The sequence below is a fragment of the Bos indicus x Bos taurus genome, chromosome 14 (genome assembly GCF_003369695.1).
Source record: "Bos indicus x Bos taurus breed Angus x Brahman F1 hybrid chromosome 14, Bos_hybrid_MaternalHap_v2.0, whole genome shotgun sequence".
Classification (NCBI taxonomy): domain Eukaryota; kingdom Metazoa; phylum Chordata; class Mammalia; order Artiodactyla; family Bovidae; genus Bos; species Bos indicus x Bos taurus.
Window position 1 is genome coordinate 47398019 of NC_040089.1, and position 72089 is coordinate 47470107.

The 72089-nt window shown below is 40.7% G+C and overlaps 1 protein-coding gene across 1 annotated transcript; it reads right to left on the bottom strand.

The window, feature by feature from the left end:
* Positions 1-14419: 14419 nt before the first annotated feature.
* SLC30A8 (solute carrier family 30 member 8) lies at positions 14420-54911 on the bottom strand. The gene is given in 10 exon segments (XM_027561278.1): positions 14420-15075; positions 15078-15170; positions 16457-16518; positions 16520-16591; positions 21642-21745; positions 24104-24254; positions 28586-28736; positions 32177-32323; positions 43872-44071; positions 54841-54911. Coding segments are annotated over 10 exon segments (1101 nt in total). The 3' UTR covers positions 14420-15025.
* Positions 54912-72089: the final 17178 nt, after the last annotated feature.

Consider the following 72089-nt stretch of genomic DNA (forward strand, 5'->3'; position numbering starts at 1 on the left):
ATGATTTTTTTAGGAAGAGAAAAAGGGAAGGGAGGGCATGTCAGGGAGGGAAATGAGCCAAAGCCCAGAGCTGTGAACTGTGATGGCCTGCTCATGAACAGGTGAGATGCTCAGTGTGTTACAAGTACAGAATACTTGTGAACAGTGATAATAGATGAAACTGGAAGGTGAAACCAGACCAGACAACCTCAACTGAGCAGGCTAGTTTTTAACCCTGTGTGAGATTAATATATTCAGAATGTAGTTTCTTAAAAGGCAATAAGGTTTGTAAATAATAAACTTCACAGTTCCTTCTTTAGAGAAAGGCCATGTCGTCCCAGATCAGGTATGGATAGGATGTGGGCCTTGAAGTCAATGGTGGGGATTGTATGGGTACTATGACTTTTCCTTGGTGGTTGCATGGAGAAAGGGGACAGCTCCTACAGACCCAGAAAAGGAACTCATGCCTTAAAATTCACACACACACACACACACACACACACACACACAGTAAGCTAAACACCACACTCAGGGAACTACAACCCATAACCAGTGTCAGGAGGGTCATTAGGTAGAGGTGGGAGCCAGGTTGACTAAATGACTAGTAAATCTCCACGCTCCTGAGACGGATCTCCCCTCCAGAGCTTTTGTGCTGTCTGCCATCAGCACCATTTAAATAAGATGGTAATAAAATAAAGGCTTCCCTGGTGGTGCTCGTGGTGAAAAACCCGCTTGCCAACGCAGAAGTCATGAGGGACTCAGGTTTGAGCCCTAGGTCAGGAAGATCCCCTGGAGGAGGGTATGGCAACCCATTCCAGTATTCTTGCCTGGAGAATCCCATGGACAGAGGAGCCTGGTGGGCTACAGTACATGGGATCAAAAATAGTCAGACACGACTGAAGCGACTTAGCATGCACATACGGGTGTAATAAAATAAACCCATACTTGGTTTTATTTTTCCCTGTTTCATTTTATTTTCACTTTTAAGGCATATCTGTGTCTGTGTGTGTTTGTATTTTTAGAAACAAAGCATTTCTTTACAAGGGATTTTTTGATACTTGGTAAATCTTTGATGAATTTGTTTGAAAATATATTTTGCCAAAACAACAAAGCTGCAGAATTGTAGCAAACCACTTTTCTGCTCAGATGGTAAAGAATCTGCCTGCAATTCAGGAGACCTGGGTTTGATCCCTGGGTTGGGAAGATCCCCTGGAGGAGGGCATGGCAATCCACTCCAATATTCTGGCCTGGAGAATCCCATTGTCAGAAGAGCCTGGCCGCTACAGTCCATAGGGTTGCAAAGAGTCGGGCACGACTGAACAACTAAGCACAGCGCACACAGGACGTTTCTGCTGTAATCCTCCTTCCATCCAGTGGAGGTCTTCCCTTTGACTAAACTTCCAGCTTTTATCCCTGCGGGGTGCAGGGCTCTGTCCAGCTGAGCCCAGTGTGCCCCTCTTCCCCTGGCCTTATTTTCTTTTCTTCAGACACGCCCAGTTCTTCCTGCCTCGTGCCTTCACACGTGCTGCCTCCCCTTCCCTCCACCATTGTGCATGACTGGCTCCTTCCTAACATCCGGGCTAAGCCAGGGACCTACATAAAGGTCCTACATGATCATAAAGGACCTACATGATCACCCTGTGTAGATATCCCACACCAGTCAGTACCATATCATCTGCTTTCATTTGCTTCTTACCACTTGGCACCATCTGAAAATGTCTTATTTATGTATTTATTTCTTTATTGTCCATATCCCCTACTAGAATATGGGTACCATCATCATCCCTGGATCCTCACGTCTACCACAGAGCCTGGCACATCCTAACTGTTAAAATCTCACTAAATAAACAAGTAGATTAAAAAGCAAAACCTGTGGCGGATTCATTTTGATATTTGGCAAAACTAATACAATTATGTAAAGTTTAAAAATAAAATAAAATTAGAGAGAAAAAAAAAAAAAGCAAAATCACTTTTAGGGTGACTTAAATTCTGCCCTACCCTGGCATTAGTATTAAACTGCTCCAGTTTCTATTGGCTTTGCTAGTAATGGAGGGAAATGGCCATCTGTTACTGTACTTGCATCAAGTTATTTCAATGTCCTCTATCCAAGATATGTGTAACTTATGAATCATTTTACTCTATTATCCTCAACCTCCTACCCTTCTGTCTACTGTATCCCATTCTCCATCCCATGTCCCCAATTTCCCAGTTTATTCTATTTTTGTGCACACTCAGATCAGATCAGATCAGTCGCTCAATCGTGTCCAACTCTTTACGACCCCATGGTTTATAGCACACCAGGCCTCCCTGTCCATCACCAACTCCCGGAGTTCACTCAGACTCACATCCATCGAGTCAGTGATGCCATCCAGCCATCTCATCCTCTATAGTCCCCTTCTCCTCCTGCCCCCAATCCCTCCCATCATCAGAGTCTTTTCCAATGAGTCAATTCTTCGCATGAGGTGGCCAAAGTACTGGAGTTTCAGCTTTAGCATCATTCCTTCCAAAGAAATCCCAGGGCTGATCTCCTTCAGAATGGACTGGTTGGATCTCCTTGCAGTCCAAGGGACTCTCAAGAGTCTTCTCCAACACCACAGTTCAAAAGCATCAATTCTTCGGCGCTCAGCCTTCTTCACAGTCCAACTCTCACATCCATACATGACCACAGGAAACACCATAGCCTTGACTAGATGAACCTTTGTTGGCAAAGTAATGTCTCTGCTTTTGAATATGCTATCTAGGTTGGTCATAACTTTCCTTCCAAGGAGTAAGCGTCTTTTAGTTTCATGGCTGCAGTCACCATCTGCAGTGACTTTGGAGCCCAGAAAAATAAAGTTTGACACTATTTCCACTGTTTCCCCATCTATTTCCCATGAAGTGATGAGACCAGATGCCATGATCTTCGTTTTCTGAATGTTGAGCTTTAAGCCAACTCTTTCACTCTCCACTTTCACTTTCATCAAGAGGCTTTTTAGATCCTCTTCACTTTCTGCCATAAGGGTGGTGTCATCTGCATATCTGAGGTTATTGATATTTCTCCCAGCAATCTTGATTCCAGCTTGTGTTTCTTCCAGTCCAGTGTTTCTCATGATGTACTCTGCATAGAAGTAAATAAACAGGGTGACAATATACAGCCTTGACATACTCCTTTTCCTATTTGGAACCAGTCTGTTGTCCCATGTCCAGTTCTAACTGTTGCTTCCTGACCTGCATACAAATTTCTCAAGGGGCAGATCAGGTGGTCTGGTATTCCCATCTCCTGAAGAATTTTCCAGTTTATTGTAATCCACACAGTCAAAGGCTTTGGCATAGTCAATAAAGCAGAAGTAGATGTTTTTCTGGAACTCTCTTGCTTTTTCCATGATCCAGCGGATGTTGGCAATTTGATCTCTGGTTCCTCTGCCTTTTCTAAAACCAGCTTGAACATCAGGAAGTTCACGGTTCACATATTGCTGAAGCCTGGCTTGGAGAATTTTGAGCATTACTTTACTAGTGTGTGAGATGAGTGCAATTGTGTGGTAGTTTGAGCATTCTTTGGCATTGCCTTTCTTTGGGATTGGAATGATAACTGACCTTTTCCAGTCCTGTGGCCACTGCTGAGTTTTCCAAATTTGCTGGCATATTGAGTGCAGTACTTTCACAGCATCATCTTTCAGGATTTGGAATAGCTCAACTGGAATTCTATCACCTCCACTAGCTTTGTTTGTAGTGACGCTTTCTTTTTTTTTTTTTTTTGTTTTTGTAGTGATGCTTTCTAAGGCCCACTTGACTTCACATTCCAGGATGTCTGGCTCTAGGTCAGGGATCACACCATCGTGATTATCTGGGTCGTGAAGATCTTTTTTGTACAGTTCTTCTGTGTATTCTTGCCATCTCTTCTTAATATCTTCTGCTTCTGTTAAGTCCATACCATTTCTGTCCTTTATCGAGCCCATCTTTGCATGAAATATTCCTTTGGTATCTGATTTTCTTGAAGAGATCGCTCGTCTTTCCCATTCTGTTGTTTTCCTCTATTTCTTTGCATTGATCGCTGAAGAAGGCTTTCTTATCTCTTCTTGCTAGTCTTTGGAACTCTGCATTCAGATGTTTATATCTTTCCTTTTCTCCTTTGCTTTTTGCTTCTCTTCTTTTCACAGCTATTTGTAAGGCCTCCCCAGACAGCCATTTTGCTTTTTTTGCATTTCTTTTCCATGGGGATGGTCTTGATCCCTGTCTCCTGTACAATGTCACGAACCTCATTCCATAGCTCATCAGGCACTCTATCAGATCTAGGCCCTTAAATTTATTTCTCACTTCCACTGTATAATCATAAGGGATTTGATTTAGGTCATACCTGAATGGTCTAGTGGTTTTCCCTACTTTCTTCAGTTTAAGTCTGATTTGGCAATAAGGAGTTCATGGTCTGAGCCACAGTCAGCTCCTGGTCTTGTTTTTGCTGACTGTATAGAGCTTCTCCATCTTTGGCTGCAAAGAATATAATCAATCTGATTTTGGTGTTGACCATCTGGTGATGTCCATGGGTAGAGTCTTCTCTTGTGTTGTTGGAAGAGGGTGTTTGTTATGACCAGTGCATTTTCTTGGCAAAACTCTATTAGTCTTTGCCCTGCTTCATTCCGTATTCCAAGGCCAAATTTGCCTGTTACTCCAGGTGTTTCTTGACTTCCTACTTTTGCATTCCACTCCCCTATAATGAAAAGGACATCTTTTTGGGATGTTAGTTCTAAAAGGTCTTGTAGGTCTTCATAGAACCGTTCAACTTCAGCTTCTTCAGCATTACTGGTTGGGGCATAGACTTGGATATACTGTGATATAATGCTGAATGGTTTCCCTTGGAAAGGAACAGAGATCATTCTGTCATTTTTGAGATTGCATCCAAGTACTGCATTTTGGACTCTTTTGTTGACCATGATGGCTACTCCATTTCTTCTGAGGGAAACCTGCCCGCAGTAGTAGATATAATGGTCATGAGTTAAATTCACCCATTCCAGTCCATTTCAGTTCACTGATTCCTAGAATGTTGACATTCACTCTTGCCATCTCTTGTTTGACCACTTCCAATTTGCCTTGATTCATGGACCTGACATTCCAGGTTCCTATGCAATATTGCTCTTTACAGCATCGGACCTTGCTTCTCTCACCAGTCACATCCACAGCTGGGTATTGTTTTTGCTTTAGCTCCATCCCTTCATTCTTTCTGGAGTTATTTCTCCATTGATCTCCAGTAGCATATTGGGCACCTACTGACCTGGGGAGTTTCTCTTTCAGTATCCTATCATTTTGCCTTTTCATACTGTTCAAGGGGTTCTCAAGGCAAGAAAACGGAAGTGGTTTGCCATTCCCTTCTCCAGTGGACCACATTCTTCAGATCTCTCCACCATGACCCGCCCATCTTGGGTTGCCCCACGGGCATGGCTTAGTTTCATCGAATTAGACAAGGCTGTGGTCCTAGTGTGATTAGATTGACTAGTTTTCTGTGAGTATGGTTTCAGTGTGTCTGCCCTCTGATGCCCTCTTGCAATACCTACCGTCTTACTTGGGTTTCTCTTAACTTGGGCGTGGGGTATGTTTTCATGGCTGCTCCAGCAAAGCGCAGCCATTGCTCCTTACCTTGGACGAGGGGTATCTCCTCACCGCCGCCCTTCCTGACCTCAACGTGGGATAGCTCCTCTAGGCCCACAGTAGGAGAGGAATTTACACTTATTATCTGGGCTAGTGACCTAGCAAACCTGATACTATGCTAAGCATTTTATATGCATGACCTCAATGCAGTTTACTTTAAACACCTTCCAAGTTTTGTCAGGTCCTACAAATTTGCATTACAGTTGCCTTCGGGGTTATATCCAAAACAGTTACTGCCCAAACCTATGTCAAACGTTTTTCCCTATGTTTTCTTCAAGTAGTTTTATAATTCCTGATCTTCCCTCTAAATCTTTAATCCATTTTGAGTTGATTTTGTACACAGTGTGAGATGAAGATACAATTTCATTTTTCTGCACATGGATCTCCAGTTTTCCCAATATCATTGATAAAAGAGACTATACATTCCAAATTGTGTGTTCTTGGTACCTTACTGGAGATCAGTTGGCCATAAATGCATGGACGTATTTTGGGGCCTTTATTCTGTGGTGTTGGTCTATAGTTTGTTTTTATGCCAGTAGCATATTGTTGATTCCTGTTGTTTTGTGATGTATTCTGAAATCAGGAAGTGTAATGCCTACAGTTTTGTTTTGCTCAAGATTGTGATTCATTTTTTCAGGGTCTTTTGTGGCTCAGTATGAATTTTAAGATTTTTTTTCTATTTCTGTGATAAACTGCAATGAAATTTTGATAGGAATTACATTGAATTTATAGATAATTTTGAGTAATATTGATATTTTAACAGTATTAATTCTTCCAATCTATGAACACATGATACATTACCATTTATCTGTGTCTTCTCCAGTTTCTTTCATCAATATCTTATGGTTTTCAGTGTACAGATGTTTTTTTACCTCCTTAGATAAATTTATTACTAAGTATTTCATTCTTATATATTCTAGCACTAACATTCCAAGCTTATCTAATCCTCATCATTGCCCAATAATTTCTATTGTACAGTGAGAAGCACTGATATCTCAGTAATTGGAGAGAGAAATGAAGTGAAATATTTTAGAGCCATCAGTAAAATTTCATTAGGAAATGGGACTGATTTCATGATTTGATTGCACCTGAGCAATGCCTCTATAAAATACATTTTTTAAGGAAGAATGCAGATATGTTTACTTCTCAGAGTTGATGTCTAACATATGAGTATTAAGGTGTTTTTCAGGACCTCTGAGGTTTATTCAGTCATTTCTTAATCTTTGATATAAAAAAAGTCTTCTAGATTATATATCTAAGCAATATTATACTCCCTTACACTATGCCTGGTGTGTTCAATCAATAAATATTAGTAAAATCAGTTGAAAAAATGGATTACATGAGTTAATAAATTAATGAAAAGTTTCAGGGTGGAATTAGAAGTTTTCTTTAAAATCTGTATACTGAAGTATGTATTGTGCAAATGTTTATACCCACATAAAACACCATCCATAGTTGGAGTATAAATGGTAAAGTCTAGGGTGTTTAAAAGCTATCAAAATAATATTAATTGTGATAATAAGAAGAAAAATAATTGATCCTCTCAGAATTTTCTCTTTAGTCAACATTAAAGATGATCTCATCTCAAGATCCTGAAAAATCTTCTCCATGGTTTTCTGTTTATAAAGGAAAGGTGATTTAATGGAAAAAGAATCTGCTTCTTAGTTATGAATTCAGGGCTTACTGAGCCAGGGGAATCTGAAATGTCCTTTCCTCATCCAAATTCATACAAGGTGCTGAACTCTATGAGACAGTAGAAACCGGAAAAGGAGGCTTCATCTTTTTGGGCTATTAATTATTCATAGAATGTATTCCGCTAATGAAATGTCAACACAGGGTACTCATATCTTTCTGGTTGTGGATTCTGCCATGTCAGAGACACATTTGGAGTGGAGAGTGGGACAGTAACAGAAATTATTGTTGATAAATCCCAAGTTCAGGCCAAAGAAAATCCCCTATTCATCACTGCAAAAAATAGGAGAGGGGATGGGAAAGAAACAGGGAGTTAGTTGATGAAATTCCTACTGAATTCCATTTGAAAAATGCAGTTCAACTCCAAACAAAACCCCCAAATCACATCTGATGCTGATTTTATTGTACAGGTTAACTCACCATGCTTTACAATATCTTCAGAATGGCTGGCACCCTTGCTTCTCTAATAACCCCAAACACTCTGAAACTCTACAGGTCTAGGGACATAACATTTGATGGTGCCACTGGACTGTGTACAGCGATCACATGGTTTTAATGGCTGCAAATAGGACAATTATGTTTTCAGCAAATGGGCACCCCTTTGAGGAAAGGAAATGTAGGGCAATTATATTGATACATTGTCCCCTGGGGCTTCCGTGGCACACCTGAATAGGGTGCAATTCAGCTTGACGTCTCTCAGCACTTCCTGGCCTTTATGGCCAAAGAAGCTCAAGTGTGTTTCAGTTTTTAACAACTTTCAAGGGCTACCATAGATTCTGACCACCAATGTCTAACCCCCACTGGGGATTCAAAGCAATGACCAGCATGTTCAAAAGTGCCTCTGATTCTTAGATCACCTTTGATCTCTCTTAGACCAATCCGCTCCTCAAATGTGTTCTTCCCTCCATTAAAAGACTGAGAGTGGACATGTATGTCCTCTCAATACAGTCCTGATTGATGTCACAATAAATATTTTCTGTCATGATTTTAGTGATCAAAAGATGACGACTTAATTCAAACTCTCTTTTTCCTCATTTTGTCTTAAACATACATTAACGTTTTAAAATAGAATTTAAACAGGTGCCCAGTAACAGAATGACAAACATTAAGTGTGAAATCTGAAAGTTAGGAAACTGAACCACATATGGTCACCTTTTTTTTTCCCTTAACATCCGCCTGCGCTGGACTGTTAAGTGGTTTCATCACTGTCAGGCCAGGCAGGACTTGTAAAACTGGGAATGTGGGTATTCAAAGACAACATTTGCTTGGTGCCTTTAATGATTTCTGTAATTAGTCATTTAAGCAGATTGCCCTGTGATCCCAAACAGGGAATACAGGGAGATGAGCTGAGAAAATGATTTCCTGAAGGTACCTGAAAGCTAATTGTGGAAAATTATGTCTGTCTCTTTGCAGGGTTCTCTGGCTCCCATTTCATTGGGTGGGGATGGCACTGGAGAGTGACATTCTCCAATAACCTATAAAATGTGTATGCCCAGGCACACTTTTTTTTTTTTTTTTGATACTAGAGTGCTAAAAGCCTTTGTTGGCTTTCAAAATTAACAGGTAAATATGTAAAATAGGTGACCAGTGCAAGTTCAAGGCATGAAGCAGGGCTTCCAAAGCTGGTACTCTGGGACAACCCAGAGGGATGGGGTGGGGAAGGAGGTAGGAAGGGGGTTCAGGATGGGGGGACACCTGTACACCCATGGCTGATTCATGTCAATGCATGGTGAAAACCACCACAATGTTGTAAAATAATTAGCCTCCAATTAAAGTAAATTAATTTTAAAAAATTTAACAGGTAAGTAAATGATCCAAATATGGCAATGACAACTGAGAGACGAGCAGAAGGAAATGCACCTAGCAAGAGCAAGTGTCAACTGCATGAGAGAAAGAGACACCAAAAAACCAAGGAAGTGATGTTTCATAGGAACAGTGTACAAGGTCTGGTCGGGGGAGGGGTCCTGTGACTGCCTTCATGGAATTGGGCAGTTAAACAGTGCTAATAAATGCACTTGGAATGCCTCATTCAGCTTTTACTTCAAAGATAAAAGTAGAAGTTTTCAGAGCATGTCAGAAAGGGACTTAACTATTTTAATGATTCCAGGACTCCCTTACTAGGTAACGCTCTCTCAGATAAGCCTTTATCTCAGCAAGCCTCAGTCGCTCCCTGTGAGAGAAAGGGCTGTTTAATTCTCACCAATAATTTGACCACTCTCTTGCCGGAGTGTGTTGATGACTCAAAATCTTTTAATAGTTGGCATGATACGAATCTCTGTGACATATACATACAGACTCACTTTGTACACAACAACAGTACCAGTTAAGATACTGAGTGCTAACTACCCGCTATACACAAATCCAACCTCTGAGTCCTTATTTATGAAATTCTCATGCATCCCAATAGGGAGGTTTTACTGATCAGGAAACAAGGCCAGAGCATTTAAATCACTAGCTGGAGGTCACGGAGCTAATGAAGGGAAGGGCTAGGACTCAGACTCAGGCAATTGACAGAACTTCTGTTCAAAGGGTAAGCATTCTTTCCTTCATGTCCTTCAGCATTCCCGTTTTCCATCTGTAACCAAACATACGGAACACATACATTTCTTTTCTGGGCCCTAACCTCACCACGGAGCCCTAGATAAATCTGGACCGGATACTGGATAACAGTGAAGCACAGTAAGGATGGAGGGTGGCAGTGGCGTTGGCTTGATGTTAGTATTCTGCAGAATAAAGCCTGTTGCTTTGAAAGACATGAAAGATCATTAATGTTTCAGTAGCCAGAGAAAATACCATGCCACAAAGTAAGGAATTCTACTGCACTATTGCAGTCAGTTTTGGAGTTCTGACCATGCCAGGGAGGGGGGCAGAGAGAGAGGGGGAGACCTTGGGCACTGATGCCTGGCACATGAAATCCCCTGGTGGTACTGCTCTTTCATCTCAAATCCTTAAAAACCCCACTTCAGGTTGTCTTGACTTTAACACAAAAACATCTACCATCCAGAATTTTCAATCAAGTTGACTAAAGATGGAGAATTTCAGGGAAAGAGCAGAAATGGCTGGGAGCCCGAGGCGCTGCCTTTGGTTAACATACAAGTCCATCTCCCTTGGGGTGACCTGGCATTCGATGTATTTGTGACATAGAATTGAATATTAACACAATTTCAGAGAAAAGCAGAGCAGACAGTGCCCCTAGAACTTGGGTGCTTGCCAGGTCGTCTATCCGTTAGAGCTCCGTCCTGTACAAAGTATGGAAAAGCAAAACCACACGGCAGTCCTTGAGATGGGAGACTGAGTTGGCGTGAACCATTCCTCCTGTTTCGAGAGCCAGCTGAGGCAGAAGCCACTAGGAACCCCAGCACCTCTCGTTCTGGTTGCCTAAGCTTGTTTCCTGAGGTGGGGGGCATGCCTGGCCGTCTTCACGGAGCAGGGCGAGCCCTCAGCAGAATGCTAAGTAGGTCTTTTGGCGGTGTGGATTGATTTGCAGAGATGGCACATGTGTGACCTCCTCAGTCAAAGTCAATGTTTGCTTGGCCCTCAGAATTTCAGAAAAACACAAACGTAAATAAAAAATAATGACAAGGCCCCAGAGTCATTGCCTCAGCAATTATTAATGCCTGCCAGGTTTCCAGCACCCTGCTAGACGCTGACAATGTCAGAAAAATCATCAAAGGCAGAACTCCTGTTCTCCTCAATGTTAATAATGATAAAGTACCAAAAATTACATTTTTAAACATCACAGAGTTGATCGTTTTCTTTGCCACATATATTCTGCTTTTCAAATTAAAAACCAGCAGGAAAACACAAGCATGATTTACACGTAGCTTTCTCTGTCTAGAAGACCTTTTTCTTCATCTGCCTGGAGAAACTTCCTATATCATTCAAACTCCAGTGTGGCTGTCAGCTTAATGACGTGAAGTCTCAGTCGCCAAGCCCACAATCCTCACCACTCGGTGTTCCTTCCTACCCTGTCCACATGGTTGCAACTTTAGATATCATTGTAGGTTCCTGGCTGTGTGTCTGAATCCCCCACTTAGTGACTTCATTTAGCTGAGGCTCTTCTAGACTCCGTTCTTTAGAATCATCTCTGGGTATGTTAAAACATACAGAAGTTCAAGTTCCAAACCAGACCCATTGAGGCCTGCACATCTTTACTTTATGATACTCTCTACAGGTGAAAGACACGCAGAGAATAATAGCAGAATACAAATCAAAGTTCCACATCCTTAAAATCTGAAGCAGGACCCAGTAACCCAGTGAAGTGCCTCCTGGTTTAGAACATACTGCTCCAGCTGGAAGCTGAAGTGAGACTTCCCTTTCCTTTCTACTGTTTGAATCTGAATCTTGAAACCAGCACATTCAGTTCTCCCTGGACAAAGACGGAGTGGGCTGGGGAGGAGAGATGGATGGCCAGATTTGCACAGAAGGCCTTGGCCTGACTCACCTACTCAGCTTTCTGCTCAGAGGGGTTGGAAAAGGAAAAAAAAAGAAAGGAGAGAAGCGTGACTGGCCTGGAACAAGGAGACACTTTTGTCTGGGTTTATCTACCAAAAAAGCAAGGAGAGAAAAAATGAGATTGTGTGTCCATGGCAGTAGACACAGGAACCCTGTCTAGGAGAAAACCATAGCCCAAAAAATGTTCTCGCCTCAGACGAGTCATGTTAAATGCTCCTGTCCCCTTGTTGGAGAGTCTGGAACATGCACAGAAGTGGACCTGGCATGTAAGGAGCAGCTTCAGATTACTTCCTCTTATCCCACTGACTTCTGGTCCAAAGGCACTTTTAGCGGTGCCTAAAGTGCCACTTCTGAGTCATCCTGAGTGCCAAGACCTCCATGCCCCATTTTCCTTTTTAGTCTGTGTGTGTGTATGTGTGTGTGTGTGTGTGTGTGTGTGCTGGAGAGTGCTTGCAGTAATTAGTGGGTAAAGCCCAGGGTTGCTGCTCAACCTCCTATGATGCACAAGAATAACTTTCTGCCATTGTGTTGTAACAGTCCATCCACAACAAAGAATGATCCAACCCCAAAAGATGATTCCACTACGGTTGAGAAACTCTGGATTGAGAAGAATATCTATGGAGCACTCAATTTTTACCACACAAAGAACCTTGCTCTTTACATTTTTATCCCACATAGTTCTAACAGAAACCCACTGATGAAAATGTGATTCCCATTCTCAGATGAGGAATCTGAAGCTCAGAGAAATGGAATGGCAGTGGAAGGTCACAAATCTGGAAGGCAGCGGAAGGGACTGACCAGATTTCTCATTCCTTCTAACGTTCATTCCTTACCACAGAGTCCCCTGTTTCCACCGCTTCGCTCCTCTGTCCCTTTCATGTCCCACGTCACTGGCATGACTCAGGGTCTCCGGGGTCGATGTTGGCCCACAACCACTTCCAGTCCTTTAGGCTTCCTCCTTCTTTAGCAGACTCCTGCGTGGACACAGTACTAGTGCCTCCTAAGGCAGGATGTATTACAGAAGCACCTGTCAGGCCTTTACTGTTAAACACAGCAGTTTGTTCATCTCATTCCTCTGAGGAACATAGGCTCCTCTTTTGCAGGCACTTCTGAAATAATGGCTGATCAGCAGCAGATGAATGGATAAGAAAGCTGTGGTACATATACACAATGGAGTATTACTCAGCCATTAAAAAGAATACATTTGAATCAGTTCTAATGAGGTGGATGAAACTGGAGCCTATTATACAGAGTGAAGTAAGCCAGAAGGAAAAACACCAGTACAGTATACTAACGCATATATATGGAATTTAGAATGATGATAACAATAACCCTGTGTACGAGACAGCAAAAGTGACGCTGATGTATGGAACAGTCTTATGGACTCTGTGGGAGAGGGAGAGGGTGGGAAGATTTGGGAGAATGGCATTGAAACATGTAAAATATCATGTATGAAACGAGATGCCATTCCAGGTTCAATGCACGATACTGGATGCTTGGGGCTGGTGCACTGGGACGACCCGGAGGGATGGTATGGGGAGGGAGGAGGGAGGAGGGTTCAGGAGGGGGAACACATGTATACCTGTGATGGATTCATTTTGATGTTTGGCAAAACTAATACAATTACGTAAAGTTTAAAAATAAAATAAAATTAAAAAAAAAAAAGAAATGAACACTTAATAGGAAGTCAAGAGATTCAGATTCTAGTCTTAGTTCATTCATTGTGTGATCCTGAGAAAGTCACACTGTATCTTCTATGAAATAAAAGGGCTTAACAGATTAAAAAAAAAATAAAGAAATAATGGCTGATTGTCAATGCAGATTACTTGATCAAAAAGAAACAGCCCCCTACCCAAAATAAAGCAAAAGTGTTCAAAGAGAGAGCATAGATGGGATTTTGGTCAAAATAGATCTGGTTTCAGCTACTTTCTTACTTGTACTTGCTTGTTTGTCCTGTCTTTTTTAAAACTCTTTTAGCCATGCCATGTGGCATGTGGGATCTTAGTTCCCTGGCCAGGGATTGAACCCTTGCCTCCTACATGGGGAGCACAAAGTCTTAACCACTGGAACACCAGGAAAGTCCCTCTCCAGTTTCTGGTCCTTCATATTCTTTAACTCACTCTTTACTTGGTACATTCTAGCCACAAGGACCTTTCCCAGTTCCTCAAATGAACCCTCTTCTTTCTTCAGGGTGTCCCCTCATTCTCTTGCTTCTTCTGGAATGTGCTTCCTTCTACAGTGCATTTGGCTTCCACTTACCTCTTAGATGCCATTTCTTAGAGACACCCTCCATTGACCTCCCCAACCTCAATCAGCCCCTCTTCTTTCATATCCCTTGCTGCTATTAGTAGTATATTCTTGGTGGTGTTTATTAGTATAATGACTATCTCCTCCCAAAGGGGAAAGACTTCTGTGAGGGCAAAGAGCATGTCAGCTTGGTTTACCAATGCTCTGCCCATAGTCTGTGTTGAAAAAGATGTTTAAATGAAAGAATAAATGACATTGGTCGATTCACTTAACCTTTATGGCTTTATCTATACAATGATGGTATTAATTTCAAATTTTTAAAAGTCATTAGAATGAAATATGGAGAAGGAAATGGCAGCCCACTCCAGTGTTCTTGCCTGGAGAATCCCAGGGACGGGGGAACCTGGTGGGCTGCTGTCTATGGGGTCGCACAGAGTTGGACACAACTGAAGAGACTTAGCAGAATGAAATAAGGGGACATATCTAAAGAGCCATGCATGCATACTTGTGTGCTCAGTCATGTTCGGCTCTTGCAATCCCATGGACTATAGCCTGCCAAGCTCTTCTGCCCATGGGATTCTTTAGGCAAGAATACTGGAGCTCCAGATTTGCTTTTACCCCTGACTCGGCTCTCCTAACTTTTGCTTTTCATGTTTTGGGAAAATTTTTGTGACTCTTTCCTTGCCACTGATTCCTGGTAAGACTCCTTCCTGAGTTCAGCTTTGCCCGTTCAGCCTGGGGACGCGTTACTGAAGGGAGGTGAACTTTCTATTACCTGTGGTTACAAATAGCTGTTATTTCAGCCCCAGGCAGGAATAATCTATACATACATTTCTAGAATGAACACAGCTACCGATGAATGGAGAATCCAATTGACTGATGAATCTAAGCACGTTTTGATTTATGGTGGATGGAGCTACAGTGTGCATCATACTGTATCATGAGTTTCTCAGACTTCTTCTGTTGGTTTCTTAGAAACTGTGGAGCAGCACACAGTGGCCTGTCAAACTTGGGGAGCTGGCAGAGCAACTGGCTAGTCCTGAGGGTCTTCGGATAAAAGACAGGCGGGATCCTGGTCGGCTAGCAGCTCATCTGAATGGTGAGTGAGTGCACAGGAAAGCGACTGCTGAGGACTTTCTCAATTTCTCTCCGAACCACCTGGCTCTCCCGGCTGGCTGCTGTTGATAAAGAACTGAGAGAGATTGGCGCTGATTGCACACACACAGGCAACGGCTCATCTCCGGCTTCAAGTACTTTGTCTCTGCTGCTGGGGTAGGGCACAGGCAGTGCACTTGAAAGGAGCCATGATGGGTCTGACAATCAGCTACACTTATACAGACACAGCTGCAAAGCGCCCTGTCACTATGGGAACTTCCTGCCCACAGTCCTCTCTGGGGTCTGGCATCCCTAGGGGCTGAGTGTGACAGAGGAGATAAGCCATGAAAAAGCCAAGTCAGAACTACTGTTTCTTATACAGCCCTGCTCACTGGCTCCCTGGGTTCTCTGAGTTTTCACCCTTATATATAATCACAATTTATCTCAAGGATGGTGACAAGAGCCAGGAAACATTTAGAGCAGCAGCCTTCTCTGCTGTCTTTTTCTCCTTTCCCTAAAGGTATCAGGAGGCTGTGAAGTTCCCTCCATAGTAACCTGAGTGTTTACTCGATCCTTCCATTTGCAGTGAAATATTGGTGTAGGGGAGGCTGTAAATTCCCTGCAGCCAGACCCAAGCCTCTCAGCTGAGATGAGGATGTCTGAGAAAGCACAGTCCTCCAATGACTCTTCCTGTATCCTGCCTCTAAGTAACTTCATGAGTTATTTCTCAGCAGCCTAATATATCATTCTTGGTCTGAGCTGTCTCCCGAGCCATTGCCCATTTTTCTCAGCCCTAGGATGTATCATGAGCAAAATCACCTTCTCCTTGACAAAGTAGTTTTTTAGGGTAAACCTCACATCCCAAGGGTTATCTCACATGGTTACAGAATTGCTAACCATCCAGTAATGGAACCACCATTAATTCTGACTAGTATATCTTTTACCTTTTTGGAATCTTAAGGATGGGACCTGTGTCTCCTTCACCTTTCTCTCTTTGATGCTAGGGTAAAACATCTCACACACTAAAGATAATCAGTGAAGGTTTCTTGTTAAATTCATCCCACTCCTTTAACCAATAGGACATCGAGTCAAACAGAATTTAAGGCCTTGAAGCTTGGTGGCTTTTTATCCTTTTATTCTACTCTCTAAAGCTCTACCTTCGACCTCCAGGGTGGTCATAAGTAGCACTGTTGCCATGACGACATTGGCATGGGGAAGGGGGTTTCAAAGGCCCTTGGTCACACAAAACACATTACAATTGTTTTGGCATGCAACAGACACTCAGGGCTGCTCCACCAAGAGGAGGGAAATTACAGATGTTATAGGATATGACTGAATTTTTGTCCAGGATGTTTACAAACTCACTGACCTGCAGCAGCGTGAACAGAGAGAATCACTTGGTTCATTGTTAGCGACCAGACATGCAAACTGCACAGACGCCACCCCATCCGCTGCTGAGATGAGCTCTTTCACGCCATTGTAGCTCAGGTGCGTTGGCACACCCGCGAAGAGGAGAGAACTGGAGGCCGGGGTTAGTAGGTTATCTCATGAAATATGGCTCAGTGCAAAGATTAATTGGGGCTGCAAAGTCCTTACTAAAATACTACCTTGCCCTCTCCATCTATGGTTTCTTTTTTTAAATGTTTACAAAAGCAGATTCACCTGTTTCAAAGGATTTGCCATCAGCCACAGGTTCACAAAGAGCATTTGCAGATTTTACTCTGCAACCATCAAGACAGTCATCACCCTTCACTTCCAGAGTGTATTATTTCCCCCAATTACATTTGTAATTATCTGGAAAGCAAAGTGAAATCCCGTGGGATTTGGTATTGAATAATCTTGGGTTGGCATTCTGACTACAACTATTGTGAATTTGACCCAGCACTTGGAACTAATCCTCAGAATATTTGTAGCAAAATAGGTATAATAAAAGCAATATGTAGTTAACAGAGTCCTTTGGGGACTCTGAAAACATCTCAGAAAACATCTGTCCTTTGTAAACTCTAATGCTATACAATTGTTTGTTATCCAACCAGTCCCTTAGCGAACTATGATAATAGGAGATCCTAATGTTATAATACCATCTCATTATTCTGTCTGTAGAATTTCTATGATTTTAAGTACATTAGTAAGGGTTTACTATTCAATGACTCTCATCATTGTTTCTAGAGGAATGGTGTGGGACATGCATGAAGGTGGGGAGTTTGGCAGCCAGTCAGCTATGTTTTGGGGCTGAAGGAACTGGAGTGTCTCTACCTGGATATGGGAAGGTGAAGGGAAGTAGAATTACCATTTTCAAACATTGCAAGGATTGTCACAGAGATGATAGGATTTGAAAATATAAGGGCATTTGCTTTGGCTGGCTACAGAGAGAAAAACCAAGTCAATGGTTGGTTAAAATCATAAAAGGTTATCAGGTTGATATAAGAATTTTTTGAAAATCAACTCAATTAGCACCACAGTGGTAAAGCCATTTGATGCTATACGTAAATCTCTGTCAACTAAAGATGATCCAAATAGGATTCTGTAGGAAAGTTTTCTAAGGATGAACATTTTTTAGCTGCCACTTCAATTATATACATACAACACAAACACCTGGTGTGTTGGTTGTAAATAAATATGCCTTGGTTCCATCAAAATTCTCCTAAAGAAAACATCTCTGGATGAGGCTCTGAAATCTATATGCTTTCAGAGTGGCTCTTGACCTTGGATGCACATTAGTGTCACCAGAGATTTAAGAAATCCCAATGACCAGGTTACACCCAAGACCAATTAAATCAGATTTCCTGGGGATAAGACCAGCATCAGCATTTTCTTAACTCATTTGTTGATTCTAACAGAGCCAAAGTAGAGAAGCATTGCACGAGTATTTACAAGCTACTGGGCACGACTGCTTGGAAGTGGTTCTCAAGCTTGCCTACATGTTAAAAAAAAAAAAAATCAAAGCCAGCTTCTATGAAATCTGTCAAAATCTGTCAAGATCTATCAAGAGATCTATCAAGATCTCTGGGTCTAGGGCCTGGGCATAAGTATTTTTCAAAAGCTTCTTGGATGATTGTAATGAGCTGCCAGTTTAGAACCACTTTCTTAAAGGGAATAGGGAATCCTTAACCCTCCTTTTTCAGGATTTAAGAACCTTGCTCATAGGGATTCCCTCCTTGCAGCTAACTTAAAATTCAGTACAGTTTGAGTTTAGTTTTATCCCATTTTATATCTTTTCATAGAACAAACAGCTGGTCAACATGATTTTTTACTCTATGAGCTCCACAAAGCTCGGGGTACTAGAAACAAAGAAATTCTTGTCTCAGATTAGCCATAGAATGTGCATATAGTCATGGGTGAAAATGTTACACAATAATAAAATAATTAATAATATTAGCACCTTTATTGAGAACCTACTATAGGCCAAGGTTTGCACTAAGCACTTTCTAGTAATGATCTTATTTAATAGTTATAAAACTTTAAGATCTAATCAGTGTTAGAACTGTTTGACTGGAGAAGAAATTGGGAGTCAGAAGGGTTAAGAAGAATTTGTAAGGCCACATGGGTAAGTGGGATGCCAGACTCTAAGATCCCTCCTCTGGGTGTGAAGTGTTATGTAAACATTAGACCCCAGGTATTGTAACCCAAAGGTGACAATTATGCCTAATGTGTCATCCCTGGAGAGTTTCCTTTGACCTTCTGCTGTCATTCATCTGGGACTCTTGAGATTAAGTCAAGATCCCACTCCTCTTTTTCTCTTGCCTCCTTTTATCACTTTGCTTTTATGGAGAATGCAAGTCTACTCCTATTTATTTTCCTCTATGAAATAATACTGACAGGCAAGAGGACAGGTTCCCGTGGACCTCAGTGTTCATCACATCCTAGAAACCTTTTTCTTTCTGATGGAGAGCCTGCAAAAATATTAATGCATCCAGAAAAATACCAAAATTAGTGTTCAAAAAAATAATTACCCAGGCTAATAGGTATATGAAAAATCACTCACTAGGTTTCATAATTAAAGATTCACATATATAATCAATAAGGTATAATATAATCACCTATCAGATTAGAGGAGAATCAACAGTTTGATAATATCCAGTGACGGTGAGGTTGGGAAGAAATGAGCACTCTCATACGCTGTTGGTGGGGAAAAAAACTGATATGGTCTCTTTGGTATAAATGACAGTATCTATCAAATTTTAAAAGGTCCATAACTTCTCAAACAGCAATACATGTCTAGCAATTATTCCACAGATATAAGTGCTAAGAATATAATTGAAGCATTATTTGTAATGTTCATCAATAAGCAAGTGGATGCTAACAATAGAATACTTTGTACCCATGAAAAAGAAAGAGGTTATCTATGTATTTACTAATATGGAAAGATTTCTAGTTGAAAAAAACAAGGTGCAGAACAAAATACGTGTATAATCTTGTTTGTATGAAAAAAAGACATATAAACATACACTACACCCACACACCCACACACACACACACACACACACACTCATGTATATAGACACACACATGTATACACATATTTAGGGTTTCCCTGGTGGCTTGGTGGTAAATAATCTGCCTGTCAAGCAGGAGACATAGGTTCAATCCCTAGGTCGGAAAGATCCCCTGGAGATGGGAATGGTAACCCACTCCTGTACTCTTGCTCGGGATGGGGGTGCAAAAAAGTCAGACACAACTTAGTGACTAAGTAGCAACAGCATACACACGTGTATGTGTGTGTGTGTGTGTGTTTTATTACATATACATATATGTGTAAATGCATAGATATTTTTGGAAAGATATATGTCACCTTTTACCATAGTAGTAGATATTAGGCTTGAAGAATAAGATTGAGAATTTAAAGGTGAAAAAATGGGGAGAAGTCTTATCATTTTATGCCTTTCCATTTACACATATATGTGTATGTATGCCTTTCCATATATATGTATATATGGGTTTACCTTGTAGCTCAGCTCATAAAGAATCCACTTGCAATGCAGGAGACCCTAATTCAACTCCTGGGTTAGGAAGATCCCCTGGAGAACAGATAGGCTACCCACTCCAGTATTCTTGGGCTTCCCTGGTGGCTTAGACAGTAAAGAATTGGCCTGCCATGCGGGAGACCTGGGTTTGATGACTGGGTTGGGAAGATCCTCTGGAGGAGGACATGGAAACCCTCTTCAGTGTTCTTGCCTAGAGAATTCCATGGACAGAGGAGCCTGGCAGGCTGCAGTCCATGGGGTTGCAAAGAGTCAGACATGACTGGGCGACTAAGCACACAGCACACACACACACACATATATATTTAAATTTTATCAAGTACAAGTATTATTTTATGCTAACCTAACTTGAAAACCTAATTTAAAAATAAGTATATTCCATGTAGGAGTTACCTGCCTATCTGATAGGACTTTCAATAATTAGCTACACTTTTTCCTTACATAAAAAAAGATAATCATGAGAGAAGAGCTGTACTGAGAGAGGACACTGAATATAGTCATCCTAAATTGTGTATGCATTTGTCTCTTTTCGATAGCTTCTGTAAAAGCAGCAACAGCTGCGGCTCGGCACTCAGCCCCCAGGACAGGAGGTGGAATCATCCGGGACCTAAACAAATACACTGTCTCCTGCCAAGCGAGGGCGTTCACTTGTCACACAAGGACTTTCGATCCATTTCCTGTTTCACTGTGGTCAGCACCATCACCTACCAATGATTACAGTGCCGGCCGAGAACAAAAGCCCTCATGTGTCCTCTGCAGTGAAGGCTAAGCTAGGCAAGGAGGAACTGTTGCGAAGGCAGCTGCCCTCTGAGACTGTGTCCACCTTCTATCATAGTGTGCTGGACAGAAGAGAGCAGCTCAGCCAACATCTGGGTGTTTTTGATCATCTGAATGTTTGACAGGATGCAAACCTCTAGCTGTGATTGGATTTTCCAAGGACCCCTCCCCGTGCCCTCGTGGAGGAACCCCTAAAGTGGTATGAAAACACTTGTCCAGTGGTTCTCAAAGTACAGTCCCCAAGGCAGTAGCATCAACATCTTGTTAAAATTTGGATTTCTCAGGCCCCCTGCCATCCAGGTCTACTGTCTCAGGAACTGTCCGGTGGGCCTCACAGTCTGTTTTAACAGACCCTCCAAGTGGTTCTGATGCCACTAATGTCTGAGAACTGCTGGCCTAGTCTAACAAGCATTTTACCTTTTCAGTATCATAGTAGTTATAATGCTGCCCAAGAGACAGAGTTACACAATCTTTCTTAGGTAATTTCCATATATTTAGGAATAAATGTATAATTTTGCTGTTTCTGCCTCACTGTCTCTAGTATCTGTACATATTGCTTTTATACTGTGCCATACGATATGATAGTTGCTAGAGAAGAAATAGAAGCCAATTCTTTTTTGTTTATTCCCATATGAATAAAACTCATAGTACTTGGATTCATAAAAATTCCTTTTCAGTTTACATTTTCCTTATAATGCAGGCTCACAGTGAGCATGCCTTGAGGTCATTTCCTTTTGTGGTTATAGGGAAGAGAAAACACACATGCTGGAAATAATACGAAAATCACTCCTACCTTCCATGAGTAAGATGGAGAAGTCCTTTAAGAGAGTGACGGTGCTGGCCAAAACCAGGCCAGAGAAGACGAATGTGCAGATCGGGTCTGCCATGCTATACTCTGGCTAGAAAAAAAAAAAAAAAGGAATTTCAGTTCATTGAATCCAGGCCTCCCCTGCAGAGAGTCTGATTGATAAAATAAGTAAAGCCCCACGCTTCCTTCCTTTCCTGTCACCCATTCACTCTCCTGACACTTACCATCCCAATCAGAGACAAGACTTCCTAAAGACATAATTCTTCTAAGCTTTCAACTCTCGATGACTAAAGAAAGGGACACCATAGGACATGTTCTCCCTACAATTTAAGAGGTAAGGAGAGGGATTTTCCCAGGGGTCCAGTGGTAAAGAAGCTACCTTCCAGTGTTGGGGACTAAGGTTTGATCCCCGGTCAGGTAACTTAAGATCCCACATGCCATGGAGCAACTAAGCCCACACAGTGCAACTATAGAAAGTCTGCTCACTGCAATGAAAAGCCAGTGCTGCCAAATTTTTAAAATGAATTTATTTATTTTAATTGGAGGCTAATTACTTTGCAATATTGTGGTGATTTTTGCCATACATCAACATGAATCAGCCTCAGGTATACATGTGTCCCCCCTTCCTGAACCTTCCTCCCACCTCCTTCCCCACCCATCCCTCTGGGTTGTCCCAGTGCACTGACTTTGAGTGCCCTGCTTCATGCATCGAACTTGCACTCTGTTTTACATGTGGTTATATACATGTTTCAGTGCTATTCTTTCAGATCAGGAAAAGCCAGTGCTGCTAATTTTTTTTTTTTAAATGAGGATGAAAAAGAAGAGGAGAGATATCCTTGAGTGCTCCCTCAAAAGGCCTTATTTAATGTCTCTCAAATTAATAGAAGTAGAGAGGATGGATGAAAATATGCACACATGGGCACAGCATTCAGTGACTTTTCAGCCTTAATTATGATAAGAAAGGAAATCATCTGCTCAGAGGTTGCATATGACTAAGGTACAGCCAGAGCTTGGTCTTGGCAGATGGGGTCAGTTTATATCTTTCTCTCTTAAGTATGTTGCAGACTCAAGGTAGGCATCTTTGATACAGTCCAAAAAGTATACACTGAGGCCTCATTCTCACGCCCTTTCACCACTGGAGCCCTTGGCCTCAGGGTGAAACATTTGCTATTCTGCCCTTGATGAATTTCTGTGCCACAGAAAACTCTGTGCCCCATTACTTCTAAGAAACTCGGCCAGGGGTTCTTGATAAGAGTACTCTCAAACTCTACTTACCTGTACAACTTGAAGAATTTTGCCTTAAGCTTAAAGCTTTCAGTGAGGATTTCCTCAGTTGAATTCAGACATGTCTTTGTAATTTTTGTTTACATGTTTTAGTTTTTTAGTAAAACAATAGAGTCCCTGTGAAATGGACAGTCGTGATGCAAATGGACAGAAATAAATGCCCCTCTCCTCCATTACCCGCCTGCCTGTACCTCTGGCCTCACCCACCTCTTCTAGTTCTTGTTATTACCAAACAGAGAGCTGTAGTGAATATTTGTTTAGGGTCAGAGGCTCACCCAGATCTACTCCAGATTTCCATTAATACAGTTCTTTTGGGAAAGAAGTTCTCTCCCTCCCATTGTGGAAGAGTCAGTCAATGGCTCTACCCTCCCCAGCCAAGCAACAGATACAAGACCCAATCTACATCAATTGGGTTCCATTTCCCGGAAACATGAATTTTCAGCAGAGTGACAAGAAGAGGAAAAAAATTAGCTGAATCACATTCATTTCAGGCTTCCCAAGTGGCTCAGTAGTAAAGAATTCACCTGCAAATGCAGGACATGTGGATTTGATCCCTGGGTTGGAAAGATCCACTGGAGGAGGAAATGGCAACCCACTCTAGAAAATCCTGGAAAATCCTATGGACTGAGGAGCCTGGTGGGCTACAGTTCATAGAGTTGCAAAGAGTTGGACACCACTGAGTGACTGAGCATGCACACACATGTACATTCATTTCAGCATGGTGCCTGGGATAGAAGTTGGATAGTTTCTGACATTTGAATACCAAAAGTTTCCCTTATTTCTACCTTGCTTTCTTAGAGGAGTACCTCTAATAAATTTCAATCAGTGAATCTATGTTTTGCTTAAGTGAGCTAGAGACCTTTTCTGTTGCTTATAACCTAAGAACCCTAAGTTTTTCATGGTCCTGTTGCTGTCCACCTTAACCCCAGGACAAAAGAACTGCTTTCTTAAAAGACTGGCAGCTGTATAGTTAAAGACATAGCTTATGAATTTGGAAAATCTAAGGTTTCAAGCTTCGAATGTTTTGTTTGTTTACACCTTGTAAAGTAATTTGTGTAGGCAAATCGGCAGTCCACCCCCATTTAAAGTAATAATGGGGGGCCAGATCATGTACCACCTAATCTATAAAGTCACTGGAACAGTGAGTTGACTCCGATATACTCACCTTAAAGTAGATAATAAGCGCGCTGGCTAACACACCGATGCTCTGAAATAGATCTCCAAGGGTATGTACAAAAGCAGCTCTGACACTGGCATTGGCTTGCACTTCTTTGTGATTGTGGGCAGGGCATTTCTGGTGTAAAATCACACTTAGTCTGAAAGAAAAAACAATGTTCTTGGCACACATGAGATTAACCCTTAAAAATCTTTGCAGTATCATGTTGACAACAGCCTGTGTTATCCAAAATGGCAATGGATGAAACATTGCTGCTTTATAATGGACTATTTTGGAGTAATTTTGAACACAGGAGTATCACAGAATTTAAACATTTTCACACAAGGACAGACATTGAAGATTCACATCAGTTTTCTCTTTCTAATTAATGCTGTGCTGTGCTTAGTTGCTCAGTCATGTCCGACTCTTTGTGACCCCATGGACTGTAGCCCGCCAGACTCCTCTGTCCATGGGGATTCTCCAGATAAGAATACTGGAGTGGGTTGCCATGTCCTCCTGGAGATCTTTCCAACCCAAGGATCGAACCCAGGTCTCGCACATTGCAGGCAGATTCTTTACCATTTGAGCCAGGGAAGCCCAGGAATACTGGAGTAGGTAGCCTATCCCTTCTCCAGAGATCTTCTGACCCAGGAATCAAACCGGGGTCTACTGCATTGCAGGCAGATTCTTTACCAGCTGAGCTACCAGGGAAGCCCAGTTAATGCTACTGTGTTTCATTTTAAAACTAGAGAGTTACATCTGTTAGGTAAATGCCAAGTATTTAACAATGAGGTGGGGAAATATCATTTATCAAGTGTCTATGGAGCTAGACTTAAAGCTGAGCTTTGGTGGGAGCTTAATTAAATGTGCTGGTTTCAAAGGCAAAAAGCAGCAGAAAGCAATACAACAAAATAAGCAGTGAATTTCATCAAGGTTGAATTTTTTAAACTTTTATTTTACTAGATTTTATTCATTTCCACTAGAACTTGAAATGTGAATCACTCCCTAATGGCCAATGATGAGAGTAATGTGCTTGTGTAAATATGTAGCTATTTATCAAAACTGCAATATATTCATGTATATAAATGTTTTATGTTTGTATAACATATTGCAAAATTTAACGTCTCTAATCCATTCCAAGAGATTAGTGGTAGGCTCTCTAAATTACGTACCCAGTTCTGTTTATCTACAACTTTAGGAGTAACATCTCTTACGTCTTGCCTAGAAACACTTTCTGAGCATTTTGGAACAAAGGTGTAAAAAAAAAATTTTTCAGTGCCACATACCCCAGTCTGTTTGCAGGTAAAGTGTCTATTAAATTCAGGCCATCGTCACAAAGCAGAGTGACTTCTATTCATCAAGATTTGACCATTACATAATCTAAAAGGTTTTATATTGTTAGTGTTTGAGCAGAAATTCACCTTCTATTAGAAGCTACCATTTAAAGTTCTTCAGACAGCCGTGTACGCCTGGCATTTTCTAGGCCTGCCATGTATGCTCATTCCATTGTCATTCATTCTTTTACTCATTTTATATTAAAAAAAAACTTATTTAGGGATTTTATATGCCAGGCACTGTTAAGTACTTGGAGCATAATGGTGTAAACAGACATGGCCCCTCCCCATTATAACTTTAAGTATGATGGAGATGGCGGAGATTCTAAAAAGACACACATAAATGGAAAATTCTAATTATACTAAGCCTATTAAGAACTGGTGCTACAGATAGTACAACAAGGGAGTCTGATTTAGTTAGACAGACAAAGCAATTGAGTTGGGTTTGAAAGGTTATACTAGAGTTAAATGGGCTAGGAGAGGAGGAAATGTTTCAGGCAGAGAAAACTTAGCCTTAAGGTTCTATCAATAACCTTCATCCTAGAATCCCTTAGCAACTTCTGTTAGAACTTTCTGCCCTGATTTTGGGCTCCCAAGGAATAGATGTATTCCCAAATTATGGTTCAGATATCTCTGTAGTCAGACAATGCAGCATCCAGCACTTAAAATCTGTAATCCCAGTTCTCTAAGTAAACATTTTAGTCACTCAGTATGTTTATCCATAAAAATTACCTCCTTGTGCAGGGAAGTCCGTGCTTTTCAATTCCCTGGTCTTTGTAAGTATGAAAATCACCTGCAATGTTAGGCTCAGAGTTTGAAAGCAGTCGCAGTAAAAAGAAGATGTGGATGGTATCTGTTCAGAAAGTCAGCCTCAGTCATAAGGTGCCAGATTTATGTGGTGGTTAACTGGTGCATCTTCATCTTTAGGCAGCATGGACACAGCCTATATGACAACAACTCTTGGGAAATTATTAATATTTTTATTGTTACTGCTGTCCTGGGGACGTATTGTTCTTCTTATGCAAAGATGATGACAGTGAGCAGGACATGTGGCCTGGCTTATTTGTCTCCTAGGACACGACTGAAGCGACTTAGCAGCAGCAGCAGCAGCAGCAGCAGCAGGAGTGATAGACTTGTATTGATCTCCATACGTTTTCTCCCACTGCCAATGTGAAATGCATTTTCAAGTTAACTGGGTGGAATTAGGGATCTCATCAGTGACAGCAGATCAGATACCACTCTTCTGATTGTTAATCTTAAAGATTTTGAGCAATGGGTCCCAAACTAAGAAGTAAGGAACTGAAGCAGGTACAAGGTCAGGATATGAGAGTACCTACAGGAACTTATTCAAAGTATGCATGCTCAGGTTGTCCTCTAATTCCAGGGACTCCTTTAATACCCTCTCTTAAAAAAAAAATCTGTTTAAAATGCCACTCTACTCTCACTGTCTTCTTCACTTTTATGCGTGAACCTACCTGATTGCATATATTATGTTACATTGCAAGACAGTTGATACATAGATGGAATCTGGGTTTCCTGTTGCTGCCATAACAAGTTACCACAAAGCCTTTGTGGCTTAGAACAACATAAATGTATTATCTTATAGTTCTGGAGGTCAGAACGTGGGCAGGACTGCATTCCTTCTGGAGGTTCCAGGGGGGATTCATTTTCTTACCTTTTCCAGCCTCTAGAGGTCACTTATGTTCATTGACTTCAGGCCCTTTCCTCCATCTTCAGAGTCAGCAATACATCATCTTCTCTCCCCTCTGACCTATGCTTCCCTCTTATAAGGATTTTTGTGGTTATGTTGGGCCTGTCTGGATAAACCAGGATAATCTGCCTGTCTCAAGATCCATCCTTAACTTAACCACATTTGCAAAGTTTCTCTTACCATGTAAATTGACATATTCAGGAGTTCCAAGGGTTAGAATGTGGAAACCCCTGAGGGGTCGTTATTGTGTCTACCATAGATGGTAGGTAGGTAGGTAGGTAGATAGGTAGATAGATAGATAACAGAGTTTTAAGTAAGGTTACCCCAAATCAGACTATCAAATAGGAAAGATAAAATCAACCAAAAAGGGTCGAAGTCCTGGCCTCAACTCCCCATTGTCATGAGTAATCAAACAGGTCATCTAGGAAGACCACACCAATATGGCAATGATCAGATGTCCTATGAGAATGATTCAAGACTGCCTGGATAAGAGAATGGACCAATAGATGGAAACTAAAGAGAGAATTTAGCTAACACAGTTTAAGGAAGAATTTTCATGCAGTCATAATGATGCAAAAATAAGATAGGTTACTCTTGAGAGAAATAAATTCCCTGTTATTCTGTTAAAATATATATAAAACTAATGACCATTTGGGCTTCCCTGGTGGCTCAGAGGTTAAAGTGTCTGCCTGCAATGCAGGAGACCTGCATTCAATCCCTTGGTTGGGAAGATCCCCTGGAGAAGGAAATGGCAATCTACTCCAGTACTCTTGCCTGGAGAATCTCATGGATGGAGGAGCCTGGTGAGCTACAGTCCATGGGGTCTCAAAGAGTCAGACACGACTGAGCAACTTCACTCTTCACTCAATGACCATTTTATGGGGATATTGCAAAAGGGAATTCAAAAGTAGAAAGGGGCTGAAGTAAACAAATTTATGATCCTTTCCAACCCAGGTCTCTGGGAACCCATAATGTGTTCATGTAACAAAAACAGGAGAGGGGTAAGTCACATCCCACGTGGAACTCTCACACTGTTTGTGTGAGAGAGTAGAATGGCTAGAAGCTCAATTCTGGGTTTGGTGGATCTACTTTCAAATCCCCCTCTGCACTACCTCATTGGCAATTTATTTAACCTTACTGAGCTTCAGTTTCCTAATCTGTAAAGTATTTGTGTTGTGAACATTGAGCTTGACAATGTAGATCAAAAGATCTTAGCAGTCTCTGGCACACAGGAAGCATTCAAGATGGTAGCTTTAGAAGAGGATATTAAAATGCACGTTAACTAGCACAAGCAGCCTGATCTTCGGTCGTAGAGCCATTTGACCACTCTGTCAGGTCTCTACCATCCTCACTAGTGGAGGGATTAGAAACAAGCAATAACAACAACAAAACCCCCACAAATCTCTGTCCTGACAAGCTTCATGGGCAGAGTGCGGGGCTACTTACATAGTGTTGGCTGCCACTGCACAGCTCGGAGCGATGATCATCAGAGTCGCCTGGATCTGGTAATTGGGGTACAGCAGGCGTTCACATGCCAGGTACACCAGCACACCTGTCACCACCCAGATGCATAGGATGGATAGCAGGGCCCAAGGATCTCTAGGGATATAAGCACAGAGACACCCATGCACAAAGAATCTGCAAACCACCTTAATTTCCCCAAGACTCAAAGGACATTAATGCTCCACCTCCCCACCAAAGAAAAGAGGCCTCACAGTACTTCACTTAGTCATTTACAAAGCAGAAGTGTGGATGAATTTTAGTACTAAGATGGGACACTTTCTTGTTGCATTCATAAAATACTAGTTCATTATGCTCCATATTACTAAGTAATTTTCAGCAAAATTTTAAAGCATATTAATTGCTGCCTGCCCTTGCTGTTTTCCTGAGGGATTTTAATTTAAACAGGTGCTAAAATGATTGAAAGTTATTAAGAGATGAAATAATGAGACACAAAGGGTAAAATGTGTTTAGAAACTCTTAATTCTGCCATAAAACATTTACAACTTGCCAGCGCTGTAAAATAGTAGAAAGGGAAGGTTTCAGAGGCTTAATGAAAATGAGTTTCATTTGCCAACCCAACATACTATAAATACAGAGGCAAACTCCAAGGTATGTCAACTCTCTAACTGCATTTTATGGGCAAGAGTAAGGAAGAAAAGTATCAGAATAGAGGCATTCGCATGACTATTTAAAGATAAGACAGTGTTCAAGTTTTCCACTGAGCAAAGCATGCTTGCTTACTTAGAAGCTCCTTAAGCCTCACCTTGATCTTTCACTCAACCTTTTCGATCAGTTCTAAAACCCTACAAGGCTCTAGAAAAACTCTGTGAGTCAGTGGTCAGGCACATCCCATAATTTTGACCCTCCCCCCTTCTAAGTAGAGCAATGTAACATTTCATTTCCCAGACTTCAGTTATTTACATACACAATTTATGATTTTTGCTATTTCCACATGCCCCCTGTCTCATTGGCCACTTAGCACTCTATTCTTTTATTGAGGTATGGTTGATGGACAAAGTTATATAAATTTCAGGTGTATGAGATAGTGATTCAGAATTTTTTAAAGTTTTATTCCACTTATAGTTATTGCAAAATGTTGGGTAGATTCCCTGTGCTGTATAATATATCCTTGTAGCTTATTTACTTTATGTATAACAGCTTGTACCTCTTAATCTCCTATCCCTATCATGCTCCTCCTCCTTCCCTCTCCCCTACTTTGTTTTATTTTTTAGATTCCACATATAAGTGGTATCATATAGTATTTTTCATTCTCTGTCTGGTTTATTTCACTTAGTAGAATGTCCTCCCTGTCCATCCATGTTGATGCAAATGGCAAATTTCTGCTTTTGTTATGGCTGAGTAGTATTCCATTGTGTGTGTGTGTGTGTGTGTGTGTGTGTGCGCGCCCATCTTATCTTTATCACCTCATCTGTTGATGGACACTTTAGGTTACTTCTATATCGTGGAAATTAAAATATTGTTGCTGTGAACATTGGGTGCATGTATTAACATTATCTTTATCTAAACTCACTTTTTATACTTACCTTATTCCTAAACAAAGTTATCCATGAAATTATATGTTTGATGTACTAGTTGATTTTCACCTATATGTCTGTGGCTGCTGCTTCTAAGTCACTTCAGTCGTGTCTGATGCTGTGCAACCCCATAGACGACAGCCCACCAGGCTCCCCCGTCCCTGGGATTCTCCAGGCAAGAACACTGGAGTGGGTCGCCATTTCCTTCTCCAATGCATGAAAGTGAAAAGTGAAAGTGAAGTCGCTGAGTCTTGTCCGACTCTTAGTGACCCCATGGACTGCGGCCCTCCAGGCTTCTCCATCCATGGGATTTTCCAGGCAAGAGTACTGGAGTGGGGTGCCATTAGGTGCTGCCTAATATGGTAGCCATCAATCCAATGTGGCTGTTTAAATTTAAAGTAAAATTAAATATCCAGTTTTTCACTAGCACTAGTCACATTTAAATTGCTCCATGGCCATAGTGTACTATCTATTGTACAACATTTCTCTTGAAACAGAGAGTTCTGTTGAGCAGCCCTGGCCTTCTGGAGTGTCAATTCTCATTGACCTCCATGGCCAGGAGGAGAAAGCTCAAGTAGCAATCCAAATTCTGAGTCCTCCCTGTGTTTACAAAACAGCTTTGACCAACGGTATCAGAAAGGGTAAAATACAGGTAAAAATTTATGAGGATCAATGATGGGTACTCAGTCAAAGGTACATGTTTGCCAAATGTAGCCCTATTAGGGGCTGAAAAGCATCTTTAACTCACAATGTCACCAAGTCCTTTTATTGATGTTTATTTCCTCAATTCTCCCTCTCCCTCTCTTTCTCTGAATGTTAAAGGAAAGACAGTGCTAAACACCTCTGATGATAAATTGTTTGGCATGAAATTGTTGTTATTGTTCAGTCAAGCCAAATCATGTCCAACTCTTCGCAACCCCGTGGACTGCAGCATGCCAGGCTTTTCTGTCCCTCACCATCTCCCTGAGTTTGCTCAACTTCATGTCCATTGCTCAGAAATGGCACTCAACCATCTCATCTCATGAAATTAGAACTTTCTATCGTTCTAAGCGTGAAAAACCACAGTTCATAATCGTCAGGCTACAACCTGTGATCTGCGTCTAGTGGCACCTTTTAGTGAAGGCTGTCTGTGTTAGCATGTTGGCCAAAGCTCTGCCCTCAGGTCTCTTTCACGTTGATCTTCTCAACTGGTGTGAAAATATGGAGTTGTAACTCTTAGTATAAATGATTTTTACATTCATCCAGAAGCTCCTCTTATTCCTCTGACATAAGAAATAATACAAAGGAGGAGAAGTAGAGAGGCAGTATGTGTTGAAGAGATGGGTAGACTGTAAAAATGAGCCACAGTAAAAATTTCCCAGACTGTAAAGCCTCATCATGCCTGGTCCCCTTCCTAGACAAGAGCAAGCCATCACCCATCAAAGACCCAGCTCTAAGAAGAGACGAAGAGTAAACTTTCCTCCCCTCTTCCCCCTCTTCCTTCTCCTTTTCTTGTGGTTGTTGATGGTTGTTTAAACAAGATATCCAGGTGAGCCATCCACTGAATGGCTAAATGCCATGTGAACTGGAAAGTCCATATTCTATTCCCAACCCCTCTATGGGAAGTTCTTCAGTCTTTCCAACTCTCTGGGCTCTCTGTGCTTGATTTTGCAAAATGTCAGAAGCTTCACCCCGCCCTCTCTCCCAGATGCCAAGTCTTTTAATGAATAACATCATGGCTGTTACCACACACTGAGATTCTTGGGCTGAGGTGGCTGCTAAAATGACGCACATGTTCCTGTTGCCCCATCGGAATAGAGGTAGCCGCCATGAATCTGGCTATTAGTGGTGTTAGCACTGAGAGTACACATCCCCATATGCATGTCTATTTCACTCTGTGCACCAGAAGGTGTGCCTCTAAGGGATTTTCAAACAAAGCTTTGCTTCACCCCTTCCATTTTTGTCCTTGATTGGACTCTGCAGCATTACTCTGCCTCGATGCTCAGTTGATGAACTATACCTGCTCGGCGCCATCCAAAGATTAGCCGCTTGGAGGGGGGCTTTGATGACAAGCACAAGGAGAAGAGACTGAGCAGGAAACTGGTCAGGTCAATTAAGAGATGGGCAGCATCCGTGATGACAGCAAGACTCCCAGCAACGTGCCCACCTAGGGGGATACAGAATAGGAAATGGGTTAGGGCCCCACGGTGCCACCAGATCGTATGTGTACTAACCACAGTTTGGTGCAAACGCCTCAGACTCACAGAACTGAAGACGAGAAAGGGTCTTAACTTGGATATAATCTACATTGTTTTGACAAGTAAGGAAACTGAGACTGAGAGGGTGAGTAGAATTTGAACACGTAGAAATGAATTGCACACGAGAGGCCATTCCTGGAAGAGCTAAAGTACAGAGATTAGAAAGTGGGGCACATTTGAAGAACATTCCAGTTAGATTGGGGCAAAAGGATTCAAAAAGGAAAGTATAATAGGATGAGACTGGAGAGGTGCAGGCTGGATTGATAGGGTCTCCAGACTGAGGGCCTGGACTTTGTCTGTAAACCGGATGACACAGTCCGGCCCACTGATGTGTTATTGTTTGATGTGTAATTTTACCGTAGTCTTCACGACTTCCTTCCACTCCATTAGTTTATCTTAACCACCTGGGCTTGAAATGAATATTGGGGAGGAGTAAGAAGAAAAGGCAGGCACCTTCCAATGAGATCCTTTTAAAAAATGTTTATTCTATATTGGAACATAGTTGATTTACAATATTGTGTTAGTTTCAAGTGTGCAGCAAAATGACTTAGTTGTTCATATACATATACCTATTCTTTTTCAGATTCTTTTCCCATATAGATTATTATGGAATACTGAGTAGAGTTCCCTGTGCCATACAGTAGGTCCTTATTGATCATCTATCCTATATATAGTAGTGTGTTTATGTTGATCCCAAACTCCTAATTTATCTCCCCCCTACCTTCCCCTGGCTTCCCTGGTGGCTCAGACAGTAAAGCGTCTGCCTGCAACACAAGAGACCCAGGTTCAATCCCTGGGTCAGGAACATCTCCTGGAGAAGGAAATGGCAACCCACTCCAGTATTCTTGCCTGGAAAATCCCATGGACAGAGGAGTTTGGCAGGCTACAGCCCATGGCGTCTCAAGGAGTCAGACACGGCTGAGCAACTAACACACACACCTTCCCCCTTGGTAGCCATAAGTTTATCTTCTGTGTCTGCAAGACTGTTTCTGTTTTGTAAATAAGTTCATTTGTATCATGTTTTTAGATTCCATGTGTAAATAATATCGTATTGTATTTCACTTTCTCTGACTTATTTCACTTGGTATGATCATCTTGAATGCAGCAGCAATCCAGTAAAGCATAGGAAGGGAACCCAGACCATAGGAGACCTGCCTTGTTGTCTGTTTGGTTTGTTCCCTGCACTCCCGTTCAGTTCTCCGTTGAGAAAAGACCTCCAACCTCTAAAACAGAAGTCAAAGAGCAGCTTTGTCTTTTCTCAAACAGGGCTTGTTGCTTGAGTGCGATAACCTTTATTGCTCTTGTTCCATCTTCCCAGCAAAGCGCTTCTGCTGATGGATTAGTCCTCCCAGAAGCTGTTTATCGCCTTGTGTATTGCAAAGTGATGGAGTCTGTCAGTCATCAGCCCCTCCATCATCAGACTCACCTTGTCTCAACTAATGATTTTGAAAAATTACATATAAGGTTCATAATTGCAGTAATCCCCACAGATTGCTGGCTCTAGCTGTAGTTAATAACTGGTTTGTCAAAGTTTAATGGTCTGAAGCAAAATCGTCTTCAAGCTTGTTACTGAGCTGTCAGGGCAAAAATCGGAATGATTCATTAGCCAAAAAGCAACATTTTGCTAACAAATCAGTTGTCCTTCCAATTATCCTCTAATGTTGCTCTGTCTGCCAAACTTGGGCCTGATAATAAAGCTGTGTTAATAATGCATTATTTCTTCCCAGAGGAATGACTACATGCAGATAAGCAGCATGCTACAATCTTAGCAATGAATGATGGTGATGATTCTGTATGCTGGGCTAAAATCGTAGCTTCAGTCAAGGAAATGACATCTTATAGGAGTTCTTCCACAGACTCAGCCAAGTCAGGAGGCACCCAGGAAAGAAAAAGGACTTACTTTGGAAGAAGCATGTTTGTATGGAGACCCAGGAACTGAGAACCATTTTAAAACCATCTGAGCTTCTTATAATAACAGTCCAGAAAACTGTGGGCCCTCATTCTGAGTCTTATGGAGTAAATTGTTTTTAAGAGGTCAACTTGGCTGAACTGCCATTTGCTTCTGAAAGCATGGGGATATTATCGACAATTAATTGAATCATCCCACCTGGATGTATGGAGCCCTTATGGTGCACAGTGTAGGGGCAGGGTGTACAAAGATAAACAAAGTGAAACGAAGCACAGGCCCTCTCTGCAGTGATCTCATCGTTTGATGCTCACTGTCCAGAAGACAGGCGACATGAGCAAAGGGATCAGAAAGCCACTGTCACTGGGAGCCCTGAAGAACTTTCCACAGAAGGGATGAGTAAGAAATAACTAGAAAGGAAGTGTTTTTCAGGAAGCGATAAGAGCATGAACAAAAACAGAGAATTGAAAGAACAGGGCACCTTCGTTGAAAAGTAAAAGGGGTGAAACTTTGCCGACAAAGGTCCGTGTAGTCAAAGCTATGGTTTTCCCAGTAGTCATGTACAGATGCGAGAATTGGACCATGAAGAAGGCTAAGTGCTGAAGAATTGATGCTTTCCAATTGTTGTCCTGGAGAAGACTCTTGAGTGGTCCCTTGAGAGACTGCAAGGAGATCAAACCAGTCAATCTTAAAGGAAATCAACCCTGAATATTCATTAGAAGGACTGGTGCTGAAACTGAAGCTCCAGTACTTTGGCCACCTGATGCGAAGAGTTGACTCATTGGAAAAGACCCTGATGGTGGGAAAGATTGAAGGCAAAGGGAGAAGTGGGTGGCAGAGGATAAGATGGTTGGATAGCTTTACTGACTCAATGGACATGAATTTGAGCACACTCCAGGAGATAGTGGAGGACAGAGGAGCCAGGCATGCTGCAGTCTATGTGGTCACAAAGAGTCAGACACGACCTAGCAGCTGAACAACAACACCAGGAGGGGTGGAGTGTTGGAGGAATAATGGGCAACGAGACAGGAAGGGTGGCTTCGGCCCATTGTAAGGTGTCACACATCACACTAAAGGACTTGAATGTTATCCCGTGGGGGAGAGGAATCTTTCTATGATTTTGAGGCAAGGTTATGCCATGCTCAGGTCTGTATTTAAGCAGGAGATCTTTGCCGGTAATAGGGAGGATGACTCGGAGCCGAGAGAAGCTGAAGGTTAAGACACAGCAGGAATAGCCAAAGGGAATTGCAATACAGGCATGAAGCGAGGCAGCAACAGTCATATTCCCGGAGTACTTGACACAGTGTAGAGAGCGAGGCACTGAGAGCAATGTAGGAGAGGCGCTAAGGACTGCGTCCTGGAAACAGACTCTTCTAGGCCTGGTGGGTGGAGACGACCTTAGACAAGCAGGGGAGATGTTGGGTCTGGGTCTCATATTCACCTCAGATCTGGAGAGTTCGTGTCACACACTCGTGATGTTCTTCATGAAGAGCAGAGGCATGCTGACAGGAAGGAGAGAACTGAGTGTTCATCTGACAGTTGCAGTCTTGTGTCCTAGAACTAGACTACTCCCAGTATATGTTGTTAAGTCATATTTTAAAAATTGTTTATGAGTAGCATTATTACGCTATATATAATGTTATGTCAGAAATTCATGATGTCATTGTTTTAAAAGTATGTCACACACATCACAGTTTGCTTTGGCACATTTTCTTAAATTTTTAGTACCAGGAACCTCAAAAAATATAAGTAACCTAAGCCACTAAGACACTCTGGCTCTAGTACAAAACAGGTACCCTTATTAATCAAGCTTGTGGTTGTCACACCACCCAGCTTTGGCCTTCTCATATTAAAAGAGAATTTTTTCTGCCTCTGAGATACTTACCATCTTCCCCAGCCTGCTGCCAGCTCTGTATTCCTGTCCAGCAAGCTAGTGCTTCCTCCATCCTTGCGTGACTCTTAACAGTCCTACCTCAGGATGTCTTTCCCTGGCCACTCTCATTTTCTTCCAGAAATGGCCATACTTGAGCTTACTTCTGTGGGTTCTCTGTGTCTGTATATCTGTCTTCTTAAGTACAGATGCATATTTACATATGCAGTATAACTCTGCTTAATGGCCTTTCTACAGTTAGGACCTTTCACCAGCAATCAGAAAGTATTCCAATTCCGTAGGTTCAGAGGCCCATTCGCAGTGGACACGCTGATGCTTGTGGTCTCCTTTAATTCCTTCTTCCTATCTGCCCTGTACCCTGTGGCCAGTTCTTTCTCTAAACACAGCTCTATGACCTTGTTCTCTCCTGTTGTAAATGTCAGTTACTCCCCAAGGCCTCCAGAATAAATCCAGATTCCTCAGCCAGGCTACTCAGCCTTCTGGAACCCTCAACCACCATTCTAGTTTCATTCTCCACTAACCATGTTGTACCACGTACCACTGCCTCTAGTTCTCTCAGTTGTTAAGTCATAAACACCCAACGCAAACCACTTTAAACAGCAAAGTGATCATTTATTGGCTCAAATAACAGAATAAATCTGGGTGGGATTGGATCAGGTACAGCCTAACCGTAAGATTCAAAAAATCTTATTGGGGCTCTGCTCTGGCTCCGATTTATTGCTTTTTATTTTTCTGCTGAAGACAAACTTTCTCCTCTTCAGCAAAAAAAAAAAAAAAAAAAGTGGGTCTCTGAGTTTATATCATTTCAGCGTAGTGTTTTAAAGGAAAACGAGAGAGCTTTTTCCCAAATCTCCTTGTATAAAGACCGAGAGATCCTGATTTATCCAGCTTGGCATCTCACATCCCACTGTGCCTGTGAACTTGAAGTGCTGGGGCCAGAAGGACCAGAGCTGCCACCGGGACAATAAGTTTGAGAAAACCTTATTGGACAGGTAATGCCAGCCCAATGCAAACAGGGGCACCCAAATATAGCTACACATCAGAATCACTTGACTTGCTTTGTAAGAATACAGATTTCTTGTCCTGATGCTGACCTACCCACTCAAAATCTTTCCAGGTGAAGCTGATATTTATGATCTCCTGGGCCACATGCAAGGCCCTGAATGTGAAAGGCCCTTCTCATCTCCCTCTTTGCCACCTTTCAACTCCTACTCATCCTTCAAGGCTTTGTTCAGACCCACATCCTGCAGGAGGACCCTCCAGATTCCCAAAAGTCATCTGGTAACACTACTTGCTTTCTCTGACTTTGTCAAAAATGGTTTTAGAAAGGCAGTGAGCTGTGAGTTGGGGTCTTGAATGATGGTCAGGGTTTTGACGAGTAGAGAGAATGAGAGGGCTTTTTCATATAAATCAAAAGGCATAAGCAAAGGTTACAGAGACCTTAAAGTGCAATGATTATTTTGCATAGAATGAATAAATAGCTGAAACAGAAGAAACATCACATAAGGAAGTAGTAAAAGTAGAAGATTGATAGTTTGGCAGCCAGATGGTGGAATAACTTGAAAGCCAAAGTCGAATTTTTCACTTTGTCCAGGATGCCAGTTTTCCAATGTATTGATCTCTTTTCACTTGGGGCAGCCAAGTAGAGCTTAACACAGAGAAAGCCCCGGAGTCAGCCTCTTTCTGCTGCAAGGATACTTTCAGTTTATCTCTGTGCTCAGGAAAATTTCCTGTGCTTGCTATGATGGGGAAAAGGTTGTGAAGGACTGAAATGGCAAAGGTGAGCCACTGGAGAATTTTGAAGACAGAATTAACATAAAGAGAGCAGTGTTTTAGGAAAATTAGCTCAATATCAATACAATTCGAATTCCAAATGATTTTCTGTCAGTAGCCATTGAATTCCTTTACTGACAACATCACTTTCTTCTGACTCTAAAGCCAGATTTGAACTTATAGACTATTAGAAATGAGAAGGAAAGGAGGAGATTGATTTGCTTTCTCAAAGTGAGTAGCTTCTCATTTCCCCTCTAAAAATGTGTCGTTTTAGAAACAAAGTGACAGGGCATGGAAAGGTACTAAGAGGAAACTGAGTTTTGTGAATGAGAGACCATCTCATTCCAGAATATTAATTAGACATCACCTGGGGAGATTATGTGTCTGTTCTCAGCATCCACATGATTTCAGGGCAAAGCAATAGAAGAAAATTGTGGAGAAAACAAGCCAGTTTATACATCCTGCGAGGTGTGTTCACATGGGGGTGGTGTGTGTGTGTGTTCAGTTGCCAAGTCATGTCCAGCTCTTTGCAACCCCATGGACTGTGGTACGCCAGGCTGCCCTGGTTGCTTAGATGGTATGGGGTGGGGTGGTACCAGTACTTTATCTGTAAGGCTATGAATTTCCAGTATATCACTTTTTCATATCATGTTTCAAATGGATTCTGTTTTTTAGATTTTCCATGTTGTTGATCTCTTATACAAGCAATTGAAAGTTGTGTACAATCTCATGAAATTTCCTTAATAAAAAAAAATGCCTCTCCAGTATAGATATCAGTGGATTTCCAGAAGGAGCTTTCCAGATTGGAGCTGCTAAAAGTAACTGCTTGGCAGCTCTATCAAGTTATTAAGTCATTCATTCAAAAGACTTACCCTGGCTCTAAAAATTATATGGCATTAATTTTTTTAAATTTGACTAGAAGGTTATTTACCAACTCTGGATTCATCTTGAATTTGATTAAGGGTCTAGGCTCTCTTCCCTGATGCTGGGAAAGATTGAAGGCAGAAGGAGAAGAGGGTGTCAGAGGATGAGATGGCTGGATGGCATCACCAATGCAATGGACATAAACTTGGGCAAACTTCAGGAGATGGCATCCTGCAGTCCATGGAGTTGCAAAGAGTTAGACACGACTGGGTGACTGAACAACAACAACAAGCTCTCCTCAAGTTTTCTAGTTTCCAAAAGCTATGAAAGTCTATGTGTATAGGTCAGAAGACTCAATAGCTTGAAGAAACAAATTAATTCTGATTGCTTGCTATTGTAGTACAAAAAAATAGCTTAGCAAATTCTCCTTTAGCCTTAGATTATTATTAATTTAGCACCCATTTGGGATAATAAAGAGAAAATGAAACCAAAATATCAGTAAGAGAATGTAACAAGTAATAGTGGTAAGAGAGGTATTGAAAAATGAAAATGTTAGTTGCTCAGTCATGTCTGACTCTTTGTGACTACCTGGACTGTAGCCTGCCAGGCTCTTCTGTCCATGGAATTCTCCAGGCAAGAATTCTGGAGTGGGTAGCCATTCCCTTCTCCAGGAGATCTTCCCACCCCAGGGGTCAAATTCAGGGATCAAACCCAGGTCTCCCACATTGCAGGCAGATTCTTTACCATCTGAGCCACCAGAGAAGTCCCAAGAGTACTAGTTGCTGCTGCTAAGTCGCTTCAGTCGTGTCCGACTCTGTGCGACCCCATAGATGGCAGCCCACCAGGCTCCCCCGTCCCTGGGATTCTCCAGGCAAGAACACTGGAGTGGGTTGCATTTCCTTCTCCAGTGCGTGAAAGTGAAAAGTGAAAGTGAAGTCGCTCAGTCGTGTCCGACTCTTCACGACCCCATGGACTGCAGCCTACCAGGCTCCTCCGCCCAGGGGATTTTCCAGGCAAGAGGACTGGAGTGGGGTGCCATTGCCTTACTACTATATAGGTGGTTTATAATGTTACTTTAAATTATTTTGGTAAAAAAATTATAAGATAACATAGCATACCAAAACCTCTAGATTGTTCTTGACTATACATAGCTTTGTTATTAATAAAAAAGGATACAAATATATTAAATAAGAATATAACTTAAGATATTAAAAGATCCAGTAAAGACTAAAGCTCTAACAAAGAAACATAGAGGAAGTAAAAATATTTTTAAAGCCAAGGATTGTGAATTAGAAAACAGAAGGAAAATTAAAATAATATATTCAATAAAAAAAATTACCAATAAAATAAATAGACACCTACTATATGCAGATCAGGAAGCAACAGTTAGAACTGGACATGGAACAACAGACTGGTTCCAAATAGGAAAAGGAGTACGTCAAGGCTGTATATTGTCACCCTGCTTATTTAACTTTTATGCAGAGTACATCATGAGAAACGCTGGGCTGGAAGAAGCACAAGGTGGAATCAAGATTGCCAGGAGAAATATCAATAACCTCAGATATGCAGATGACACCACCCTTATGGCAGAAAGTGAAGAGGAACTAAGAAGCCTCTTGATGAAAGTGAAAGAGGAGAATGAAAAAGTTGGCTTAAAGCTCAACATTCAGAAAACGAAGATCATGGCATCTGGTCCCATCACTTCATGGGAAATAGATGGGGAAACAGTGGAAACAGTGTCAGACTTTATTTTGGGGGGCTCCAAAAATCACTGCAGATGGTGACCGCAGCCATGAAATTAAAAGACGCTTACTCCTTGGAAGGAAAGTTATGACCAACCTAGATAGCATATTCAAAAGTAGAGACAATACTTTGCCAACAAAGGTCTGTCTAGTCAAGGCTATGGTTTTTCCAGTGGTCATGTATGGATGTGAGAGTTGGACTTGTGAAGAAAGCTGAGCACCGAAGAATTGATGCTTTTGAACTGTGGTGTTGGAGAAGACTCTTGAGAGTCCCTTGGACTGCAAGGAGATCCAAACAGTCCATTCTAAAGGAGATCATATGAGACTATCATGTTCCATTGTATGATAATATATTTTACAATTTCTGAGATGAATCAATTTAGAGATTTATAAATAACCAAAATTTACTCAAGAAGTAGAAATTTTTGATATGTCCATGAATGAGAAAGAAGCTAAAATATATCAAAAGATTATATCCAAGAATGTCTCTGAAGTCAGAAAATTTATTAGGGAGTTCTTAAAAAGGAAAGGTTCAACACCATATAAACTTTTAGCTTTTTTATATAAAAAGGAAATTATTAAAACTAAATTTTTCATTTCAATATGCATAATTCAGATTCAAAAACCTAGAAAAGTAGTTCCAAATAGAAAGCTATAGTTAAATTTCAATGACGAAAAAAGGTATAAAAATCCCAACAAAAGGATCAGTGACTCAGATTGAGCAAGGCATTGAGAGGATGGTCCACCAAGTCAAGTTCAGAGGCACCATATGGGAGCCTAAGAACATAAGCTCTGGATTCAAACTGCCTGCCACTGATAGGTATGTTACTAAAGTCAATACTTTACTCTTTGTGCTTCAGATTTATGGTCTATAAACTGCAATTTATAATAGGACCTATCTCTCAGGAATGTCATCAAGGTTAAGTAAGGTACTTCATGGAAAGCACTCATCGCAGCTCCCAGCACATAGTAAGCATAAATAAATATTAGCTGTTGTCATCATAATGTCAGAAATGCATGGTGTCTCTTAATACAATGCACATCGACAATAGGCCAAACGTTTTAAAACAGAATGAACTTAAAAGGTTTTTGATTAAAAGGCAATACTCATCCTTGATTATTTGTTAACCATTAAAAAACTAGGAGGAGAAGAAGAATACTTTGTTAACATAATAAAAATACTTAACCCCTCAGAAAATATTTCACTTAACAGTTAAATAGTTGAACGTATGACTTGATTTAACATTATTTAACATGATAAAATTATGAAACATACAGAAGAGAAGTAACTATTGAAAGCAAGGAGAAATAAACATCTTTGAACAAAAGAGGGTTATCTCATGGGATGGGGAGGAGGGATGACAGGAACAAGGAAAATTAACTGAGATACATTTGGAATGGCAATAGTTCAAATACATTATCGAATTCAAAGTGAATATACAAAATGAAAACTTTCCAAAATACAATAAGTAATGATCTACAAAGCAGGACGTGAGAAAAGGGAGACCCCACTCACCTCTGGAAAGAATAAACCAAACACACAAAACTACTATAAACCTTGCAAGAAATAGATTGGCCATGTCTTTAAACAAGCAAGCTAAAACCACAGAACCTTGAAGAGAGATGTAGAGTACTGGGGTAAATGGGGAAACATACCATATTCCCAGAAGGAAAAACTGAGTATTTTAAGAAGATTTGTGTTCCCAAATTAATTCATATACAATGAAATCATAATTAAATTTTGAAGGAAGCTGAACAAAATTATTTTCATGTTCAATTAGAATAATAAACAGGAGTGAACAGCTTTATGCATTTTTTCCTGTTAAAGCATAATGAGGGAAGAACAACAGACATTACAACATGTAAACCTACATTAATATGTTAACTGCTGACAGATCAGCAACACAGGTCAATAAAACACCTCAGAACCGAACTCTATTAAGTTCAAGAGGGAGGTGATGTATGTCTACTTATGGCTGATTCACGTTGTTGTTCAGCAGAAACCAACGCATTGTACAGCAATTATCCTCCAATTAACAATAAATTTAAAGAAAATAAAAAAGTAATATGGCGAAAAATCAATGGAGGAAATAATGAACTATTCCATAAATGATGCCGAAATCTTTGTTAGCTCGTTAGAAAGAGAATTTTCAATCCTGAGAGCATATATAATTTCATATCGATTTAAAATTAAATGTGAAAAATTGAACAACACAGTGATATTTATCTTCTCCATAGATAGGAAAGGCTTACTAAGCACTAAAATAGTGGAAGACTACTATAATAAAATAAATCAGTTCAAAATGAAATGTTTGATAGAATTACCTATATAAAATTGGAAACTTCTCTAAGGCAAACCAAAAATTAAACCAAAATTTTAAAAAAGTAAATGACAAATTAGAATAGTGCTTATAACAAATGTAACAGAAGTTTAAGATCCTAATATATAAAGAGCTCCCAGAGATCAATATAGAGAATTACAAAGTATCTGACAAAATACAGATCACTAATACATTAGCAGAGGGAAATAGAGATCACTAATAAACATGCAAATAATATTAACAGTAAAAATAAAAGGAATGCATATTAAAGCATATTCATCTATACATTAGCAAAGATTTTTGAAAGATTGAAATAAATTCTAGTAATGATTTGGAGAGAGTCATTCTGCAAAGGTGGCAGACCCAGGAATTGTTTTAAGCTTTCTAGATAGCAGTTTGACAATGTGCTCAAAGAAGTAATAAAAATATTCATATTCTTCAACTAACAATTTCCACTTTCAGGAATCTCTTTGAAGGGATAAACCAGAAAAGCAGGCAGTTTTATTCAAGATTTTTCACTGCATCATTGTCCATAAACAGGCAAAAAACTCCCTAAATTTCTAACAATGGAGAGATGGTTATGAAAATCACAAGAGCATATTATAGAATATTGTTCAGGCATAGAAATGTTTTTTGAAGATTATTTGATGGCATGGCAAAAAGCATTCACCATGCTCTCAGTTATATTTTAAAAATGTGTGAGCTATGAATAGAAAATATATTGTACAAAAATACTCCATAATGTTATTGGAGATTATCATTCAATTGTAGGATTTTGATGAATATTATTTTGCTTCCTTCTATTTTCCAACTTATCTACAATGAGCATATTGTTACTTTAAGTGTACAGAAAATACTTAGTCTCTTTTTAAAAGAAACAGTTTAGACAACCCTCCTGTAATGATGCGGGGGTTTCGTTTGTTTGCTTGTTTAATTGGAGACGTTTTGAGAAGTACTCACCCACGACCTCTGCAATCATGAAAACTAAGCATCCTCCTGAAGCAGCGCGGAGCTTCCACTTGGCGCAGGTTTGCTCCTGCGCCCTGTCCTCTGTGGCCTTGCGGTAGTGGTGGCAGTGATGGATGGCTCCTGCCTCCAGCTCCTCTGGCTTTTCTCCACGACACTGATCTTTATTCAAGGGTTTCTGCTGGAGTTCCAGGCTGTGGAGGAGTTTGACAGAAGCAAGAAGCCAACATGGTTGCAAACAAACTTCTCACTGACAGCCCTACGCATTCTCAGAACAGCTACGAGGACATTTGCTGACTAGCTCGGAACTTAGAATTCACAGCTCCTTCCAGGTGAAACATCCAGTGTAAGGAACAAGCAAGACATTCTCTTCTGAATTCTCAGTTTCAAGAAAGTTTTGTTTTTATGTAAGCAAACTCATATTTAGTGACTCTTGAGAGTCCCTTGGACTGCAAGGAGATCCAACCAGTCCATTCTAAAGGAGATCAGTCCTGGGAATTCTTTGGAAGGAATGATGCTAAAGCTGAAACTCCAATACTTTGGCAACCTCATGCGAAGAGTTGACTCATTGGAAAAGACTCTGATGCTGGGAGGGATTAGAGGCAGGAGGAGAAGGGGATGACAGAGGATGAGATGGCTGGATGGCATCACCGACTCGATGGTCGTGAGTTCAAGTGAACTCAGGGAGGCCTGGCGTCTGCAATTCATGGGGTCGCAAAGAGTCGGACACAACTGAGTGACTGAACTGAACTGAACCCCTGATTAGGGCTTCCAAGGTGACTCAGTGTGTAAAAGAATCTGCTTGCAATGCAGGAGACGCAGGCAGATGCAAGTTTGATCCCCGGCTCAGGAAGATCCCCTGGAGGAGGGCATGGCAACCCACTCCAGTATTCTTGCCTGGAGAATGCTATGGACAGAGGAGCCTGGTGGGCTACAGTCCATAGGGTCATAGGCATGACTGAAGCAACTAAGCACTCACACACACCCACAGCTCTAATTAAGAGGGAGCAAACGAGGGACTTCCCTGGTGGTCCAGTGGTTGAGAATCTGCCTAACAATTCAGGGCACATAGATTTAATCCCTGGTCCAGGAAGATTCCACGTGCAGTGGGGCATCTAAGCTTGCGAGCTACAACTACTGAGCCCAAGCACCCTAAAGCCCATGCTCCACAACAAGAGAACCCACCGCAACAATAGAAGCCACCACAATGAAGGAAAAAAAAAAAAAAAGCCTACGTACCTGCAACAAGGAGTAGCCCCCGATCGCTGCAACTAGAGAAAGCTTGCACGCAGCAAGGAATACCCAGTTCAGCCAAAGATAAATTCATTTTTTAAAAGAGATCAAAAAAAAAAAAAAAAAGGAGAAAGGAAGCAAATACAGTTTGATTCGTTTCCTTCCCAGCTACTTCACTGAAAAGATTTTGGGCACTGCTATAAATTTAGAAAGGGGCAGTGATGACATTATTATTACTATTAATGAGTAATGTGTGTATGAGCCAGCCTGGTGATGGAAATACTCACTGTGGCATGCCATCACTGTCCTTCTTCCCAACAGTCACATTGTTAATAGGTTATAAGCACTTTTTCCTGCTGAATCCATATGGACCCTTAACACAGCTTTGTAGAAATCTCTACCAATCTATCAAAATTGTAATGAGAGTTTGTTGTTGTTGTTCTTTAGCCGCTAAGTCATGTCAGACTCCTTTGAGACCCCTTGGACTGTAGCCCACCAGGCTCCTCTCTCCATGGGATTTCCCAGACAAGAATACTGGAGTGGTTTTCCATTTCCTTCTCCAGGGGATCTTCGCAACCCAGGTATCAAACTCACATCTCCTGCATTTGACAAGCCGATTCTTTACCACTGAGCCACTAGGGAAGCCCCATGAGAGTTAAACCTACTTGTACTTCCCAAAAGAGGTAGTGCATTTTTGTTCTATTCAAGTATAAAGAATTCATAGAAATATGGAACCATTTATAGAAATATAGAATTTCACAGATGCAAAGATTGTAGATGACATTAACCCAGTGCCACAGAGAGGAGCCTGTCGGTTACAGTCTACGGGGTCACAAAAGATCAGACACAACTGAACAACTAAACAACAAACAACACATTTCTTACTGAAGTAACTAGGATTCAGAGACTTTAAGTGATTTCCTGAGGTCAGATAGCTGGGAAATGGCAGAGCTGGGACTCCAAGCTCAGCCTTGTTTGCACTGTGCCCACATTGCCTCTCTATCTAAACATCAGTACGCTTAAAACCAAAGTTTACCTCCACAGTCATCTCGAACTACTCAGGCTTATGGTTTTACTAAACTTATTAGAAGGCATTAATAAGATTCTTAGAAGAACTTGCATTCATGGCTTTGAAAGGCATAAAGATAGAAATAAATTATTTTCCTCTTATCACCATCCAGAAAAAAGATCTGATGGCTTTGGCTTAAATGATATTTATGATTGTAATTCTCAGTTCAGTTCAGTTCAGTCACTCAGTCATGTCCAACTCTTTGCGACCTCATGACCTGCAGCACGGCAGGCCTCCCTGTCCATCACAAACCCCGGAGTTCACCCAAACTCATGTCCATCCAGTCAGTGATGCCATCCAGCCATCTCATCCTCTGTCGTCCCCTTCTCCTCCTGCCCCTAATCCCTCCCAGCATCAGAGTCTTTTCCAATAAGTCAACTCTTCGTGTGAGGTGGCCAAAGTACTGGAGTTTCAGCTTTAGAATCATTCCTTCCAAAGAACACCCAGGACAGATCTCCTTTAGGATGGACTGGTCGGATCTCCTTGCAGTCCAAGGGACTCTCAAGAGTCTTCTCCAACACCACAGTTCAAAAGCATCAATTCTTCGGCACTCAGCTTTCTTCACAGTCCAACTTTCACATCCATACACGAGCACTGGAAAAACCATAGCCTTGACTAGACAGACCTTTGTTGGCAAAGTAATGTCTCTGCTTTTGAATATGCTATCTAGGTTGGTCATAACTTTCTTTCCAAGGAGTAAGCGTCTTTTAATTTCATGGCTGCAGTCACCATCTGCAGTGATTTTAGAGCCCAAAAAAATAACGTCTGACACTGTTTCCCCATCTATTTCCCACCAAGTGATGGGACCAGATGCCATGATCTTCGTTTTCTGAATGTTGAGCTTTAAGCCAACTATGTCACTCTCCTCTTTCACTTTCAGCAACAGGCTTTTTAGTTCCTCTTCACTTTCTGCCATAAGGGTGGTGTCATCTGTATATCTCAGGTTATTGATATTTCTCCCAGCAATCTTGATTCCAGCTTGTGCTTCTTCCAGCCCAGGATTTCTCATGATGTACTCTGCATAGAAGTTAAATAAGCAGGGTGACAATATACAGCCTTGACGTACTCCTTTTCCTATTTGGAGCCAGTCTGTTGTTCCATGTCCGGTTCTAACTGTTGCTTCCTGACCTGCATATAGGTTTCTCAAGAGGCAGGTCAGGTGGTCTGCTATTCCCATCTCTTTCAGAATTTTCCACAGTTTATTGTGATCCACACAGTCAAAGGCTTTGGCATAGTCAATAAAGCAGAAGTAGATGTTTTTCTGGAACTCTCTTCCTTTTTCCATGATCCAGCGGATGTTGGCAATTCGATCTCTGGTTCCTCTGCCTTTTCTAAAACCAACTTGAACATCTGGAAGTTCATGGTTCACGTATTGCTGAAGCCTGGCTTGGAGAATTTTGAGCATTACTTTACTAGCATGTGAGATGAGTGCAATTGTGCAGTAGTTTGAGCATTCTTTGGCATTGCCTTTCTTTGGGATTGGAATGAAAACTGACCTTTTCCAGTCCTGTGGCCACTGCTGAGTTTTCCAAATTTGCTGGCATATTGAGTGCAGAACTTTCACAGCATCATCTTTCAGGATTTGGAATAGCTCAACTGGAATTCCATCACCTCCACTAGCTTTGTTCGTAGTGATGCTTTTTAAGGCCCACTTGACTTCGCATTCCAGGATGTCTTAGCTCTAGGTGCATGATCACACCATCATGATTATCTGGGTCATGAAGATCTTTTTTGTATGTTCTTCTGTGTATTCTTGCCACCTCTTCTTAATATCTTCTGCTTCTGTTAGGTCCATACCATTTCTGTCCTTTATTGAGCCCATTTTTGCATGAAATGTTCCTTTGGTATCTCTAATTTTCTTGAGTATAATTCTAATTATCATTATATATTTTTCTGAATAAAACAGCATACATATTCATTATAGAAAAACTGGAATTACAAAAAGGTACAAAACAGAGGGAAAAATCACTAATAAACATACTTCCAAGAGACAAATACTATTGATAGTTTTGTTTAGCTTTGTAATACATAAACACACTTTTTTAACTTAGTTGTTGCTGTCATTCACCCACTAAGTCGTGTCCAACACTTTGTGACCCCATGGACTGTAGCACACCAGGCTCCTCTGTCCTCCACCATCTCCTGGAGTTTGCTCAAATTCATGTCCATTGAGTCGGTGATACTATCTAACCATCTCATCCTCTGCCACACCCTTCTCCTTTTGCCTTCAATCTTTCCCAGCATCAGGTTTTTTCCAGTGAGTCAGCTCTTCACATCAGGTGACCAAAGTATTGGAGCTTCAGCTTCAGTATCAGTCCTTCCAATGAATATTCAGGGTTGATTTCCTTTAAGATTGACTGGTTTCATCTTGCAGCCTCTCAAGGGACCTCTCAAGAGTCTTCTCCAGCACCACAATTTGAAAGCATCAATTCTTCAGCACTCAGCCTGTTTATGGTCCAACTCTCACATCCGTACATGACTATTGGAAAAACCATAGCATTGACTAAGCTCACTAGGGCTTCCCTGGTGGCTCAGATGGTAAAGAATCTGCCTGCAATGCAGGAGACCCAGATTCGATCCCTAGTTTGGGAAGATCCTCTGGAGAAGGAAATGGCAGCCCATTCCAGTATTCTTGCTTGGATGACTCCATGGAAAGAGGAGCCTGGCAGGCTATAGTCCATGGGATTGCAAAGATTCAGACATGACTGGGAGACTCACACTTTCACTTCTTTGACTATACAGACCTTTGTTGGCGAGTGATGTCTCTGCTTTTTAATATGATGTCTAGATTCCTCATAGCTTTTCTTCCAAAGAGCAAGCACCTTCTAATTTCATGGCTGCAGTCACCATCCACAGTGATTTTGGAGCCCAAGAAAATAAATCTGTCACTGTTTCCACTTTTTCCCCTTCTATTTTCCATGCATTGATGGGACTGGATGCCATAATCTTAGTTTTTTGACTGTTGAGTTTCAAGCCAGCATTTTCACTCTCTTATTTCACCTTCATTAAGAGGCTCTTTAGTTCTTCTTCACTTTCCGCCATTAGAGTGATAATATCTGCATATCTTGAGGTTGTTGATATTTCTCCCAGAACTGTTGATTTCAACTTGTGATTCATCCAGTCTGGCATTTCGTATGATGTACTCTGCATGCAAGTTAAATAAGCAGGATGACAATATACAGCCTTGACATACTCCTTTGCCAATTTTGAACCAGTCAGTTGTTCCATGTCTAGTTCTAACTATAGCAATAGTTAGAAGCATCTTCTAACTATTTAGCTTCCTGTTAAATAGTTAATAGTCTAACTTCCTGTTTCTCAGGAGACAAAGTAGTCTGGTATTCCCATCTCTTTAAGAATTTTTCAGAGTTTGTTGTGATTCACTTTTTTTTTCGAGTCCATATTAATTAGAATGTTTTTCATTGCAAGTACAGAAAACAAAGCTCATGCTAGGTAGATCAGTACATGGGGATTATTGGTTTTGCAGCTGAAAACATCTAGAGGCATCAGGCCTGATTTATCAAAGCTCCAGAGCCATTGCTCTGCAGTTCTCTACTACTCTTACTGCAGGCTTAACTTTTATCATAAAGTGGAACAGTTGCCCACGGTAATCAGGACTGTGTACTCGTATTTTCTTATACAGGGAGAAAGAGTGTTCATTCTCCCAACTGCTAAACAGGAGTCCTGAGTTGCATCCTGATTTGGCCAGCCTGTAAAGCCAGAGGAATATGGATGGGCTAATTGGCTTAGACCTTGTTACAGCCAGAAGACTGGCTAAACCCAACCACACTGACTCCTAGAACTGAGAGTGGGGTAAACTCTAACCAGATCACATGACTGCAACTCAGTAGGGGTGGGCTGGGGATTCCACCAAAGATACAGCTTTGGGACCTAATTTTTAGCTGTATATATTATTAACGTTTTCTCAATTTATTAAATATTCTACATCATTAGTTCAATATAGAGAACATTATATTTAGTATAGATATGTCACAATATTTCCTAAAATTGAATAATTGACTCATAATTATTTGCTTGTATAAGCTCTTCTGTGATTCATATTCTTATATTTAATCTTTACTCAATATATTATTATTTCCTCAAAATGTAATCCTGAAAGGGGAATTACTTGGTTAAAGAATATCTACATTTTTAAGGAATTTCATGTATGTTGACAAATTGGCTTCAGAATGTTTTTGCTGGTAATGTTAATAGCACTCAGGATTTTGAAGAATTCTGAATAATCTAATTGAAATAAGAACCGTTTGGCAAAAGACACATACAGTTCCTATATCTATAGATTTCCACCTTTGTAATGTGATACACTCTGGTAATTAGCAACCCTATAGCATAGTAATGTTAGTCACCGATGGTCATTGACTCAGAGGAGCCAGAGAACTAATAGGAGAGCATGGTGGAGGCTTCCTTTTTCCTTGTGCTGAGAAGGCAGTGTGAGACGGACAGGGTCACCGAATGTTCTGGCATTGTTCGTATGAACACTGGTTTACCTTGCTTTATTTTCTGTTTTTCATAACCTTGTAGGCAGAGAAAACCAGGTGGTGAGTGAACTTACCTTGGAGCATTTTTGAAGGCAGAGCATGACAGGACTCCTACCAGAGGCACAGCCTGTGTGCAATGCCACAAGAGGAAAAGTGCACAAAACCTGGCCAGTTTTTACTTTTAATACTGCTACCTTGTCCTAGACAAGGACAGGAGCTGAGATTGTTTCTTGAAGTGCTAGGCCAGAAATCCAAAAGTGGTACTGAAATTGGATGCAGTGTGTTCATACATGTATATGTATGTGTTTTGTGGGGAGAGGCAGGAGCCCACCATCTTCACTGAACTCCCCAAAGGGTCTACAATTCCAAAAGAAGTTAAAGACCGAAGTTAAAATATATTCCTCATCGTCTCATAAGACCGAAGTGATCTAACTATCTCTAGACGTAGGACAGGCCCTCAGTCTGAAAGTGATGCAAATTCTAAGAATTTTAAAACATAGGTTCTAGAAAGCAAATGCTAGAATATATTAAAAATGAAATGTGAATCTGTCAAGGAGTAAATCACCAGAATTCCCACCCATTCAAATATGGCTGAGGCTTTGAAGAGCAGGAGCAATAGAGTAGAGCAAAGAAATTTACTGTAGTATCAAAGAGAAAAAAAAAGGCGGGCGGGGGGGAGGTAGAAACAGAGAAGAAAAATAACAAAATATTAGAAAATTTGGTATCAGTAGTCTAGAACTTTGAGTTCATCCCTTTAAAAAGGAATTAAAGAGTGGAGCTTTATTTTGTGACCTTGGAGAATCATTCTTTTTTAATTTGTGTCTTATTTTCATTTGGTTTTAGAGGTTAACGTTTTTGTCTCTATACCTTTGAAGTGGAACTGGTAATATCGGGCTGGCCAAATAGATTTTTCAACATTTTTGGCCAACTAGATAATTTTTTAACTTCTTATTTATACGTTGACTACATAAAATCACTTTGTTTTTGTACTTTAACATTACTTTTCCCAAGAACCTCAAATCACTAGTCCTGTTGGGAGAGGAAATAAAAGCTTAGGTCCCACCATGACATTCCACCACTTCATGTATTCATCCATTCAACAAATGTATTGCATGTCTACCATACAAATGCCCCATCAAAGGTGCTAATGATACCATGTCCTTGATACAAACAAAGCTCTTGATCTAAGAAGCTTTATGTCCTAGCAGAGGGGGGACATGGCAAACCAGCCGACAGTAACAGAGGCCGTGTGGTGTCATGGGCAGTGACTGGGAGAGGAAAGGTTAAGAAGAATGGTATATGGGAAAGTTGAGAGACTATAGATGTAAGTGTATTTTAATTAAGCGCTTCAAGCTATTGAGAGTGACTGGTTTTCAAAGTTTAGTTTTAAATAAGTAATATAGTCACTCAAAACAATTTTCCACCCATCTCACTGAAACCTTATATATATGTATATTCATAACCAAATAGGCTGCTTCCCTGGTGGCTCAGTTAGTAAAGAATCTGCCTGCAATGCAGGAGACTCCAGTTGGATTCCTGGAATGGGAAGATCCCCTAGAAAAAGGATAGACTACCTGCTCCAGTATTCTTGGGCTTCCCTGGTGGCTCAGACAGTAAAGAATCCACCTGCAATATGGGAGACCTGGGTTTGATCCCTGGGTTGAGAAGATCCCCTGGAGAAGGGAATGGCTACCCACTCCGGTATTCTTGCCTGGAGAATCCCCATGGACAGAGAAGCCTGGCAGGCTATGGTCCATGGGGTCACAAAGAGTTGGACATGATATCCAAATAGAGCTTCCCTGGTGGTTCAGATTATGAAAAAAATCTGCCTACAATGCAGGAGATCCCAGTTCCATCCAATACCTGGGTTGGGAAGTTCCCCTGGAGAAGGGAATGGCACCCACCCCAGTATTCTTGTCTGGAGAATCCCATGGACAGAGAAGACTGGCAGTCTACAATCCATGGGGTTGCAAAAGTCAGACTGGACTGAGCAACTAACACACACTCAAACAACCATCACCACAATCTAATTTAGAACATTTTCATCACCCCAAAAAGAAATTCCATACCCAGTAAATCCCCAATCTTCTCACAGACAGTACTACCTCAAGAAACCACTAGTCTACTTTCTGTCTTTATAAAATTACCTATGTTGGATATTTTCTACAAAGAGACCCGTACATTATGTAGTTTTCTCTCATTTAGCATAATGCTTTCAAGGTTTATTCATGTTATAGCAAATATCAGTACATCAGCACTTTATTGCTTTGTATTTAGTGTGTCTGCAGGAGAGTGGGAGGGGAGGGGAACAGAATTTACAAACAGGAGGTGTGAGTCCACATCCCAACTCTGCTATAATCAGACATCCAGCCTTAAGAATGGTATTTATTCTCTTTGGAATTCCCTTTCCTATGTGGCAAAATGAGGGATTAGGATAAATAATGTTATGTAGGTTCAAGTGTCTTTGGAATTTTTTGTTGTTTTTGGCAGCACCCATGTGGCTTATGGAATCTTAGTTCCCCCACCAGGCTCTAACCTTGGGAGAATCAGGCCATAAGAACAGAGAGCTATGCGTCTTTCCCTTAGAGGACTGATACTACCTCAGCTAAAAGTTTCCTTGGCAGTGAAAACAAGGAGTCCTATAGGTTCTATTGTTTCTATTTGAAAAGAAAGTAAAAATGAGCTTGGCAGTTTTTATCATCACTGTATCCTGAAAACTGTACCCATATATGAGGTGAATGAGACCCTATAACCATAAACAGTTGATTTATTTGCATCACAGAGAGCTAAATGGTCTATTTTAATGAGAAGGGAAATACTATTAATTCCACCATGTAGAAATGCTCTATTAATAGTGTCCATAGTGTTAACAATTTGTTGTTTAAAGTTTCTGCTGACCTAACATGAGGCTTTATTGTTTATGATCTCAATAAATCACATCTAATATTATTTTCCAAGAAAAAATAATTCTTACAATATGAGATAATGTGCTAGATTCTTTATTGTATATTTTTTAAGCAAAGTTATAAATATCCTAAGGAAAAGTCCCTTTGCAGTTGCTCGAATATTTGATGCTATCAAACACAATGCCACTACTCTTTGGAATATTAATTTGGCTTCATGAATGCACAAAAACATTAAACATACTATTATGGGTATGTATTCTCTTAAATTCCAGTCCTAACACAGATTCTCATTCATTTATCTATGTATTCTGAGTACGTTTCTCTTGGACTGAATTCCCCAAACGCAACAAAATCTCATTTTATTTGCCTCTATCTTTACCGGGAAATTACCTCAATCAGGCAAACTTTTGTAACCCTACCTTCTATGTAGAGTTTCCCTAACTTCACTCTAACTCCTTTTTCTTTTTCAATTCTCAGTCTATCACTGCTGAAAAGCTTTCTCTGGCTCCCAAAGTCCAGCAAAGACCTAGGTTCCCTTGAGATATTCTTACTGAATGCTCCTAGAATAAACACATGCCATTTTGTAATTGCCTATTTCTCAAACACATTCTACATTAGACTCAAACTTTCAAGAAGACAGAGATCTGTGACTAGGAATGTTTTTGTTTTCATTATATATCCAGATGTGTTCAACCAGTAATTGCTAAATAAGGGGGAAATGAATGAATACATTGCACATGGCACTGTGGAAGATAATAAAAAGAACTAGAGCTAGGTAGAACATTAAACTCAGCTATATTTATTCTAGGTGTGAATATTTGATGATGATATTATGTAATTAAGGAAACAGCAGTTAAGATCAGTGTAACCACAATTTGCCACATAGCTGAAAAAAACCTTAATTCTTTCTAAATATAATTTACTAAAATTTATCATCTTAAAAGTGGGAATAATTGAGGGAAAGAAAGGTAAACACATTAGATTGTATATATCAATTTTTTTAGAAAATCTGCAGATAAAAATATATTAATAAGATGTATCCTTCATGCACTCAGGATATGTAAGGAATCAAATCAACTATACAGAGTATGACCTTTTCAGAATATAAGTTATACAAGTCGATCAGGGGTTGATAAAATTTTGTAAAATGCCCCTGGGTGGCAACAGCAGAAGTCTCCAAGTCTGAAGCAGTAGGATCTAGGGACTTTGTGAATATTCAGGACACAGAAAATTGTGAAGCAGAATCAGATGTCTGTTACCTGTCTAGTGTGAAGGCGTACATCTTGGTGGCTTTGTCATTCACAAGGTAAGTTCTTCCAAGAAACTCCATGGTGGCCAGGATAAAAGCTTTGGCTGCTGTTGTTACTGTTGTTGTGTCTGCGGCTGCTGCTCTTTAACTCACTGTCCAGTTTTGGAAGCGAAGCAGCATTACAATTATTCTCACACTTTCCAAAGGAAAAATGAAAAGACTTACCGGGATTACAATAAGAAGCCTCCCACATCAATGTTCTTGATAGATCTGCTAAAATTACACTCTGAAATATCACCTGGCCTCATTCTCTCACCCACAGAAACTTGTTTCCTGCAGGTAGGAACATATGGATTGTGTGTGTGTGTGTGTGTGTACTTCCCATGATACCTGATTCTGTTGTGCTTTCTGGGAGGTAGAGGAGCTCAAGGGTCAACTACTAATCACGATGTAGAGGGTTGGTCTGCAGAGCACACCTGAGTGAGCTGCAAACAGTGACCTTCTGATGCTGCTATTCCCCCCTCTCTTTTCATTTTCTTTTTCTTCAGTGGGGAGTGGGGAGGTCTCTCTCGGAACCTAAAAGCATTTCTCCTGGGATTTAGTTCTAAAATGCCCTCTAAGCAGCTGTCACGATTTACTTCTCTTCTCTTCTGGGACCATTTGGGGATTTCACCACTGAAGCGAGGACACGGGTCGTTAGTCACTGAAATCTGTAATCTGAAACACTTCCTGGTGCCGCAGCTTTGAAACCCTTTTGACAGGCAGGAGGAGGGCAGTCTCAGCTTCTAAATAAATAACAGCCCTCAGTCACACAAGAACTAGAATGATCTGTGTTCTGCCTGGCCAGGGGGCCCTTGGCTGAGGATAAAAGACTGGCCCAAGCCGATCCTACCAGGCAAACCCATCACAGATCTTAGAAATGGAGTCTTCTCACTTGATCTTGAGAGAACTTCAACCCCCAAATTCCTGTGAATTGACCTTTTATTTCATGACAAAGAACTTTCCAAATAAGAGAAAGGACCATGGCCCAAGGACAACAGCCTGGTCACCCAGCAGACCTTTACGTGTGAGCCAAACACCACCCAAGAACTATGGAGATGCAGGCAGGGCAGGCGAGGGCAGAGTGGAGAAGAGGGCATAGGCCCTCCACCTCTGAGTCCTGAGCTCCTTCTCCCTCTGTCAAGACTAATTCCCTAGTGAGAAAACTCAGAGTGGTGTAGCCCTGGAGTAGCCCAGTGGCCCAGCACCCTGGAGATTTACCCATGTTACTGAGCAGAGATCTCCCACCATTAAATCAATATTATCTCCTGGAAGGAGAGTAGAATTCAATGGCAATGACTATAGACAATGAGGGGAGAAGTCACCTTTCACCGAGTGGCTGAGGTTTTCTATGACATCTGCTGTAAAGCTGTACCTCTTGTCTCTTTTAAGCTTTCAAACACTCTCCTCTCTAACATGAATTCTAAGGTCTCTTCATGTGGCCCCACTGCCTACCTGATCTTTAACTTTGCTCTGACAGATGGAAACCAGAGAAATGGCTCTGGGAGGCCATTTTTCTTCACAGGAGAAATTCTGGGTCTGGTGTTAAAGTATTTCCTTCTCTTACATCCTTATTCTTAACTTTGCAAAATAATGGGTTATTTTATGGAGGCAGAAGTAAGAAACGAGGAAAGAATGACTAATCGATTGTGTGACCCGTTGCCATACTTTACAGCTTGAATATTTGTGATTAGTTTCTAGCATATAATAAAAGAAAGAGAATTCAAGTGAATGACTATCAAAAAAGTGAAGCAACTACTTAAAACCAGGCTAAAATCCCTTAAAGATAAGTGCCAAGAAAAGGAGATAAGTATTATTCAAATGCAGGAATTAGAGTATTTAGCGATAGCCTTCAACAGAGAAAAAAGCAATCTGGAAGTTTGAGGTTTCACATGATGAATTTGGTGGCTGGCATGCATACAGATGCACAGATATATTTGTACCTGTTTGTGATTCCATGGGCCTTCCCTAGTGGCTCAGACAGTAAAGAATCTGCCTGCAATGCAGGAGACCTGAGTTCATGATTCCATGAGTATGGAGATATAAACATACACAGTTATTAATGTGAATTGCCATGAAAAGAGGATAGCGTGGGGATATATATGTGAGAAGGGCAGAGTAGAGCTGATATAGACAGGGTAAGGTGGAAGTGGGAAAAGAGGAAACAGGGATCCAAGCAAAAAAAGTTGAGAGAAAAAATGTATTATATGATTGCTCATGAGTTGAAGTATATAAAATTGCCATTTTTGTAGACCCAGCAGTTTCATATGATTTTACTTAAACATATATGCACATGTCTGTGTGAGTGTGTGTGTGTTTGTGTGTGTTAGTCACTCAGTCATGTCTGACTCTTTGCGACCCCATGGACCGTAGCCTGCCGAGCTCCTCTGCCTATGGAATTCTCCAGGCAAGATCACCGGAGTGGGTTGCCATTTCCTTCTCCAGGGGATCTTCCCCATCCAGGGATCACATGTGGGTCTCCCGCATTGCAGGCAGACTCCTTACCGTCTGAGCTACCAGGGAACCCCACACACATGTAGCCATACTTCTAAAATGCATTGCGTGCATGTGTGACACATTTAAAAATTAAAAGTTAAGTGTGCATATACTTTAAAAGTACTGGGAAATTAGGTAGTATTTTCATCAAAGATTTGTGAATTCCCAAGTACTACCCTTGATGATAATTACTTGACTGTAAATCAAAGCTTCTGGTATAAGTAGCATAACAGCAGGGAATAGTGGATTACAACAAAAAAAATTTTCATATTAAAGAAAAGTAAGTTTTGCTGCTATAAATTTAGTTGTAAAGTTATGATCAAGAATTGCATGCATGTTATATAAAATATTCATTCACCTATTGATTATCTTATCTTATAAACCCCTTTTAAACTGCACCATAATTCCCCTTCCCCCAATATGTTGTCAGTATATTGTTTATGAAAAATGTCCCACCCTCCCCTACTAACCTTTGGCCCACTTAGGCCTACACTGACCACTAGGGGTTAATGGCCCAAATCAGATGCCATTCCATGTGAGACACAAAATACGTATTTGGAAAGCAACACAGATCAAAAAAGAAAACCCCCTATCTTGTTGACAGTTGGTTTTGGTGGGCATTTTGCTGCTTATCCCAGTTTCCTAGGCAACAGGCTTTCAAACCATCCTGAATTACAGGTTGTCCTCTCCGCCCACTCTCCATCACAAGCTTGTAGCAACTGAAGGGGCAAAATGCAATTTATAACAGTTAACTCTGGGAATAAATATTCTATCAGCCACAAGAACATAACTGACACAACCAAAGATCTGGTTCTGCTCCCCAATGCTAGCTGTTGTCAACAAAAATTTCTTAATAGGATTTTACACGTGGTAGCTAACACATCTGGAAAAATAATTTACATGTGTGTCTTACACATGGTTTGCTATTTTACTTGCAGAAAGGATGTGTGTATGTGAAAGCATTGTAATCATCCCTACACACTAAAGTACTGAGTTCTCACAATCTGCCTTCCCCAAATTTAAATTCTTATTTCAGGAATACTTCATGTTGTTTGCATATGACTGTTCTTTACAAAGACATATGAAAATGTGCTTGTTTTTAAATACAAATGTGGATTTTTGCTCTGTTTGTGTCCTTGTTGTGTGTAGAGGCAGTGGAATGGAGTGATTTTGTTTGTTTTTCAATTTCTCTTGTCCCCTTGTCCAGACAGTGGCCTACCCCACAGAAACAATAGCTTTGGTTTCTGTCACCATTGATTAGTTCCACCTGTTTTGGAACTTCATAAAAATGGAATCATATGGTATTGACAGTGTGCAATATTTTGTATATGGTTTCCTTCTCTCAACATAATGTTTTAGGGATTCATGCATCAGAGTGGTTTAACGTATGGACTTTCAAATGTATGCGTGCTAAGCTGGTTCAGTCGTGTCTGACTCTTTGCGACCCCTTGGACAGTAGCCCTCCAGGCTCCTCTGTCTATTCAAATGTATAGACAGACTTGGTTTTGGTTTCTGGTTTGACCCTTTTCTTCTTTCCTTGAACAAGTTTTCTGACTGCTGTGGTTTTCACTTTCTCATCTGTAAAATGAGGACATTGTTTAGAATCTATCTTACAGAGCTCTTATGAAGAGTAAAAGAGATACTGTGTATAACAGTACTCCATGTAGTATCTGCCATGTAACCAATTTTATCTAGATGTGAGCTGCTATGAAATTGGCCATGTCTGAGCATAATAGGTTGGCTGTCCAGTAGAAATTAACCCCGTCTTAGTAGAGGCTAAGAATAACTCAAGAAATGCAAGTAGAGGTTTCTGGGGAAAAGACCTGGGAACTAGAACCTGCCATTAGCTGGATGACTCTGAGTAGATGCCTCAAATTCTCGGGCATGAACTTTCTCAAATAAGAGATTTGTTCCTGCCCTCTCCTTCCCGTGTGGTAGTAGAGTGCCATTCAGATGTGTCCTCAATAAAGAGGACACAACAGGAGAGAAAATGCAGACTCCATCAATATAATCACCTACTAAAGATTCTAGACTTATGCATTCCCATACAGACTGTGAAGGTATTATTTCTAAGTTGGGTAGCATTTGCTTAGCAAGGTGGTTTTATGGTTATTACTACAGTGTGAGTTTTTCAAAAGTTCCATCCAGGAGCTTGTAAACACACTGGAAATTTAATTGGATTGTATTTTAAAGAACATTATGAAAATTTCATTTTACTCTAAAGCGAACGTGTATAAAAAGCATCTGCCAATATTTCGTACTTTACTTGAAAATGTACCGAAAGCCATCTGAGTTTTATTTTTTTTTCCTGATAAATTGGGACTATATAATTCCTTGGGCAGGGGAGGGGGTCGGGCATTTTTAATTTTAAAGAGATGAGCTGTAACAGTGTTCCAGTGCAAATGCAACTTGTATTTGTTGAGAAAAAAAAGGCTTGATAAAATATTGATGCTAAAACAATAAAAGAAACATTTTATTAAGTGTGATTGATGCAAATAAATAATACAAAAATAAACAAGCAGTGTTTTAGTGGGGAGAAATATTGAGGCTAGGTGGTTTAAATGTTTACAAAGTGTATATTTTATTGATTAGTCTACATGTCTCATGCTTCCTTTTCCAAGTCTTCTGCAACTTAAAGTAGTTAACTCTTAAGCACACCTCCCAAGTTACATATGATTGTGCTTGCAAACTCTGGGGCAGTTTTCTGCTGGCTTCATATTCTCATCACAGTGCATGTCTCTTTTCTTTATTTTATTTGCATTGGCAAGCAAGAGAAGGCCCCAAGGACCTAAGCCATGATTTTAAGGTGTTGGAATAAGAAAGGCAAACAAAAGCATGCTTCCTAATATTCCAGCTCTTTGATCTATAAATGCACAGAGCATCACTGAAAACCAAAGCACTGAATTCCTGAATCTAAAAAAAAAAGAGAGGGAGAAAGAAAGAGAGCCCTCTTTCATTATCTAGAATGCCTCCATTTAATTTTCATGAGTACAGTTTACTTTGCTTTAGTGAAGTCTTGCGGGGCTGATAATTTGTCCTAGGAGAAGGATTTTCACAGCAAGTCCCCAGATGAATGCCAAGAGAGCAAAGGCATAGCTCATCTTCTCCTCCAAATCGTGAAGCCTGGATTTATTTGACTCGAGGCTGACAAGCCTGCCTCTCAGGAGATAGTCCAGGAGACAAGACAAAAGCCTCCTCAAAGCTTTCCCCTGAAAGACTGAGCCATTGCTTTTTACGTCAAACTCAAAGTGCATCAGGGGACAGCAGCTGGGTTTTCTGCTTGGAAGCGCAACTACAGGGCATCTCAGCTAACTCATCTCTTCTTTTGGCATTACTGAATTTGCATCCAGTGAATCCACATTTTTAAATGCTTCTAATCTAATTGGAGCAAAGCTCACCACCACTGCCAGGGTAGGAGTCCTTTGAAGTCGCATCCAGTACAGCAAGTGAGGCATCGTATTACTTTTTGCACCCCAAGACTCGCTATTCATTCACCCAGATATTGTCAGTGAGAAATGATGGGAATTTCAACTTCCTTCACAGTCAGCTAACTCTGAAAAAGAAGAAAAAATATATAATTATAACAAGCTAACAAATAGCACATCATCGAAAAATATTGTCTTTGGCAGCAGATTTTTATGTGCCTAAGATAATATTCTCCTTTAGCCTTCAGAATCTAAAACTAAGATTTTTCTCTGAGTTTGCACCAAAATTGTGATAATTCATCATTCACTGAATAAGCATTTCATTTTAAACTTCATAAACATTCAGATTAAACTGCTACAGAAATGATACCCAAGGCAAAGACAATGGCAATTAATGTCCTCCTATAGTTTAAGCTTTATTTATGCAACAAACATCAATATGGCAAAACCGTCTGGTGAATTTTTGATACAAGTTGGTTAGAATGGAATTTGTCATAACCTGCATTTCCTAGTCACAAGTTAGTTTCCAAGAGAGCTGGTAAATAGTAAACTCAGATACCCCTTGGCCATTCTCTACTGAAGGAAACAGAAGGAGAAATATATTCTATGATTAATGTAATGTCCCAATGAGTACTAACTCTCCATCACTTCTTAGAATCATCATTGTTATGGATGATGCTGTCCGCAAATGGGGAATAGTTCTTTTTTAATTTATTTTTTATTGAGGTAACATTGGTTTAAGCATTATATAAGTTTCGTGTGTACAATATTGTATTTTTTAACATTATTTAGTTAATACTAATTTTGGCTGTGCTGAGTCTTTGTTGTCACAGGAGCATTTCTCTAGTTGCTGTGAGTGGGGGCTACTCTCTAGCTGTGGTGCATGAGCCTCTCATTGTGGGGGCTTCTCTTGTTGCAGAGCACGAGCTGTCGGGCGCAAGGGCTTCAGTAGCCACAGCACGTGGACTCAGTAGTTGCGGATCCCTGCCTCTGGAGCACTGGCTCCGTCGTTGTGGTGCAGGGGCTCAGTTGCTCCACAGCATGTGGGATCTTCCTGGACAAGGGATCAAACCTGTGTACCCTGCATTATTAGCAGGGAGACTCTTTACCACTGAGCCATCAAGGAAGCCCCTAATATTTTATTTTTATTTCTGTATATCCTATAGCATGCTTATCGCCCCCAAATTTAGCTTTCATTCTGCACTATATAGTTAATTCCACTCTACCCATTCTGTCCTTCCCTGACCCCCTTTTCCTTCTGGTAACCAATACTCTGTTCTCTGTATTTATATGCTTGTTTTCGTTTGGTTTGCCTGGCGTGCTACAGTCCACGGGGTCGCAAAAGAGTCAGATACAACTTAGAGACTAAACAACAACAATATGAAATAGTTATATCTCCTCTTTAATAAGGACCAGGCCCCCCCACTAAGGTGAGGTATACTGGTTAGTTCTAATATTTGAACATAGTGGAGTCATTGTCTGCCCAAATATACCCTTTCCAATATTGGCTGATCAGATTACAGGCCTCGGGCATCCCACTTGGTTATTTCCTACTAATTCAAACTCTTTGCTTTGAAGATGCAATTTAATTTCTACCTAATGGCTTAGACAGTAAGATATACTCACCTGCATTACCCTCTTCTGAGAAGATACTGCCCGCAGGGCTCGCTTATCTGACACCTGCATCCTGCCCAGCCACCCAGTTTTAACTGATTTCACTGCTGCACTGGCCATACTGCAGTGCTGAATGCACCCCGTTTGTAAATTTGGCTGCTGCAAGTTCTCATTCTGTCCTTTTTACAAATTTTCAATATGTCAGTGAATACATTTGCTCCTTTCTACCCCAATTTCCTAGCCAGAAAATGTTGAATGATAGTACTAAGCCACTTCAGAAGACTCTTCTGAGTAAAAATAATCCCTTTCTTCCTTCAGAGATAACAAAACACTTCCAAAGTTTTAGTATTGTTAAATACATTAAATATTGAGAAGTCATTTATGGATAAAAGCAATAAAACATACCAGAAATTAAATACCACCTATATAAAAAAATTTAACATTTTAATTTAAAAATAATATATATACACAGCAAAACATCTTTAAAATTCAAGAAGATTGACAATTGATGGTAAATCCTCCTGCCTAACATCCTAGGCTAAGATAGAGGGAATAAACCAAGTTTAAGAATATTCTGAATATCTTCATGGAATTTTTTGTGCATTTATGGGCACACATACACAAACTTTTTTTGCAGTCCAAATTAATGTGTATTTGAGGGATAACTTATAAGCTTGTCAGTAGTTGATTATTTACATGTCATTTCTTAATTGTTAATAGACTTTCTTTTCTTTGATGGTTCACATGGTAAAGAATCTGCCTGCAGTGCAGACCTGGATTCAATCCTTGGTTCAGGAAGATCCCCTAGAGAAGGGAATGGCTATCTACTCCAGTATTCTTGACTGGAGAATTCCAAGGATAGAGGAGCCTGGCAGGCTACAGTCTTTGGGGTCACAAAGAATCGAACACAACTGAGCAACTAACACTTTCACTTCACTTTTTTTTCTTTTCTACAACAGTTTTAGGTTCACAGAGAAATTGAATGGAAGGTGCAGATTTCTCGTATACCCCTGCCTGACGTATGAGAAGCCTCCCCCATTCTCAACATGCCTCCCAGAGGGGCACATCTGTTGTACACACAAAGTGTTTCCATTAGGGCTTACTCTAGGTGTTGTCCATTCTCTGGGTTTGGACAAATGTATAATGGGATGTGTCCACTATTATAGCAACACACACAGTTTCACTGACCTAAAAGTTCTTTCACACACACTTTTATTTTTAAATTTTTAAGATTAATGTATTTATTTATTTTAGGTGGCACTGGGTCTTCATTGCCTCACCTGGACTTCCTCTAAGATTAGTGTATTTATTTATTTTAGGCTGCACTGGGTCTTCATTGCCTCACCTGGACTTCCTCTAGTTGCAGTGAGTGGGGTCTGCTCTCTAGGAGTGGTGCCTAGCTTCAAATAGCAATGGCTTCTGCTATTGTGGAGCAAGGGCTATATGGCCCACGGGCTTCAGTAGTTGCAATGCGGGGCTTAGTTGTCCAGCTACATGTGTGATCTTCCTGGGCTAGGGATCAAACCCATGTGTTCTGCATCAGCAGGTGGATTCTTATCTACTAGACCTCCAGGGAAGTCCTACACACACTTTTTAAACCAAATTCACCCAGTTTTTATGAGAGTGCTATCTGGTGAATACTAAGGTTGCAACAATAATAAAGCTATTGTCTTTCCTTTTGCTCTTGCTGGGAGATTCCCAGGCTTGTCCTCTCCCTACTGGACCAAGACAATCTTATAGTTGTGGCTGCTGTCCCACAACCTCCACGAGCCAGCAAGTCCAGTTCCACGTCCCACCTCATGTTCTGTTTACCAGCAAACTGAACAGGCTCAAGTTCACAGCAGTTGCTCTTCATTAGGAGAAAAGGAAAAGAAGACAGCCAGAGGCCCCCAGAGACAACTCAGCTCTTTGTTCAATCCAATAGTTGACATTCATCTCATCCTCCTCTCCCTCCCAAGCCTTGATGAAATTTCTGCTGCTAATGGCTAAGCCCCAAGCTCATCCTAAGCTCTAGTGAATTGGACAGACATGGTTCCTGCTTTCTAAGAATTTATAATCTAGGGGAGAACTGCCTTTGAAAAGCAACCCAGAGACTTCCCTGGCAGTCCAGTGGTTAAGACTTCCCTTTCCAATGCAGCAGATGCGTGTTTGATCCCTGATTGGGGAACTAAGATCCCAATGCCTATCAGCCAAAAAAACAAAACGTAAAACCAAAGCAATATTGTAACAAATTCAATAAAGACTTTTAAAACGGTCCACATCAGAAAAATTTTTTTAAAAAGCAATCCATTTGGTCCAGTACTGGGTGACATACCATAGTCATTACAAACCAGCAAACACATCCCAGGACATATTTATATTTGAATAGATATATATATATATATATACATACATACATATATAGCATGGGCTTCCCAGGTGGTGCTAGTGGTAAAGAACCTAACTGCCAAAGCAGGAGACGTAAGAGACATGGGTTCGATCCCTGGGCAGGAAGATTCCCTGGAGAAGGGCATGGCGACCCACTCCACTGTTCTTGCCTGGAGAATCCTATGGGCAAAGGAGCCTGGCAGGCTACAGTCCATGGGTTGCAAAAAGTCAGACACAACAGAGAGACTTTTATATATATATATATATATATATATATATATATATATATATAGTTGGACTTTACTAACTATGTATATATATATATATATATATATAATACTCTCCCACAAAACCTGAACAGAGTGAATATTAAAGTGAATATCACCATCCCCAGTCATTTTGTACACCAACATTAAAAATTAGCAGCTCTTATCTTAGCCTCTTGGATTATCAGATCTGGCTCTGTCAATCAAAAATAATACCACACATCATGCGTTATCTTACAGTTGCTTACAGCTCTGAAAAGAAAATCTCTCTCTTAGAGCCTGAAATGACAGACACTGATGCTTATAACATTGTTCTGAAAGAGTTAGACAATTTCAAATGAAACATTTATTTTGTCGTATGAATCCAAATACGTTCTTGTCTTTCAGGGGAATGTCACAGGAAGGCGCATCTTGTCTGGCTTCCTCTAATTGTGGGAGTAATGACAGTGCACAAGATGCAGTATCTCTTCCAACACCCTGAGGGCAAAATTACCCTGCCACTCCACACTGCAGATCTCTTTTATGGAGAATTTCAGTCATTACTCTTCAGCACAGTGTTTACAAACATTCAGCAACTTATTATTCAGTAGATGAGAGGAAATGGGAAGGCTACCAAAAAGTAACTAAGACATTAAATAATTTGAAAAAACTAATTAGATGTGTGACTTGCCCATTATTTTCCCCTAAGAACTCCCACATGAGGCTCCTTTCTCCTAGGTCTCAAAAATAAATGTACATACATAAATAGGCTTGAGAGTTATCTAAAGTGAACACCTGAAGATGTAATGGTGGTCTTAATTTAATCAACAAAAACTAGAGGACACATTCAGTAACCTGTCTTCTAGAAAAGAGCATGGTGTAGAATTGATTGTGGATACTTTACACTGAACAAGTTATCTGGATTTTTAAATGGGCACTCATAAGAATAAACTTCCATTGCCTGAAATTGGCCCTCCTAGACACCTCTCCAACCCTGCCTGCTCTTCTGGAACACTGCTCCTTCTGGCCATGCACGTGGATGCCGCCTTCTCATCTTGAGGGTCTCAGCTCAGTTAGCCCCTCTTCAGAGAGCCCTTCTCAGACCTCCCTGTGAAAAGCAGTGGGGTCTCAGCCACACCTAATCTCTCTTCTTCACAGTGCTCTCTTCATTACTTTCAGAGCTCTTCTCACCATGCATGTTACCCTCTTTGTTTTCTATTTCAGTTCTCATCTACTGCTACAAGAATGTAAGCTCTTAGGGGATCAGGGACTTTGCTGTTTCACACTGTTGTATCCCCTATTCTTGGTACACAGTATCCGGTTTATGGTGGGAGAGTGGGTGAATAATAAGATTTTTTAGAATTCAGTGAATGGAAAAATAAATGATTGCATGAATGGTTGGATGGATGAATGAAAGATACAAGTAAGAATTACATTCAGAGTACTGTAATTACTTGTGATTCAGAGTAAGCCTTTTTTTTTTTTTAAGTGTTGAAAGTAAAGTACTAGGTGCTCATTCGTGTTCAACTCTTTGTGACCCCATGGACTGTAGCCCATCAGGTTCCTCTGTCCATGGAATTCTCCAGGCAAGAATACTGGAGTGGGTAGCCATTCCCTTCTCCAGGGGATCTTCCTGATCCAGGGATCAAAGCTGAGTCTCCTGCATTGCAGGCAGATTCTTTGGCAGGGATCTCTTTATTCACGTGATGATGAAGTTAAAATTAATTTGCATGATACCATCTCTGGGAACTCTGCTTACCTGCTAGTTTTTGTTTTTGTTTTTGTTTTTTTTTAACTTTTCATTTTATATTGGAGTAGAGCTGATTAACAACATTGTAATAGTTTCAGATGGACAGCAAAGGGACTCAGCCATACATATATGTGTATCCATTCTCCCCCAAACTCCCCTCCCATCCAGGCTGCCACATAACATTGAGCAGAGTTCTCTGTGTTATTCAGTAGGACTTTGTCGGTTATCTATTTTAAATATAGTGATGTGTACATGTCGATCCCAGAGTAAGCCTTTTGAACTCATGTAGACTTGTGTATCTCTCTACTCACTAGCCAGGCTACGATAACCTTTATGAACCTGTTTTCTTATCTATAAAATGGGGACAATAAAATTTTTCTCATAGGACTGTGATAAAGATTAAATTCAATTATTTATAATAAATGAATTTCACATTTAAAGCTAATAGTAATTTCTCAGTGAACAAAGGATATCCATATTAATTCTTCATTTGTAAAATCAGCCTGTAATCAGATAGGCAATTGTGCCTTATCAAATATGAAAAAAAATCACAAAGTACTTTCAGATCTAGTTGTCAAGTTTCAACTAGGATGGAAAAAAGCTACAATAGAGTGGACTTTTCTGCCTTAAAAAAAAAAATAACTGGAGCTGCCAAGGGTTTAATTCAGTTCAGCCACGCAGTCGTGTTCAACTGTGTGCGACCCATGGACTGCAGCATGCCAGGCTTCCCTGTCCATCACCAACTCTCGGAGCTGGCTCAAACTCACGTCCATCGAGTCAATGATGCCATCCAACCGTCTTATCCTCTCCCCTTCTCCTCCTGCCTTCAATCTTTCCCAGCATCAGGGTTTTTTTTTCTAATTAGTCAGTTCTTCATCAGGTGACCAAAATATTGGAGTTTCTGCTTGAGCATCAGTCCTGCCAATGATATTCAGGACTTATTTCCTTTAGGATTGACTGGAATGATCTCTTTGCAGTCCAAAGGACTCTCAAGAGTCTTCTCCAACACCACAGTTCAAAATCACCAATTCTTGTATTAAAACTTGAAATTTCACTGCTAGCTGGTAAATCTTAGATATATCTATACTTCCTTTGGATGCAAATGGAGACAGAAAGAGGGAAAAGAAGATCATGAAGAACATATTTATGGAAGCAAAAAAACCCACAACTCTGATATTTACTAAATTACTATACACCTAGATCATATTATAATTTTCTCCTTAAAATTCAGAAACTTTATTGCTTATTTCCTTTACTTTACTAAAACTTACAGAATATTCCAGCGCTATTTAAATTCTAAGTACATTTGGACAGTATATACACATCTTAAAAATATATGCGGAAAGAGCCAATTTTATAAGATGACATGAGGAGCTCTGCATTGTTTCTCATTGGTGCAAAACTAATTGGCTTTTCCCATTCATTGCACAAATACTTGTTTTTCCATTTTACTATCCTTATAATTGTAGCTGAAATTAAAAGAGGGCACAGCTACCTGCCAAAATCTGGTGCAGGATGCTTTGCATTTCCAAGTGTCCTAGCCGGGTTGTTTTCCCAAGTCTTGGGAGCCATTGGTGGTAGAAGCCGTTACTCCGTAACGCCACCCCATTGATGGCACTACTTTTCCAGGTGTGTATCCAGTTACACCAGCATCTGGTGAATTGTTTTGAGCTGAAAAGGAACTCCTAAAATATACCTGTTATCTAAGACTCCAGAAGTAATGATGAAAAAATGGTGGCATAAACTCCTGGTTGCTCCACTGGACAACATTAGAACCATGAAAAATCTAGGGTGGTGTCTCTTCATGTGAAGTGGAGAGGAATAAGGACAAGTAAAAGAGGATGGAAAAAGTAAAAAGGAAAGAACTATAACCCTTAAAACCAAGTTACATTTCTAGATTTGGTGACCAGATCCAAGAATCTCAATAAATGCAACAAAAACTTTCTTAAATACCCACATTTTTTATCCTGATAAAATCCTGAGTTCATGTGGATATAACCAACTGGGAATCTCCTGGCTCCTTGAAAGATTTGGCTTTAACCCCCAATTCCATAGTCAGTGTAAATCTATAATCTTCCCTTTATTTTGGCAACTTTTTGTGGAACAGAAAGGACATGAGGAAGAATGGGAGAATGTCTGCCTTCAGGTTCTGCTTCTGTGTTAAATCAGAAAAGAAACTCCCCTTCATTTTTTCACAGAAGAAATCTGTGCATACAGTGCGTAGATGAAGGTAACAGACTTACTGAAGACAAAGATGAAGGAAGTTAAGTTGCAGCCATGTGAAAAATCTAAACTGGAACTGTAGTCATCCTTGTTCTCATGACTTCAGTTATCTTACTGAAGGGTTTAAGGTTTTCCATGAACTTTTACACATCTCGTCTGTCTCTGCATCTTGCTGACATCTGTCTCTTTATTCTTTTTTTTTTTTCTCTTCTTCCTCATAGAATCATAGCAAATTCTTAAATGTATCACCCTTGGAGTAATCCAGGGATTATTTTCTGTTGCCTGGTTAGTCAGCTCTCAACCCTCACGCTGAGATGCTTATTGGGGTATTTCCCAAAATGAGAAGAATTTTCTTACTGAATGTAATTCTGATGCTAGAATTTTAGTATTACAATATTTCCCGTCTCACTTCATTAATAGTGCTATATATGTGGTGCTGTTTACTGCCATTTTCTGATATTTGGTTCTCCTCTCTTTCTGGACACATGGGTAGACTTCTCTGCCCCCTTGGGACTGGATGATAATTCAGTGCAATGGGCTGAGGTTGAACGTCATGTGGATTACTTTCTGTTTGAGATATTGAAATGCCAGTGTGAGGCCCCCCAGTACTGTTTGCCCTGCTGTGATAAAAACCTGTGTATAACTTGAATCTGTCTCAGCCTGGGTGCCTGAAAGACAACAGTGAATCAGCAGAGCCTCCCTCCTGACCTGCACTAGATTTATAAAACAAGGAGAAACCAATCTTTGCTGCTGTGAGCATCTGGGATCCGTGGCTTGTTTGTTTTTGCAGCGTTACCTGGCCTCTTCTAACTTATACAGGTAGGTCCCCACTTACAGTGAGTTCTGCATGTTTGTACATCCAACTAAATCAGCTCAACAGTACTGTACTGTAATAGGTTTATAATACTTTTCACCCAGTTCAGTTCAGTTCAGTCTCTCAGTCCTGTCCAACTCTTCACAACTCCATGGACTGCAGCACACCAGGCCTCCCTGTTCATCACCAACTCCTGGAATTTACTCAAACTCATGTCCATCGAGTCAGTGATGTCATCCAACCATCTCTTCCTCTGTCGTCCCCCTTCTCCCAACTTCAATCTTTCCCAGCATCAGGATCTTTTCCAAAGAGTCAGTTCTTTACATCAGGTGGCCAAAATATTGGAGTTTCAGCTTCAGCATCAGTTTTTCCAATGAATATTCAGGACTTATTTCCTTTAGGATGGACTGGTTGGATCTCCTTGCAGTCCAAGGGACTCTCGAGTCTTCTCCAACACCACAGTTCAAAACCATCAATTCTTCAGTGCTTAGCTTTCTTTATAGTCCAACTCTCACATTCATACATGACTACTGGAAAAACCATAAATTTGACTAGATGAAACTTTGTTGGTAAAGTAATATCTCTGCTTTTTAGTATGCTGTCTAGGTTGGTCATAGTTTTTCTTCCAAGGAGTAAGCATGTTTTAATTTCATGGCTGCAATCACCATCTGCAGTGATTTTGGAGCCCCCAAAATTAAAGTCTCTCACTGTTTCCATTGTTTCCCCATCTATTTGCCATGAAATCATGGGACCAGATGCCATGATCTTAGTTTTCTGAATGTTGAGTTTTAAGCCAACTTTTTTCACTCTCCTCTTTCACTTTCATCAAGAGGCTCTTTAGTTTTTCTTCACTGTCTGCTGTAAGTGTGGTGTCATCTGCATATCTGAGATTATTGATATTTCTCCTGGAAATCTTGATTCCAGCTTGTGCTTCATCCAGCCTGGCATTTCACAAGATACACTCTGCATGTAAGTTAAATAAGCAGAGTGATAAATATACAACCTTGACATACTCTTTTCCCGATTTGGAACCAGTCTGTTGTTCTGTGTCCAGTTCTAACTGTTGCTTCTTGACCTGCATACAGATTTCTCAGGAGGCAGGTTAGGTGGTCTGGTATTCCCATCTCGTGAAGAATTTTCCACAGTTTGTTGTGATCCACACAGTCAAAGGCTTTGGCATAGTCAATAAAGCAGAAATAGATGTTTTTTCTGGAACTCCCTGATGTTTCGATGATCCAGCAGATGTTGGCAATTTGATCTCTGGTCCTCTGCCTTTTCTAAAACCAGCTTGAACATCTAGAAATTCATGGTTCACGTATTGCTGAAGCCTGGCTTGGAAATTTTTAAGCATCACTTTACTAGCGTGTGAGATGAGTGCAATTGTGTGGTAGTTTGAGCATTCTTTGGCATTGCCTTTCTTAGAGATTGGAATGAAAACTGACCTTTTCCAGTCCTGGAAAAGTGGCCACTACTGAGTTTTCCAAATTTGCTGGCATATTGAGTGCAGCACGTTCACAACATCATCTTTTAGGATTTAAAATAGCTCAACTGGAATCCCATCGCCTCCACTAACTTTATTTGTAGTGATGCTTCCTAGGCCCATTTGACTTCACATTCCAGGATGTCTGACTCTAGGTGGGTGATCACACCATTGTGGTTATCTGGGTCATGAAGATCTTTTCACCCAAATAACACATAAAAAACAAACACAAAAAATAAAACATTTTAAAATCTTACAGTGTAGTTCCTTGAAAAGTATAGTAGTATAGCACAACAGCTGGCATACAGGGGCTAGCATCAAGTGAACAAGTGAGAAGAGTTACTGACCGGAAGAGGGAGTGAAGGTGGGAGACAGTGTATAGTCAGCAATAGGAGATGGAGGCCAAGGTGAAATTTCACTCATGCCTGACATCGATGGCACAGGTTCTGGTGCCTTGCTAGAACCAGATGCACATTCACATCTTTGAAAGTTTGCAACTTGAAAGTTCATATGTAGGAGGCTTACTGTACAGTGTTCTTATCACAAAGGCTTGGCACAATCCTTATTTACTTCTCCCTCCAGTAAAAGACTACATCCCCTACCATATTTTACTCTCAGGGGACTGAGCACCAAAAACAGTTTCTACCTTTTGACAATGTTCTCTCTGAGTCTCAAGGCCTGAAAACACATCATTTTGGAGAATTTGTTCATGGGAATTAGTGGATCATTCTGCTCATCCATTGGCTTCCCGAGCTTTGCCTCTGCTTTGCACATTGCCTATCAAGAGCCTATCAATTTGCAACTAA